Source organism: Oreochromis niloticus, linkage group LG1, assembly GCF_001858045.2.
Source record: "Oreochromis niloticus isolate F11D_XX linkage group LG1, O_niloticus_UMD_NMBU, whole genome shotgun sequence".
NCBI lineage: Eukaryota > Metazoa > Chordata > Actinopteri > Cichliformes > Cichlidae > Oreochromis > Oreochromis niloticus.
The window spans coordinates 30,157-102,245 of record NC_031965.2 but is presented as its reverse complement, the minus strand read 5'-3'; the positions used below and the strand labels follow the sequence as shown (position 1 = coordinate 102,245).

The 72,089-nt window shown below is 40.8% G+C and overlaps 2 protein-coding genes across 2 annotated transcripts; one reads left to right on the top strand and one right to left on the bottom strand.

Moving 5' to 3' along the window:
- The first annotated feature begins 30,748 nt into the window (after window positions 1-30,748).
- Window positions 30,749-42,588, top strand: cdhr5a (cadherin-related family member 5a). The gene is made up of 14 exons (XM_005457370.4): window positions 30,749-30,914; window positions 33,319-33,491; window positions 33,731-33,790; window positions 34,138-34,227; window positions 34,314-34,400; window positions 35,118-35,222; window positions 35,301-35,486; window positions 37,182-37,272; window positions 38,381-38,478; window positions 38,563-38,769; window positions 39,638-39,751; window positions 39,841-39,907; window positions 40,354-40,514; window positions 41,406-42,588. Exons 1-14 carry the CDS (start codon window positions 30,824-30,826, stop codon window positions 41,988-41,990), a joined length of 2,115 nt encoding a protein of 704 aa, XP_005457427.1. The 5' UTR covers window positions 30,749-30,823; the 3' UTR covers window positions 41,991-42,588.
- An 8,815-nt stretch (window positions 42,589-51,403) lies between these two features.
- Window positions 51,404-59,098, bottom strand: ctsd (cathepsin D). The gene is made up of 9 exons (XM_003452585.5): window positions 58,918-59,098; window positions 56,473-56,629; window positions 55,167-55,290; window positions 54,041-54,159; window positions 53,768-53,967; window positions 53,268-53,390; window positions 52,421-52,565; window positions 52,208-52,306; window positions 51,404-51,942 (listed from the first exon to the last, which is right to left on the bottom strand). Exons 1-9 carry the CDS (start codon window positions 58,977-58,979, stop codon window positions 51,781-51,783), a joined length of 1,191 nt encoding a protein of 396 aa, XP_003452633.1. The 5' UTR covers window positions 58,980-59,098; the 3' UTR covers window positions 51,404-51,780.
- Window positions 59,099-72,089: the final 12,991 nt, after the last annotated feature.

Below are 72,089 nucleotides of genomic sequence, written 5' to 3'. Positions count from 1 at the left end.
GATCAGGGTTCAGTGCAGGTCAGTCAATTTCCTTCACGCCACACACGCTCATCCATGTCCTTGTGGACCCTGCTTTGTGCATTGATTTGGTGGTGTGAGCCAGTATTTTGGATAAAGTGTATATAGAGGCAGAAGTGTGGGGCTTGATGTTCTATTCATTTCAATTCAGTTTATTTGTATGGTGCCAACAAAATGAATGCCAGGGCACTTCACATTGTAGGTTTAAGACCCTACAAAATATAACTAAGTAAACTCATCACTTGAGCACATGTTGGCTTTTATGATATGAATATGACATAATATTGTTATTGTTTGTACAACCATCTGAGGAAATACAGGGGTAAAAACAAATGCTTCCTCAATCAAAATATGTTTTCAGTTCTTTTCAGTTTTTGGAAATGTGTATTTCATCAGGGAAAAATCAGAACAGAAATAAAAAGTGGTGTAAATCTCTCTCTCTCTCTCTCTCTCTCTCTCTCTCTCTCTCTCTCTCTCTCTCTCTCTCTCGTGTGTGTGTGTGTGTGTGTGTGTGTGTGTGTGTGTGTGTGTGTGTGTTGTGTGTGTGTGTGTGTGTGTGTGTGTGTGTGTGTGTGTGTGTGTGTGTGTGTGTGTATATATATATATATATATATAAAAATATATAAATAAATAAATGCTACATTTTTTTATACAGTACAATTTTTTTTGAACCCTCCAGTCTCTTACAGTATGTTACTGTTTCCTGAAATTACGGTAAATTACGACGTGTCAAACAGTAAATGACCGCCTGTAGGAACACGGTATCCTCTAGCAGAGATGAATATTTTTGGTACTGATGATGCGTGATGACGGTAAGTTACTGGTAAATATATCGCAGTTTATTACCTTGCAGCGGGCTTACAGTGACATACTGTGAATAAACGGTAGTATACCAATTTCTTAATCACAGTATGATGTTACTTTGTTGACGTAATTTACGACATAACGGTATCTCACTGGCGTCACTGTCGCCAGTGAGATACCGGAAAAAAAAGCTACGGTGCGTTACCATAATTTGTCCAAGAGTATATACTCTTGGACAAATTATGGTAACACAGCAGTGCTACTAATCCAAAATACTCAAAGCTTCATAGAACTGAAACAAACAAGCCAAAGTCTGTTTGGCTCGACACCACCGAACAGAGGCAGCAATATAACATAGCTAACATTAACAGTGCAGTGAATCCTGCTTGTGCCGTCATATTCAGGACTGCAAACCGAGCAGCATCACTGACTTTCAGCTTGTTGTGTTTGTGGATATATGACTGACTTTAATTATCCATAAAATCATCACATTCTCTGTAAGATTAAGGTCATATGTGTATATATATATATATTTTTTTTTAGAAGTAGAGGCTTTAAAACGAAGTTACCGCTGAAAGTACAAACATCACTAATGTCACATAACTTTGCCGACATGTGGCCAACAGTAATGTTTTAATGTTCTTAAACATTCGCACATAAATAAGTGACCTAACCCTTACTTTTGACAGTTCACCCTTCGGCCGCTCCCTTCTGCCGTATTTTGTGGCAAAATTATCCACACCCACCGCCGCGCTATGAATTGTGGGATATATGGGACCACGAAGCGTGCACCGGACCACGCTTGATATTTGGGGAAATCGATGGCGCATTTGGAGTATGCATTTGAAGCAGGGGTGATTCTAGGATCAGAGCTTTGGGGGTGCTGAGCACCCAGAGAGCTGCCCATCCAGGCAAGATAAACTTTACTCGTCAGGATGAGACTTCTTCCCCGTCTCTGTCAGTCCCTGCATCCTTAAATGTCTCCAGTTGTCCCGAGTTCCCTCTGACTGTCTCCTTGGTGCATTTAAACCCCTGTTCCTCCCTATCCTCATAGTCTGTTGTTTTCATCTCCCTTATCAGTCATCATAATTTTACCATCTCTGTGCAAGTCTGCAAATTTCTTTATTAAATCATAAGATTCTTAAATTCATCAAGTCTCTCTGTGCCTGGGTCCTCGTCACAAAACATGACATCATTGTTTTGTACATTTTAACACAATTGAATCCCCACATTTGTGAAAGAAAAGCAAAACACTTTTTTGAGAAGTCTGTAACAAAACCATCAAATCTGATAAGTAGGGCTGCACGACTTTGCATAAAATGAGAATCACAATTTTTTTGCTTAGAATTGAGATCACGATTCTCTCACGATTTTCTTTTCCAATATAAATATTTAGTGCACTTAATAACTGCACATCAACTTCGTAACAGTTGAGACTGAACATAAAAACAATAAATGTCTCACATTTTGTCGTTGCCGCAAAATGTTGTACTGCTTGTAATTCCGTCTCCACCGTTGCTCGACACTGCGTGTATAGAGCAGGCAGTGCAACAATAGAAAAATAGTTGCGGGACGGCACTGTGTAGCGTTTGTCTAGGGTGTTGATTATTTTCCTAAATCCCTCGTTTCACAGTGTTGATGGGAGCCATATCTTTAGCCAGTGATAAGTGATCGTCTCCTAATTTCTTTGTGCCTGCGGGAGTTCGACGGCTATGGGGAAGCGCTGTATAAGGTTCCCGTTATTGATGTTTGGGTGGTTGACCGGGACGGATTTTCTCCTGTCACTTTCTTGGCCTTTACAGCTTCATCATCTCTCACGTGCTCTCCGTTGTTTTTTCCCTGCCAGCTGGCTTCTGTTTCACGTGGTATAAGGCTCCGCCCTTGTCATTTGTTGAGCAGGAAGAGTGAGCGCTTGTTTTCATGCAGATTATGTCCCGGATCAAAATGCGGTACAATCGTCATCTTTTTTTTCTCTCTTTTTAAAAAAAATCGTTGTCATTTGGAAATGAGATCGCACATAAGTATGAATTGAGATCGCGATTTTCTAACGATTAATTGTGCAGCCCTACTGATAAAGGTTATTTAAATGATGCTCATAGTGAGTAAGAAGTAAACTGAGTGCATGTTTTGGACAGAGATTCACTTTTAATGTGTATGTATAATATAATACAGATACATAAAAAACACTCCCAAAACAGAATAAATTATTACAAAATATTAATAAAAACTATAAAAATGAAGGCAACTTTGCCTGTGGTAGAATGTATACAATGTATGAAAAAATCTTTACTGCAGATACTAATTTAACTAATTTAATAATACTAATTTTGTGTTGTAAGATTTATGAGTTTCATGCTTTCATAGTGGTACTTGGGAGAGCTTGACATTTTCTCAGGTGGTACACACTGTAAAAAGTTTGAGAAACACTGATAAGTGTTTCTCTGCCGCATAAGTCTGTATGCGGCAGTCATACAGACAACTGGACGGTCCAAAAGTTGGCCTACCTATTACTGCCTGAGGTTTTAGTAGAGTTGTGGCTGAACCACATAAAAATATATCATTAATTTTAATCTCCCCAATCAATGATAATGTTATGTTGGAATGTTGTTAAAGAGGGTCAAAAATGTTTCAGCCCAGTTTGTTTTGCAGATTCTGTATAGCAGCTTTAATACAGGGAGACACAACTTCCAGACTGTGTGAGTAAAATCAGGTTTTTTCTCTTTGTCAGTTCAACAGTTTCTGTTGTGCCTGTCACTGTTCCCTGTCTGTTTCCTTACCTGCTTCTTCCTGACCTTGTACTTTCTCCACACATTCCCCTCTTCCCTCTCTCCCTCTTTGGACTGACAATCATACACAAATAGATTGGATTCAATTAGATGAAAAATTACATTAATATGAAAAAAATACTATTAAGATCACTAACGAAAAGTCCTCCCTCAGTGTACTTTCAACCAAAAGGCTAATAATAAAAGATAATAAATAAATAATAAAAGATATAAATATTGAAACACTGATCCAACATTATCCTTTATTGATGGATCATTTGTTCTTACACTTTTACCTGAATGTGGCTCCTGTTTTTGAAAAAACTTCCTTATATCCATTATGAACCTGGCTGTCTCTCTGTACACACACACACACACACACACACACACACACACACACACACACACACCAGGAGTTATAAGGTTAATGGGCATTCAGTCAGTTAGCTAGTTAGTATCCATTTCAAACAGGACAGTGGTAACAACAGCAGGCTACGGACAATTTTAAGTTTAAGATTTTAAATAGGCTGTATACATTTCAGTGGGAACAACAGGACGGTCAAATGTCGCTGATTTTACTACAGAGCAGGACGGATTGTAGGGTAGCAAACATCATTGGAAAACACGTTTTCAACACTGCAGGTTACCTGGTGTAAGGTTTTTCAGCTAAAAAGAAACATGACTCCTATCTAACTACATAAAGAGTAACTGAAGGTTAAATGCTGCTAATATGTCCTGTTTTAATCCGGGCACTCCACCTCCGCTCCGCTGCCTCTCAGCTACCATCGCTCTGGCAGCATCGACCCTAGAGCCAGAGTGGGGGCAAGCTGGAGCAAACCATTTTGGGAGGGGGGAGGGGTTATCTATACTTTTGTTGTTAAAATGTTCCGTCTCAACCAAGTACTGTATGCTTTTTATAGTTTTAGTAGTGTGTCACACAAACAGCAAATATTGTCAAAATAAAAAGTAAGAAATCTTTGGGGGTGCTTTGATTCATTTTGGGGGTGCTGAAGCACCCCCCAAAATGGGCTAAAATCGCCCCTGATTTGAAGTGCACTTTGAATTGGGACAGCCATCGTCATGTGGCGGTGACGTACTCGCACTTGAAATGCGTACTTCAAGCGTGCAGACCCTGAATTGGGACACAGCCTCTGGCTCCAAATTTGCAAGATGGCAGCCTCCACAAGCGGGGTATTTTGGCTTCATTTTTGCACAATGGTAGGAGGCGGGGTCGCGTCGTCCATCTTTTCTACAGTCAATGATGTGGACACTGCAAATGACCAGGTCAGTAACAGCATTTCACCTAAAGTTTCCTGGACATTTCTATGGATACTTTGATAGGTGGTGTTATCTTGCTGGGGTAACATTATATCCACGAATGATGAACCAGGCCCTGTAAATTATTCAGTGTACTCGCTAGTACTGCAGTGATGAACAGTCCCAGCCAGCAGCGGCAGGCCTTTGCTACATGTGGCTGCTTAAGAGAGAGTTTCCAAATCTCTCTGGTGCGGCATAAAGGTGTGCCGTGGAAGATTATCTACTTCCACCTGGTTAATACTCTAAGCGACCTGCGTAAGTAACGGGCAGAACAATTACGTTCTTTTCCACTAGAGGGCAGTACAACTACCTGCTGTAATTCAATGGGTCGCCAACTGCCAGGAAAACAGAAGAAGATGAAGAAGAAATTACATATGCTGTGTCCCAATTCAGGGGCCGCATCCTTCGGAGGCCACATTTGTAGGCAGATTACGTCACAGCGGCGCGACGAAGGCTGTCCTAATTTGGCGGCTGCTCCAAATGTGGCCAAGAAATGTGCCCTTCATTTCCCCAAATAAAGGACACAGGGTCGGTTGTATCCTTTGTGGCCCTTCCTATCCCAGAATTCATAGCGCGGCCCAGCCTATTCCAGTTTCCAACAATGGCATAATGTGGAAAGTTAGCCAATTAGATATCTACTATGAGCTACAAGTACATGTAAGCATATACAGGCTACACTGTAGCTGTGTCCAAGTGGAGACTTTCAGAAAACAAATACATCGTGACAGCTCCTTACACAACAGAAACAGCTTTACCTCCAGTCCCATTTGTACACTGTTAACCTTAACCTTCTTATCACTACATGTTTTAGATACAGGGTTTCTACGAACAGAAGCATGAATGTGCCATGAACTACCTACTGTCACCCACTGTAGGCAAGGGTCCTCATCTAATTAGCGAACATACACAGGAAATAAGGTCAGACACCAACCAGGCAGAAACAGAATGGAACAACACTGTTGTCCCTTATGTAGCAGGTTTATCAGAGTCGGGAGAATTTTCCCCAAACATGACAGTGCACTTCTAACCCAGACAGATCCTCAGACAAAAACTGGTTCATTCCAAGGACAAAACTACAAAACACAAGCTTAACAGTAGGGCTGCACGATTTTGCATAAAATGAGAATCACGATTTTTTTGCTTAGAATTGAGATCACGATTCTCTCACGATTTTCTTTTCCAATATAAATATTTATTGCACTTATTAACTGCACATCAACTTCATAACAGTTGAGACTGAACATAAAAACAATAAATAAACATAAAAACAACAAATGTCTCACATTTTGTCGTTGCTGCAAAATGTTGTACTGCTTGTAATTCCGTCTCCACCGTTGCTCGACACTGCGTGTATAGAGCAGGTAGTGCAACAATAGAAAAATAGTTGCAGGATGGCACTGTGTAGCGTTTGTCTAGGATGTTGATCATTTTCCTAAATCCCTCGTTTTGCACAGTGTTGATGGGAGCCATATCTTTAGCCAGGTGATAAGCGATAGCCTCCGTAATTTCTTTGTGCCTGCGGGAGTTCGACGTGTATAGGGAAGCGCTGTATAAGGTTCCCGTTATTGATGTTTGGGTGGTTGACCAGGACGGATTTTCTCCTGTCACTTTCTCGTCATCCCTGACGTGCTCTCCGTTGTTTTTCCCTGCCAATTTGAACATCACAGGCACAGCTTCTGTATCACGTGGTATAAGGCTCCGCCCTTGTCATTGGTTGAGCAGGAAGAGTGAGCGCTTGTTTTCATGCAGATTACGTCCCGGATCGAAATGCGGTACAATCGTCGTCGTCTTTTTTTTCTTTTTTCTCTTTTTTAAAAAAAATCGTTGTCATTTGGAAATGAGATCGCACATAAGTATGAATTGAGATTGCGATTTTTTAACGATTAATCGTGCAGCCCTACTTAACAGCGTAGTTGTTGCTGGCAGTGGAGTGAGGAGTGCTCAGACCTCTACACCAAACATTTGGCCAGTGGACAGAAAGACTTTGAAACCACAGAGGACCTGAAAATTTAGCCAAATTGAATGTTTTAAGATTCTTCATTATTTTAACATTTGTATTTCTGGATATTTGAATGAGTTGAAACCCAGTACGTACTTTAAAAAGACGTGGTGAATGTTGTGGCCTTAGAAGGATGCAGGCCCTGAATTTGGTCATAACCTGGCGATGGTTACTTTGTGATGTTAGCAGAGAAAATCACAGATGTTAACATTAGTGAATAGTGAATTTCATTTATACCAACCTAAACTAACGCCAAGGCACCAGCAAACATGGTGACTTCCTTTAAAAAAAATTCAGCCTGGATCTGTCACACAGAAGTCAGTCTACAGGCTGCAAGCAGTAACAGAGTTGGAGATGGCACAGTTTTAGACATGGCACCGATGCTCCGATTACCACGGGGACCACCGTTACCTTCACCCTCCACATCCTCTCCAGCTCTTCTCTGAGCCCTTGGTATTTCTCCAGCTTCTCGTGTTCCTTCTTCCTGATGTTGCTGTCATTCGGAACCGCTACATCGATCACTGCGGCCATCTTCTCCTGTTTGTCTACCACCACTATGTCCGGTTGGTTAGCCACCACCATTTTGTCCGTCTGTATCTGGAAGTCCCACAGGATCTTAGCTCGGTCATTCTCCACCACCCTTGGGGGCATCTCCCATGGGACTTGCAGGCCATACTCAGCACAGATGTTCCTGTACACTATGCCGGCCACTTGGTTATGGCGTTCCATGTATGCCTTGCCTGCTAGCATCTTGCACCCTGCTGTTATGTGCTGGATTGTCTCAGGGGCATCTTTACACAGCCTGCACCTGGGGTCTTGCCTGGTGTAATAGACCCCAGCCTCTATGGATCTTGTGCTCAGAGCTTGTTCCTGTGCTGCCATGATTAGTGCCTCTGTGCTGTCTTTCAGTCCAGCTTTGTCCAGCCACTGGTAGGATTTCTGGATATCAGCCACTTCCCAGCTTTGTGCAGGGGCCTGTCCTTCCATGATGGTTCCTCCTCTTTCTTCGGTTTCTGCTGCCTGATGTATTCACTGAGCATGAGGTCGGTCGGGGCCATCTTCCTGAGGTATTCATGGATGTTTGTTGTCACATCCTGGATTGAAACTAACCAGTCCTGCACCTCCTACAATACAGTAAATATCAGAAAACGATGCTGCAATCTCCTTCTTTGGCCAGCTGATTATCCAGCGGAGTATCTGAGGAGTGGCAGGGAGCAGGTGTTGATTACCTGGATCTTGTCCTTCACATTTTGCTGGCTCCTCAGGACTTGTCTTACTCTCTGTGAGTATTTGGTGGATGCAGCTTCCCTCGTGACCTCTTCATGGTTCCCATTTGCCTGTGGGATTCCAAGATACTTGTAGCTGTTCTTGATGTCTGGTAGTGTAGCTCCCTCAGGTCTGACTTCCCTCTCTTTTTTACCTTCCAGCTGCATGTCTCCAGTCCCAATGTCGTTGCTTTAGATCCTAGTGGTGTGGATCAGTCAGTGTCTCACTCCTGGCATTCAACTTGATTTCATCCATGCAGAGGCGGTGCTCCTTTCCATAGTCAGTCTTGTAAATCATCTGGCTGTGGGGGTCAGGCCTATGCAGGACAGCAGTGGTGACAGTGCATCTCCTTAGTAAATCCTGCACTTGATGGTGACTTGAGGCTTGTAGCCTCTGGTGTTGTCTGCTACATCCCGGTTGTATTCCTGATGGTTGCTCTTAGGGTTTGTTGTTGTGTTTCTGCCAGTTTTCTTCTGGGACATGCTCATGTATTGAGCCATTTAGCTGTTCACCTTAACTGCTATGATGCCTAACAGGAACTTCCACGCGGTGCTGATGCAGGTTAGGCCAGTGGTTAAATGGGTCCCTTCTGGGGATTTGGGGGGGGATCAGGACTGTTTGACCTTAGTTTAGCTGTTTTGTCCAGTAGGTGGGAATCATGTCAGGGCCTGGTGCTGTCCAACTCTTCATACTTGCGGCTTTTTCTTGGTTGTGTCCCACTGTGATGCTATCGTCTGCTCTTGGCAGTTACCAGTCACTAATGAAAAATATGTATTCCTCAAGCCGTTGGCGAGTGGCTGCACCAAAGATCTTTTTGTCATTGCTTTGGTTGCAAACAGAGTTTATGGAAAGCACCGACTTGTCTGCAAACTTTCACTAACTACTTTCTAGTAGTGAAACTGTAAAAAGTGCAATACAAACTGCCAGTTTTTCACAAGCTGGCTGCCAGGCAGTCAGCAGCCAGTCAATATGAATGGGTCGCTCTGAGGAGCTCAGGGAATTCCAACGTGATACTGTGATTGATGCAATCGATGCGATGTGATCGGTGTAACAACTCAAACTGTGAAATTTCCTTGCCACTAAATATTCCACAGAGAGGAAATGATTGGGAACAACAGCAACTCGGGCTTATAAAATCAGGGTGCTGAGGCACATTGTGTAGAGTTCACTAACTTCCTGTAGAGACCATCGCTACAGCGCTCCAAACTTCACGTAGCCTTCAGATTACAGCAGTCGTGTGGTGGAGTGAATGAGGACCCAAGTAGCAGGCAGTGGTGGAGGTGCGAGTGAGTTTTATTTACAGTGAACAATAACCAAGGTGAGGGCAGAACTGAACATAAACTGGGAAAAACTAATAAACAAACCTGAAAACATAAGGACAACGGGAGATACACAGAGATGACACGAAGAAGGCTGGACAGAGAGACGCGGAGAAACACAGACGAACCGACAAGGAGCACAGACTGACGCCCACTACACACACACACACGGGGAGCACAGCTGATCCTAATTCACAAGACAACAGGAAGACACAAGCTGACACAGTGATAACAGACACAGACCTTCAAAGTAAAACAGGAAATTCACAAAGACAAACTCAGGGACACGAACAGAGCACAGGAGGGAGAACACTAAAGCACTAAACACAAGAACCAAACCCTAAGCACTAATACAAAATAAGAATTAACCCAAAGCATAAGATGACACATGAAACACAAAACGCTGGACCAACGACCCAGGACCATGACAAGCTTATGAATTATCAGTAGAGAGCTTCCTGGAATGGGTTTCTATGGCCGGCTGCTTTAAAGCCTCACATCACCAATCGCATTGCAAAGCATAGAATGCAGTGGTGTACGGCACGCCGCCGCTGGACTCTAGAGCAATGGAGACTTGTTCTCTGGAGTGATGAATCAGGCCCCTTCATTCCAGTGACAGGAACACTTCATGCTTCAGCACGCTAAGACATTTTGGATATTTTCATGCTCCCAATTTTGTGAGGAGAGTTTAGGGATGTCCCTTCCTGTTCCAACATGACTGTGCTTCAGTACTCAAAGTAAGGTCCAGACAGACATGGATGAGTGAGTCTGATGTGGAAGAACATGACTGGACTGCTGAGCTCAAAGTGACAGAACACCTCTGGGATGTAATAGAGGAGAGACTCTGAGCCAGACCAATATTCTGGTTCACAATCAGTCTCTGGTGTAACAACTGGACTTCTAGAAGAAGGATCAAAAGTTCCCATAAACACTCCTAAACCTTGTGGAAAACCTTCCCAGAATACTAGAAGCTGTTATGGCTGCAAAGGGTAGGCATGTCTCACTATTACATAGTTACACCATGTACAGCTATCACTGCTGTGCATTGTGTAACAATACAAATTGTTTGATACGTATGACATACTGCGAAGGCGTAATGATATATAAATAAGGAATTAAGCACTTGCTAATACCTTAATGATGCTTAATATTGTGACATCATTATGTTACCAATCATAGTGAACAAACATGAGATGTTGGATTTAAATTGATTGATTGATTCTCAGTGTTTGATTTCAGCAGGTGTTGAATTTGTTTTTCAGTCTTGAAAATTTCATGTGGTTTGTTGTCAAGATGCTTTATATTGACCAGTAAAAGTTTCACAATAATACAAGACGATCAGACGATTCCCTACAAGAAAGTGACAGCATGAAGGAAAAAGTCCTTCATAACAGTGTGGTGGTGCAATTGAGGAATAACCGGGGACGGTAACTAAGATGTTGACAACGCCACCTGGGGGAGGGAGTTACACCCCAGGAAAGATTTCTCTAGCCAATGTAGATGTTGCACTGGCTACCAAAGCCCACAGATTGGTTATTGACAGCAGAGGTGGGACAGATGAAGTTTACAAATCAAAGTTTTATTAAGAAGAACTACTAAAAACATGGAATTATAAAATCAAAAAGGCACCTAAGGTAGCAGGGTTGAGACGGCAAAATAGATAATTAAAACACTTCCTTAACAAAACGACCAGACTCCCTACCACGATGCTACTCTAAAAGCAATCACAACATGTTAAAAGGGCAACTAAACAAAATGGTGGAGACCGGCCACTTGAGGAGGCAATCTACAGGGAGGAGTGCCCAAGGGTGCCACCAATTACTCACCCGTGTGATTTCACTGCAGATCTCACTCACACTAAACTCTAAATGGTGCAATCTACCTATGCCCGGTGTGTACACTCGCATGCATCGGGGTGGGGATTCCACCTCACGTGCCTAGCCCCTCAACAAGCAGCCACACCTCCACTAAAGCAATAAAAGAAAGCATAAAACGTTAAACAGATTAGTAAAAGATCTACATAAAACAAATACACCCCAAATTACTGTTCGTTATAAAAGCATCGCATAACAAACAAAACAGCATAATGCAAGACAGCAGCAGTATAGTGCAAACCTGCAACAAAAGAGGGAAACAGTTGTCAAAGTCCACCCTACTATATGCCACGTTATGATGAACACAAGAGTCCCACTTACCACTCTCTAAAGGGCAATACTAAACTGAGTAGCTTTCCTTGAGAGATCTGCAGCACTTAACTGCCCAATGCTCGCAGCCACCTTGGAAGGACAAGACTGCCAAATGCCTCCTTCTGGTAGTGAAGCGCAGCTGTTTCTTATAAGCCTGCTAATTGTCAACTGGGAAGGTGTGGATGTTAGTGGTGCGTTTGTGGACATCATGTAAAATCCTACCCCAGAATCTACTTCACTACAACAGGAAGGAACATCCAGCAGAACCAGGCTCAGGGAGGGGCGGCCGTCTGTCATGATTGGTTGGGAGTGAGGGGAGGGAGACAGGATAAAATGGCACACTGTGGAAGAGAGCTAAAGATGAAGTTCTATCCAGTTTAGTTTTGAAATTGAAAAGGGAAAACCCCACCGAAACAATTTATTCTAAACTTTTTTTCAATGAAAAATGTTCAGGAACAACTCTGAAACAGCTGTACTATCCATCACGAGGCTTAAAGACACAGCTCCTGCTTAATAGAACAAGAATTCCATTAAGTAGGTCTCTAATGAGATTACTTCCTCTGTTAACCCCTCCCCAACGCTGAGTAACAGTTACATCACCAAACACAGCTCAAATTATTACCTATAACGCAGGTCAGGATTAATGTTATATAAGATACAACTTGACATACTTTCATACATTTTTATTATACATATTCATTTTCAATGTTGAGTATCCAGTTAGTGTAACATGTTAGTTAAGTCACCCACCTCTGCGTGACAGAGGGGGTCAAACAAACCTGTTGGTTTATTTTCCTTCCTGCTGTGCATACTGTCTACATGGACAGATGAAAGGACCCGGACCTATGGGCACAGATATTATAGAGGTCCTTCAGAGCTTTGCACCCTCACTGAACATGCTTTTTGTGGTCATTTGGGATTCTTTGAAGTAAATCTTCATGTATCTGAAGTTATTGGGGATCTCTTTGAAGTTGTTCTGTGTCTGTTTGAAATGCTTTTATGTCTTTGTGAAGTTGTTTTTGTATGTTTGTTTGTTTGTTTGTTTGTTTGTTTGTTTGTCACATCTTTTTGATGTGGTAATTGGAAACTATCCTCACACAGGTTTTCCTAATTCTCCCATAACATCGAGTGTGTAGGTTTGTCTGCTTGTAGGTTTGTCTGCTGTACATCTCTTTGTCATCATTGTGCATCTTTTCTTTGATGTTTTATATCATTTGTAGTCATTTTATCTACGCTGTTTTGCATTTCATTGTAGCTTTGCTTTGTTTTGTCAGTGTCTTCCTAGACATATGTGTTTTGTGTCTCTTTAAAATTGTGTTTGAAATCACTGAAATCACTTGTTCCTCTTTCGTCTTAGTCTATTTGAAGTCATTTGAAAAGACTTTTCTGTGAAAATGTTGAATCTGCTTTTCTTTCATCTGTCGAGGTGTGATGATTACTGTCTAGCGTAACCTGTCAGTGTCAGTTAATAATTTAACTGATCACTGTCATTGTGCCAATATAAGTTAATATGGCAGGGTTTGTATATATGAATGTGTCAGCAGAAAAACAGGAAAAGCTGTGAAAGCTTGCTATAACTCATTAATAACTACTTTATGCTACAATTCTAATGTCCATGGAATTTCTGTAACTTGTGTATAAACACTATATAACACAGTTGTATACACCTGACCTGCAGTCAATCTACAGCAGGGGGTGCTGGACCAAGGCCAGGAGGATCGTGAAGGACCTCAGCCATCCCAACAACAGACTGTTCTCTCTGTTGAGGTCAGGAAAGTGATTCCGCTCCCTGAAGACCAACACAGAGAGACTGAGGAGGAGCTTCTTCCCGCAGGCGATACGGTCTCTCAATCACACCACCACATAGTACTGACCCACACATATGGTTCTTACACACACACTGGACATTCTGGACATTTGTTTACACTAGTGGCCACTGCACAACTACACTGCATGGTCATCTAATCAAATCACTTTATCACAAGTCACTTAAATAAATCACTTTTAAGCATATTTGCACTGCATAAGACACTTAAATATGTGGATTGCACAACCCTGGACATTACATTTCTTTCATTACCATTTATTACTCGTACAGCTGCTCTTATTGTTCTATATTTCATTATATATTCTTATATATTTTCTATATTGTGTATTTTGTTGTACAGTTATTTTATTTTTAACTTTAATTTTTATATTTTATTTTATTCCTTCCTAGTTAAATTTAAATGGTAAATGGCCTGTATTTATATAGCGTTTTTATGGTCCCTAAGGACCCCAAAGCGCTTTACATATCCAGTAATTCACCCATTCACACACACATTCATACACTGGTGATGGCAAGCTACGTTGTAGCCACAGCCACCCTGGGGCGCACTGACAGAGGCGAGGCTGCCGGACACTGGCGCCACCGGGCCCTCTGACCACCACCAGTAGGCAACGGGTGAAGTGTCTTGCCCAAGGACACAACGACCGAGACTGTCCGAGCCAGGGCTCGAACCGGTAACCTTCCGATTACAAGGCGAACTCCCAACTCTTGAGCCACGATCGCCCCACAAATTTACCTTTTTTAATTTTCATATTTATTTCCTATCCTATTCATAGTCTTTTATTTTAGGTCACGAGCAGTTGTCTAAGCATTTCACTGCATATCGTACTGAGTATGACTGTGTATGTGACAAATAAAATTTGAATTTGAATTACAGTACAGTTTGTCTCTATTATACTCTGCTATCACTGTATGTGTAGCAATTGTTTCTCACTCTGTCTTAGTGATGAAGGCCGTGAGATTCTTCTAAAATCTCTGGAGCACATCAGCTGAGAGTGTAGATGCAATGGAAAGTCCCCAAAATATTTTAGATTCAGTCTAAACTCTCCAGCACTAAACATCAGACAGTCTGAGGATCTCAGGCTCCTCCTGGTGGACAAAAGAGGAATTACATCATTCAATTAGAGCTTATCATTAACTTCAGTGATAGCTGTATATTACGGAAGCGTAGAGCTGCCACCCAAGCAAAAGAAAAATAGAAGTATATCACGTTATAACGTGAAAAGTTTATTGTTCTAACAAGATACTTTTCATGTTTGAACAACATAATATCACGTTATTACAATATAAATATTATATTGTAATAACGTGAAAAGTATCTTGTTAGAACAATAAACTTTTCACGTTATAACGTGATATACTTCTATTTTTCTTTTGCTTGGGTGGCAGCTCTACGCTTCCGTAGTATATATATATATCTTCATGAGAACCAAGGAAAAGAGAATCCTCCTTCATATCTACACACACACACATATCTATATATATATAATGTTTACAGACTACCGATCTGTCTGTGTTGGTGAGAAGCATTTCTGCTGCATGGAGGCACAATGTATGAGCTTTGTGTGACATCATGACACTCTGAGCTTGTTGTTCCCACACAGATGCGGGGAGGGTATTTGTGCGATGTACTACAGCCTAGTGTGTGCACAGTGCTGCTTTGTCCACATGTGAGGCCATTATGTGTCCCACTTTGTGCCAGTGTAACTTTCTGTCATTATCATCATGTGAGGGATGAGACAGGAAGCAGAGGACACAGAAACATTTCTGAAGCTTCAAGTTTTTTGTTTTCATTTTCAGAACTTTTGTATAAATGTTGTGTTATTTCTTACTTGACTCTTACATTCAAGACTTTTTTGTAGGAACTAGGACTGTAGATCATTTTTCAGGCTAAGTGCTGTGGCATACTGTTACGGGTCCGAAATTGAGGATGAGAGTAAAACAATGATGGTCCAGAAGAGGTCAATCAAACAATTGATTTTAATGAATGCACGCAGCGTGGAGAGGTGCAAACTGCAAAACAGTTGTACATCTCTACCCAAAATACACTCTAGATTGCTTTTATAACATCAGGGTATTGTAACGCCCCTTCTTGCGTTTACAAGCACATAATTTGCATGTACAGAACATTCATGTATTTTAAGAATTAACTGCAACATAGAGGTTCCTCCTTGTGGCATACTCTTAAGAATATGGTGATGATCTAAGGCCTTTGAGGTCACCATGGGCTGGACATCCTTCCGTCACCTGTAACTAAGCAAACTCAAATACCACAAGAAGCTGAATACATTCAGGCCTTTGCTCAGCTACTATTTTACTGTACCCATATACTCAGCATATGAGTTATGATATATATATATTTAACTCAATCATTTTAAAGTAGTTATAACTGCACCTGTAATAAACATGTTAATATTTGATTATAATAACCCCTATGATATCAATTATAACATAATGCCAGCAACTTCAATAAATGCTTGGATGAAATGATAATTAATGCAATGACAAAGATGATGGTTATATAAAATAATCCCTGTAATTCCACAATTCCCCCTTTTGACGTCTTCCAAAGACGTCACTACACCATTCCCAGGTCCACTACCTTCGCTCTGACCCTCTCTAGCCGCCCCCTGACTCAGCAAATCCGACAACAACCTCATGTCCTCTAGGTGGTCCAGCAATAAAACACCAGCCCCCACTTGAAAACACTTCATGCTTAGGTAATCTCCGCTCCTTTTCTGGGTCCTTCTCTAGTGGAAATCTTCTCCTGTAAGGGATAGAAAACAAACAACCTTTCTCTGCTACACCTTACTAACTTACTGTGTTCATCTCAGGTTCCTGTCATTATTCAAAGTTGGTTCACAATATCATATCAGGCAAAATCACAAACCCTACTGCCACGTCTGCTTTGTTAAGCTCTTCAGTTAGACTCTGTACCGGTTTGCCAATCTGTGTGTACATGCCTCTACACTTTTAATGTCTAAATGCACATCTGGATGTATGTGCACTTGTGTGTCTATCTGCATCTATGAATCAATGATTTGTCAGATATAAGGCGTTAATGTGAGAAATGTTTCCTGACTATTAACTCCTGATACTCGAGGAACTTTCCTGTTTGCCGAACTTCCTAGGTTTGGCCTTTTACACTTTTACTAAAGAAATTTTAACAGAGCCCAAAAAGATTTTTATTTTGCTCCTGTGCTTGACAGGTTAAGCGAAGTTATTTTTTGTTTTGTTTTGAAATTTTTCCCTTCTGTGTGTGTGTGTGTACATAAGTAAGAATATGATAATCAACATAAGATCCCTGGTTTGCAAATGATTTTCTGCCCCCGCTGCAGGGCAACATCATGTGGTGGTGAGTCTATGTTGGCTAGTTTAATGCAAATATGTAACAGTTGCTTCATTACATTGCCCACTCAGAGTTGCGCAGTTTCAAAGTATGTGGAGAATTCAATACACATTTCTTGGCTAATTATTTTCCCAATAAAAGTGAAATCAAACATTACATTTGATTTTACTTATGTATTATCCTGTTCTGGGCTCTATCCATTATATTAACTTTATTTAATCTCAATACTCTTTATGTGTGTGAGCAACGCTTTTAGTCTTAGTAAACACAACTCAAGTAAAATGCACACCATCCCCCTGTCAGCCTAAATCTCCGCTAAAAAGCACACTTCAAAGTTTTCTATCTGGATTTACGCCTCTTTTGGCCTCAAGCATATACATAACATGCCAAGGTTACTGTTAATGCCCGTTAGACAAGTTTCCATTATCTACAACATTTTGTTTCACCCGGCTCACCCTCACACATTTCCTGTTCACTTATTGCATATTTATCTTTAACACCTTTTACCTCCGGAGTTGCTAAGCAGAAACAAAGCAACCTGTGGTCCACCTTTACCCTGTAAAATAAACCCCTGTTATGATTGTGTCTGTAAGCATGTTTTGCATTCATTCATTACACTCCCCGCCATTCCTGCAAGTTAGGAGCTGTAAAGTTGAAAGCTGCATCAAGTCCAGGCCTTTAGCCTGGCCTATATTTAAATCATGTGTGTTTGTAAGCGTGCATGCAATTCACCTGCTATGTTCTCATCTTCCCTCAACATGTATCACCTGGACACTCTCACCAGTGAAGCTTAAAACCCTCTTGGATAGAACATCAACTCTAAACAAGCACAGTTATGCATTGTGTATAAAATTAACTCAACCTCATGCTAACCTACATAAGTACCTGTCTTAAGAGAGACCTCTGCACAGCTCAGACGCCAGTTGCAAGAGCTCTCTAACATTAGAATCATCAGCTGTGACTTATATAGTGTTATTTCGGTACTTTATACTTCACACATTTTTGAACGTTGTTTATATGGGGAGTTCCTCTTTTTATGTCTATATTTATTAATATGCCTTGTGCACTAAAGCTTCCTGTTTTTCAGTCTGGCTGAGCACTCGTTTGTGAGTATAAACTGGCCTCTACAAGCCTTCATTAGCAGATACACATTACAAATACTTCATATATACAGAGAAAAACCCAATAATCCACATTTCACTATTTTGTTCTTTGGTTCAGATTTGGATTCTGTATTGTTCTTTATTTCTTATTCTTTATATTTACATTGTTTTTTGCTAGTCTTGGTTTATTATTGTCTGTTTGGGAGCTGACATAGTCTCTATAAATAAGCTTCTTTTGGTGGGGTAGCATCAGGAGAGAAGCTCCAGAGAGGCATCTTCCATGTTAAACACTAAAATATAACAAAAGAGATCTCCTCAACGTGTTGTATATTTTTAATATTTCCTTATTATTTTGTCATAAAATAAATCAACCAAATAACTTAAGCTGTGTGACAGCACCTTGCGTTTACGCCAGGCTGTGAACTGCCCTGAAGCTACACCCCCCTTTCACCCCATTTACTTTCTCAATCTTAGTTTAAACTATTCCTGACCTTCTCCTTCTCTCGTCTGATCGTCTCAAGCACGTCCTGTACCAAATTTACTTCCTCTTTTCAAGTCCCACATTTAATTACAAGCTCAAACAGATTTGCCCTATATTGCTGTCTCGACGTGTTTCCTGTCAACTTAACAGAGTTATTCTCAGAACTCAGAGCTGAGGTTCCCCTTTTCTAAGTCTGTCTGTTCTACAAGAGAGCAAGTCGGTAAACAAGTTTATCATCACAAAGGTTATTAGGCAAAGGTCACGTAGACATTTGCCTAGTAACCCTAAAAGAACACATTTCATGTAGCTAATCGCATATATTAACACCCCCTTTTGTGACACATCTCATGTGTTACAAACTCAAAATCCTTCACTCGAGCTTAGGAAATTAAAAGAAAAAAGTTAGTCCTATCATATTAGGCATACATGCTCCGGCCCTTCAAACCTGTATTTAAGGAATGAAATCAAATTAATCATCATGTCAAATCCTTTCTTGGCTCCATCCACAGCCTGCATCCTTGAAACGTCCTAGAAACAAAAACCTGTGTGTTAACCAGAACATCACCTTTTATACTCAGTTTATCCACTTATGATCCAACCTGTGTTATAACAGAAAAGTTAAAACAGAACAATTATCAGTCGTGTCCAACCTTAGTCCAGTCTTTTGTCAGTGTCCAGTCGGTCCAACCTATGGTCTGCCTCGTCCGTCCATTCACCTGTCCATTCCCACACATTCACTCACACGCATTACCATCAGGTATTGCTGACAGTGGAGACTATCTCGCAAATATTCAGTCTTCACTCTCAGCAACATCAACTCATTTATTTGTTTTACTTTGTTTTTAAGAAAATAGTTCTTTCTGCTTTTAGACTGGATTGGCTCGCGGCAATCCTTTTACTTTGTCAGCGCTGTTATCCACTCTTTTGCAGGCCTGCTTAGAACAAAAATGAGAAAAAAGAGAGCTGAGTATTAGCTCATCAAAGTACAAAACAAAATCACCTGACAGGTTTTTCTTTATAAGTGCACTGTTACAAAACCCCTTAAACATGTCCATGTTTATTAACACTCCCTCTTTAAAAATAAAACAACAACCTCAAAAATCTTCAACAATCTTAAATTTCACCCATAGAACACACCCAAAACGTAAAAAAGCTACACCGTTTTGTACATGAGATCCCCCTTTAAGCACTTTACCAAACTCACATTCAACCTTAACATATAAGCACGTTCTCACAATATGTCAACACTAATTTATAAACCTCTTAATCAAATTTGCACCTCTGAACAATCTACCCCTCCTTTAAGGCCTCAATCACACACACACAGCAACCTCCTCTGTCCACATTCACACGAGCTCTCAAACTTTTCCATACTCAGCCATATCTCAACAATTTAACTTGGCAAAATAAATACATGTTTAAACTTTATCACATTATTCGATTATTTTCATTTTCTTTCTATACTAATCACTTACTTTGATCAATCAGTGCAAGAGCACTCCTGAGTCACTCTTATAGACACTTTTCTTTTGTTTTTCCATCTATTTTATGAACCATTCACACCATTCTCTCACTCATACAAGCAGCAAGCAGATCTTCATTGCATATGCTTATGTTCTTAGCCAGGTTTTTAATCAATATCTGTTCATTAAGCTTCAGGAGCTTGTCTTTATAAGGTTAATGCATTTTCTGTTTGTGTGTGTATGGGTATATGTTATTTTGCATCTATGACTTCACAGTCTCCCAGACTTCTTCCCAACTCTCCAGTTAAGCAGTCAGTTTTCTTTTTCCCCGAGTTACTAACCCACATTTTGATTTCCCACCTTAAATTACCGCCCTCCTGGTCTTCAGCCAGGAGCTGGGGCTTGCTTTTCAGGTTCCTGGACACATCATGCTGTGAACAATTCAACCAGAAACTTGCCTTAACTTATCCATAGATGTTAACCTCTAACTTTCTTCCGACTGCTGGATGTGGAGAGCCGGTCCAAGTCTGCTTTACTCCTGAAAATAACAAAACTAAGACATTTTCATTATTATCACCAGTGGTTAAATAACCCATTTCTCTGTCTCTGGTCAGAAACACCAATTATGCCAGGCATGTAAGCGTGTTCTTCCCTGCATTTTATGTTAATTGGGTGTAAACTGCTTCTTCATTAAATTAATTCATTGAGTTTCTCATTGCATTTCTATGTATTCATGTTAATGTACACTACGTGTAAGCTGTTTCTTCATTGCATCCTATATATTCATATTTAATTTATGCATTTCACCACTGAGCTTTAGATTCAAACTATCTCACTTCTGATTCATTTCAAAAATAATCTCACATGTAACAATTTGTATGTGTGTTTTCTATTCATTAAGGTAATAACAATTATTTCTTTCATTATTCTTACCTTTTCTAATGTTTACCTCTTTGTTATGCTATGGTGGACATCCCTAAACGATTCATGAGTTCAGGTTTCAATTTTCAATCCAATCATCTCCTATCTTCTCGCAGTCAAACTCGTCCAGCTTCATCTCTCACTGGTCCTCTCTGCACAATGTCCTGTTCGGGCTTCAAAGCTCCCGCAAACACAGTCTCAACTCAGCTGTTGTCTTCTTCTCTGTTTCTTTACAGTCTTTCTTTCAGATTAAATCCCAGCATGGCAAAATATCACTCAATGTCCAGTGCTCTTCCACAATTCTTTATCCCACTGTTCAACTGCCCAGCCTGTATTTTCACAGTACATGTTACATTACTCTTACATGCTGCTGCTGGTCGTCAGTCGTCATCAGTGTTACTGGATCAGTGGCACTGTCGTTTGCCTGCTGTATTCAAATCCACGATGTTCTATCGGTCTTCATCAGGCGATTGACTGTCCTTTGAACTTCTTCTCCGCTTCAGGGACAAAGTGAGAGATCCAGCCGCACAATTTCGAGCCAAAGACTGGCTTATTTTCCCAATTCTTTTAATCTACTTTTCTGCTGCTGAACTCAAGGTTGCAAAGTTGAAAGACGCCCACCTGTATTGACACACTAAACCATATAATTAGTATTATATTCATTTTTTCTTAAAGGCTTCATTTGCTTCATGTGCCTAGAGTTAACTCTCTCTCTCTACTCTGGGTGCACACTTGTCACCGTGAGCTTCCCTTTTTATGGGCATGCATTTCCTGTCCCACACACACACGGTTTCCTGTTTCTACAGCTTCTGCAGAGACTTCCTTTTAATTTCACAATCTACAAATAATCAGTAATTCTACTAAAAACCATATACCTTCATTTCACTCACACACATTTTAATAGCGCTCTTTCACACATCAGGACAACTAAGACTTCTCCACACACATCACCATTCTTTAGGTCAGTTTTGTAGCATCAATCACACAATCATTTCTTGAGTGGGTGTACTAAGTGCATATACTTATATGTTTTTAAATAGAAAAATAAACTCAACCTCTCATCTTCATAGACCCAAAAGTAAGCATATTATTTCCCTAGTCAAAAGTCAAACCGTTACTCGCAGTAATTTTTAATCTAACAGCCTTTGTGTTTTGAAACTAAAAAGAGGAAGGGACAGCGCCCAATTTAAACTGCGCATGTTGTCACTCAACAACACACACACGGAAAATGTAACTGTATATATTATCTCAAACTGAAACAAAACCCATCTAAAAATCCTAAAACATCTTACTTCGACACCCCAAAACACACATCGCTTACAGACATCTTTATTAATTAAATTATCTCAAATTCAATTTCAGTTCTCAGAACCCAGGTAACGGTCTTAAGTATCAACAGTTTATGTATCCTATCTCAAAACCCCGCAAAAAGTCATACAGTCATGGCAAGAAATAAAACTTTACTTACATATTGTAATAAACAAAACCAGCGTACATGCATCAGCAATGTCTAGCAGTCTCTATAAACTTCCTCATACTCTATTGACCTCTCAGCTGCCTTATTTGCATTCTCACACACACACACACACAGTCTAAAAATAATACCAGCCTGACTCACAGACTCAGACATGTCTCTTAATATATTTACACAGACGTCCTATGATTACAACTGCACAGATTTTAGGCTTCTCATTTCAAAACCTACACAATTTAGACAATTTTTAAATTAACGGTCCGACCGATAAACTCCCTGAGTTTTTTGTCATCAATTGTAACCAGTCTCGGCCCCGGGCCGTGGCCAAATATCTAAGACCCTACACAATTTAAAAGCATCAATCAACTCAACCCGAAAAGCCCTGTTATGTGGACACCCCACATCCCAGGCTTCCCCGAAGTTTTAAGTTAAAAGGTAGACGCCCGAAACCCGGTTTCTACTGACCAAAAAAGTGCAAACCACCGTCCCGGACGGCAAAGTGGTCCAACCACTAGTTATTCTGGAGTGCCCCAAGCTCCACAGTGACCAACTGACTATCCCTCAACTGAGGACAAGGTCTAAGCGTCCTTGACCTTGGCAACCGTTACGTCTGAGCAATGCACTTGTTAGACTCCCAGAGTCCCGTTCTATACAATTTAATTATTTTGAAGACACCCCGAAAATCATAAACCCACCATATCGGTGTCCAAGCCCGGCTTTATATTCAATTGAGACTTTAATGTCACAAACTTCACCAATTACCTATTATTCTAAATTCTCTTTATCCTAAATCCTCTTTATTCTTATTCCTTTGGGACTTTAACCCGGTACCTTTAGTGAGACTCTAACTCACTTTTACTCTTTTTCTTATCATTACTTCAACTTCAACTTCTCATGAGATTTTCACCAAAACCAAAACAGACCTTTACCAGTAATTTTCAGTGAGTAGACTTTCAATTTTGTCAGACCCAATTCAGCACTGTTTGGAAATAATTCAACAGGTAGTGCCTTACCTTTGAATAAGCCGGCTTATGTCCACTCACTTCGACCACTGACTCGTGTCTGCCTGTTTGAGCACCTTGGACCCTCTCAGTCTCAACCTCCACCTTTTCTCCCTCAACCCTCGGCCAATGCACCAAATGTTACGGGTCCGAAATTGAGGATGAGAGTAAAACAATGATGGTCCAGAAGAGGTCAATCAAACAATTGATTTTAATGAATGCACGCAGCGTGGAGAGGTGCAAACTGCAAAACAGTTGTACATCTCTACCCAAAATACACTCTAGATTGCTTTTATAACATCAGGGTATTGTAACGCCCCTTCTTGCGTTTACAAGCACATAATTTGCATGTACAGAACATTCATGTATTTTAAGAATTAACTGCAACATAGAGGTTCCTCCTTGTGGCATACTCTTAAGAATATGGTGATGATCTAAGGCCTTTGAGGTCACCATGGGCTGGACATCCTTCCGTCACCTGTAACTAAGCAAACTCAAATACCACAAGAAGCTGAATACATTCAGGCCTTTGCTCAGCTACTATTTTACTGTACCCATATACTCAGCATATGAGTTATGATATATATATATTTAACTCAATCATTTTAAAGTAGTTATAACTGCACCTGTAATAAACATGTTAATATTTGATTATAATAACCCCTATGATATCAATTATAACATAATGCCAGCAACTTCAATAAATGCTTGGATGAAATGATAATTAATGCAATGACAAAGATGATGGTTATATAAAATAATCCCTGTAATTCCACAATACACAGTACATGGACATTATTCAGAACCAAAGCTGACTGAGTACTTAGTGTAGCCTGAAGCCTGAGTTTTTTGCTCACAGGGTTTACGTGGCCTCATTATATGACTTACTGCTCATTTTAAGTGTAGACACCCACCACTGGGAGAGTATATGCATGGCACAAAATAAGGAAAAGCATAATAGTTCCACCTTATAAATGTTAAAATCCAGTTATTCAATACTGACAGTGGTGATAAATGAAAACTAGTCTGCTGGACACACTGAAAAAGAAGCCTCACCTTTGGGTTTGACTGAACAATGACTGCAACAGGAGTCAAACAATTCCTGTAGTAGTAAAAACGATTCCTTCCTGTTTTCCTGCCTCCCTGTCCATTATAAGCTCAGAGAGGATCCCTGATATAATCCCACTCCCATCTTGAACCCATCTGTTACTCCTGCCGTTTCTGTTTTCATAGATGTCCTGCACCAGTCTCACATACATACTGCCAGCAGTACAACAGTTGTTTTCTTGGTACTCTGTAAAATGCTTTCTCTAGATCCGCAAAGACACTGCAACTCCTCCAACACTCAAAGCAAACATCACATCTGAAGTGCTCTTTCTTGGAACCGTTACTCACTAATCATCACCTCTCAGCCAACATAAACAATCCTTTCCCATAGCGTCATCGTATGGCTCATCAACTTTATCCTCCGTAGGTACTCCAGCTCTGGACAGCAGCCGCGTTCTTCATGTGGCAAATGGACTGATTCTTATATAGCACTTTTTTTATACAACATGCCTCATTCACACTGTCATGTGAGCACATTTTTCTTCACCTAAGTGCTTCACTCAGGTGAACTTGGGTTTAAGTATCTGGCCTAAGGATGCTTAGCCATCCCAAAAACTAATGTCAGGCTAATGAATTAAAATCGATACCAGTAAACTTCTTCATTGCTCTGGCGTCTTCCTAATCTCCAAGATTGCATTAAACAATCTGGTACAAGGTCCACGGCCATGGGCATCTGGACCAACCACATTTCTATTTTACAAGGTATGGCTACCACCTAAAGAGTCTGAACACTCAGGCAGGTTCTTGAGAAACCGTTTTAAGCAGCAGATGGCTTGGCTTCTCAGAGCCTTGAGCTCGGACTCATCATTGAGTCTGCAGAGAAGGTCTGAAAGTTCATCAAGATGCAACTTCTCCTGTAACTACTCTGACAACCTCCTTACTCCCCACGTAATCCCTAAAAGACGTGCATAATACTGTATGTTTGTGTATATGTAGAATACAGGTAACCGTATACCCTTATTGTTGTGAAGGCGATTAATTTTGTGCAAACTATTGCCTTTTAAGTGCACATCTTTATATATGAATTTTGATGTACCTCATTTAAATTTATTTAATTTTTAAATTTTTTATTATTATTATTTTCTTTTTATTTCTCTCTGGATTGGTGTCCAATATGTTCTTGGGGTGGGGTACATATATTAAAAGGAGCATTGTGACTTCGTTACATGTATATCTTTGTATTACATTCTTTTTTTTTTTATTGATTGATTGATTTTATTGATTAGCATTTAAATATCTCAGTGAATACAGAATACAAAATAAAGATTACCACAAAGCAAAAAATCATGAGACAAGGCTAATCAAAAGGTATTGGCTGAAGCATTTGCTTATTATGCCAACCCTTTTAACAAAAAATCTTTTGCATGCAGCTCCTGTACACAGGGCTCGAAGCAAAGAATAAAACAAAGCAAAAACAAACAAACAAACAAACAAACAAACAAACACAAAAAAAACTTTCCACCTTAGATAACTACATCAAAGCAAAACAATCAAGAGTTTCAGAATTATTATTTTGCTCTTTTCATTCTTGATTAATATATTTTTCTAATACTCTATTTTTAAACATGTTTTTAAACAAGGAAAATGAACTACACCTTTTTAAATCACTGTCATAACTATTCCACAGGTTAACTCCTCTAACAGAAACACATCTCTGCTTTATGTTTGTCCTTATCTTGTTTTTTTAAAGACATCTGTTCCCCTTAAGTCATATTGACTCTCTCTGACTTTAAACAGCTTCTGAGTTCTGCGGCAAAGCAAGTTATTTTGTGCTTTATACATTATCTGTGCCATTTTATATTCGACTAAATCATAAAATTTTAGGGTATTCAGATTAATAAACAAAATGTTAGTTGGTTCTATATAGTTTGATTGATTTATAATTCTTATAGCTCTTTTTTGTAACTTGAAAATAGGAAGAGTATTTGTTTTATATGCATTACCCCATATCTCCAGACAATAAGTCATATATGGAAGCAACAGAGAACAATAAAGTGTGTATAATGATTTTTTGTTCAGGACATGCTTTGTTTTGTAGAGAATAGCAATGGTTTTTGACATTTTTGTTGTCACATGATTTATATGAGGCTTCCAGCTCAGCTTATCATCAATTATCACTCCAAGAAATTTATTTTCATACACTCTTTCAATTTCAATTCCATTAACCCTGATTTTAGATACATTTTTCATTTGTCTAGTGCCAAAAATAATCAATTTTGTTTTCTTTATATTTAACGATAACTTATTTACATCAAACCAGTTTTTTAATATATTTAACTCCTTTTCCGCTGTAGTCAGAAGCTGTTCTAGGTCTTTACCTGAGCAATACAGAGTGGTATCATCAGCGAACAATACACATTTTAACAGTTTGGAAACACTACATATGTCATTTATATATAATATGAATAATTTAGGGCCCAGCACAGAGCCCTGAGGAACACCACAAGTTACCTTCAACTGATTAGATTTTACATTATTGATTTCAACATATTGATATCTGTCATCCAGGTAACTTTTCATCCACTTATATGCTATCCCTCTTATGCCATATCTCTCTAGTTTATTCATTAATATAGAATGGTCAATTGTATCAAACGCCTTTTGTAAGTCTATAAAAACACCAACAGTATATTCCTTATTATCTATTGCATTAGATATCCCTTCTACAAGTTCCATCACTGCCATCGAAGTGGACCTTTTCACTCTAAAGCCATATTGATAATCACTTAGGAGATTATGCTTCTCTATATATTTATCAAGTCTATTAACAAATAACTTTTCTAAAATTTTTGAGAACTGTGGGAGTAGTGATATTGGCCTGTAATTGGTAAACTGACATCTCTCTCCGTTTTTATGGATTGGAATAACTTTTGCTATTTTCATTTGTGAGGGAAACACACCAGTTCGAAAGGACAGATTACAAATGTATGCGAAAGGTTGCACTATATATTCTATAATACTCTTAACTAATTTCATGTCAATACCAAAACAGTCGGTGGACTTTTTATTTTTAAATGTCTTCACAATGTTAATTATTTCTCTATGAGTTACAGCACCAATAAACATGGAGGACACATTCTGAGTAATATGTTTATTTAGGTCATTATTATTTCTTGACTCTGGAATTTCTTTTGCTAAATTAAAGCCAACATTTACAAAGAAATCATTAAATTCATTTACAATGTCTTTAGTTTTATCAAGCACAATATCTTTATCTTTTTTAAAATAGTCTGGATAATTCTTATTTTTTGAGCCCTTTTTGATTATGCTATTTAATATCCTCCATGTTTCTTGTGTGTTACTTCTATTTTGCTCCAGTAATGTGTGGTAATATTCTTTCTTACTTGTTCTTATAATATTTACTAATCTATTTTTATATAGCTTGTACTTTATTTCAGCATCTTTTGTCCTCAGTTTTATGAATCTCTTATATAGATTATTTTTCATTTTACATGCATCTTCTATCCCCTTTGTGATCCATGGCTTATTTGATCTGTGATGCTTTCTAGTGATTTTCATTAAAGGACAATGTTTTTCATATAGTAAAATTACAGTTGATAGGAATGCATCATATGCACTACTTGAATCTTCATTTGCAAAAACCTCATTCCAATTGTGTTCCTTTAAGTCCACCTGGAGGGCAGCAATGGCTCTTGTTGTTCTATGTCGTATCATATCAAATGTTTGATTCTTTTTTTTAGTTTTAATCCCAAAATAATTTTGAAAAATTGCAAAAACAGGAAGATGATCGCTTATATCAGTTATAAGAAGTCCACCTACTATTTCATGGTCAATTTTATTTGTGAATATATTATCTATCAATGTAGCTGTATCAATTGTTATTCTACTTGGTTTTATAATTACAGGGAAAAGGCAGTTACTATACATTGTATTGATGAAATCTGTTGTTTTCTGATGTCCGTTTGGGTTTAGCAAATCTATATTAAAATCACCACAAATTATTTGCACTTTTTTATCATTTAGGTTGCTAAACATAGCAGCAAGTTTTTCATTGAATGTCTCAAGGCATGATCCTGGTGTCCTATAGATGCAACTTATAATTATATTGCTAGCTTTTTCAACATGGATTTCAATAGTAACACATTCCATTACGTCATCTATGATGCTTGACATACATTCAATCAGACTACATTTCAAAACTTTATCTACATATAAAGCAACACCGCCTCCTTTTTTATTCACCCTGTTCATTGTAAATAATTCGTATCCTTCCAGTCCCATTTCACTAACTTTCTCATTATCGAGCCATGTTTCTGATATTGCAATTATATTAAACTTTTTTAACTTACTTAAACATTCCGTAATTTTAGAAAAATTTTTATACAGGCTTCTACTATTGAAATGTATGACCGACAATGCATTTGCCATTTTAATATTCATATTAAATTGGTCATCTGTATAGTACTCACAAGTACTATTATTGTTATTGTAGAAGTGATTATCTGGGTCAATGTTAGTTTCAGGGTCATGCATGTTGTGCTCTGCATAGTTAAACGTTTTGAAGTTCATCTTCTCAGCGTGTGTGGCAAAATAACCTCCTTGACAGTCCTTCTCATAATCAAAGTCTTCCTCTTCAATATCTCTGAATGGAAACCTATAATCTGTGTCCAAACTTGTCATTTATGTGTTTTTGTTGTTGTTTTTTCCCATTGTTTTTTGAGCCATAAGGCCAGAAACACTTTCCATACCCATTGTTCATTATCCAATCGTCACTTTTCCAATAGATTCCATAGCAGATTCCTGATTATTTATATTGCTCTAAGTCTTTGAGTTCTCTTATCATCACAACTTTCGCTTCTTCTGGATTGCCATTTAGTCTTATCATTACTTTGCAGTTCCTCGTCCATGTCGCTTGTATCTTATTTTGTTTTCTCAGGCTGCGTGCCTGTCTTGCAATTTCAGCAGTCTTTTTCGTTAAATGTTCATTTAAATACACACCGGTCCCTTTTAGTTTCTTTCCCTGTTTCAGTAACTCAATCTTTGTTTTGCGACTCACAAACCGAAGAATAATTGCTGGCTTTGTTTTACTGTCTTTTCTGGGGAGCGTGTGGCATGCTGCGATATGATGGCTCTGAATACTTACATTCTTCGTTTGAAGGAATTTTATCACTTGCTGTTCAAGCGTTTGCAGCTCCTCTACCGGGGCATCTTCACCGTCTTTACCTCCGCCAGCTGTTACTCTGGCGTAGGTTCGGTGTTGCGTCTCCAGTCCACTTATGACTAAGTCATCCATTCTTGTGTACTGTTCAAGGTCCTCGAGTCGCCGTTCCAAGTCGTCTATTTTCTTGTCCTTCTCCTTTATCAAGTTTTTTAGTTGTTTTATTTCATCCATTAGGTCATGTAGCATACCTTGTTGTTTAGCCACTTTGCTCAGTTCATCAGACATGAAATTAAGCGATTTCCTAATCTCCTCCAACTCCTCTTCAACTCCTGGGTTTGCTTTTTTAGGCGGCATTTTGAAAATGGTGAGATTGGTATTACCTTGTGATGGCCCGTTGAAGTCACTGTCGATTTACTTGTTGGTGCCTTGCTAGAGGAGCCTGGGCCCAGCGGTTGCTGGAGGATCCCGGGCCTGGTGGAGCAGGAGGATCCTGGGCCTAGCAGCTGCTGGAGGATCCTGGGCCTAGCGGCTGCTGGAGGATCCTGGGCCTAGTGGCTGCTGGTGGATCCTGGGCCTGGTGGAGCAGGAGGGCCCTGGGCCTAGCAGCTGCTGGAGGATCCTGGGCCTGGCGGCTGCTGGTGGATCCTGGGCCTGGTGGCTGTTGGTGGATCCCGGGCCTGGTGGCTGCTGGTGGATCCCGGGCCTGGTGGAGCAGGAGGGTCCTGGGCCTAGTGGCTGCTGGCGGATCCCAGGCCTGGTGGCTGCTGGTGGATCCTGGGCCTGGTGGCTAGTATCAGTCTCCCAGCTATCACCACTGAGGCACTGTGGTCAAAATCTGACAAGTCTGTACCTCATCTGTACCTTGACGCTCAATAAAAAATATTTTTAAAAAAAAGAATACTATGTAACTATATGCATGTATATTTAGTATGTCATCATTAGTGAGTCATACAAAGAAGCAAACTGAAAGGGCTGTCTACCTAAAATATATTGATGTATGAGAAAAGTTTCCAGCTTCGTCTGCTGGATTCCTCCCAGAATGCACCAGGGCCACCAGTACAGAATGACCAGTCCAGCTAAAAGAGATGCAAGTATTTTAGTGGGAGGCTGCGAGTCCTCTGCTGGCAGGCGCTTAATGCAATATGTGCCCGTAAGATGAAGTCACAAACATTGCGACTGTAGTCTACTCCCACTCTCGGAGCAGCACAAACGGGGCATTATGCTGACGAGTACCAGCTGGTACCACGGGGCTCCTCATCCTCCTCGGGACTTCATTTGTTGCTGCTGCTGAAATCAGGACATGGAACTGAAATCGAAGCGCAAACCTGTAGACGTTGTCCTTGGATGCTTCATCGCAGTCTGCCTTTATAACCTTTGTCTGGCTCAAAGACGTGAGTGGAGCTTTGTTTTCTGTGAAGGGCGGTGATGTGGGGCTGGATGAGGACCTGTGGACAGAATGTGTGTGGGGGCAGTTTTTCATCCTTGAAGAAGAGATCGTGACCCGTTTTGTGTCCTCTCAAACTCACACCTAAAAAAAGAAGTGCATATTTTCTTGTTGGGTTGATTTATTGAGAGGTCTGAAGGGGTCCGGCTAACTGTGTTTTTGTGCCTCATGTTGGTTTTGTAGTGAATGTTGAAAAAATCTCAAAACTAAAGAGAAGGAAGAGTCCAGGAATAATGTTTGATCAAACTGCCAGCCACACAAATCCTTAGGCCAGGTGATACGGTCACATCATAGGAGAACCTTAAGGTGGAAACCAACCAATGCCATGCTCTAGGCTGATTTCATTTGTTATATATATTTTGTACATGCTGTACAGTTCCTAATGTAACTAACCACTATTTTTGGTAATAACATTGTTTTGTTCACAGATCGTATTATCATAGTATGATGGAAACCATCACAGGACGTATTAATGTACCTGTGAAAATTTAGATCCCTTGGGTTAGTGTAAAACATTTTTTCTCAGTTTTTACATTGATTTAAGATTTTTAAACCAAAAAGCTTGGATGCTGTGTGAGTTATAGATAAATAAAAACAGAATGTAATTATTTACAAATCTCAGAGACCAATCCATTATTCACAGTAGAACAGAGAAAAGCAAATGTTTAAGATGAGAAACTGTACCGTTACAAAAAAAAGGTAAATTTGAATTTGATGACAGCAACACATAAAAAAACTGTGGGACAGGGCCATGTTTGCCTCCGTGCAGCATCTCCTACGCTGTTCCTTAAACATGTGAGAAAACGAGGAGCTGCTGAACTTTTGGGATGGAGGTTTTTAATTGGTGAAAGGTCTGAACTGCAGGCGGGCCACTTCAGACTCTTCTACTGCAATGCCATGCTATTATAACAGCTACAGTACGAGGTTTAGCGTTGTGTTGCTGAAACATGCGAGGCTTTGTCCCGTCATGATGAGAGCAGACAGCAGACAATGATCTCTGGAACTGTTACCGAGTAAACGAGCTAACATTTGGCACAGGACGTTTTCACAGTGCTCCAGCTTTTTCAGAAGTGGGGTTTTAATATTTCCGTATTTACTGTATTTAGAACTATGTTTGCATCTTAATACTTCTTAATGTTCAGAATCGTCATTACTAGAAGTATTTCCTGTAATTTAACCTCTTAACATCCACAAGCTCACCAGTGGCATCTATAGGTTTAGGATTAGGCTCATGTCTGCCCCTTTTTTGGGGGGAATTTTAACAAATATGGAACACCCAGATATAAAAGGTTTTCTCAGGAAAACTATCAGGTCTAAATGAATAACACAAGTAAGAAAACATGTTCTATATTTTCTGAAAATGTGCATATTTTAGCATGTGGCTTAAACAAAACACAATCCTAAGCCCCGGTGTGCAAGCCAGTCATTTTTTCTTTGTGTGTGTGTGTGTCTGTATTCTGCACACATGCATGCGTTTGAATAAGAGGGAAGGTGGAAAAGTGAAGCTGTGAGGACGAGTGGCAGCAAAGGTGCATGAGTTTAAATACTTGGGGTGAGCTATCCAGAGCAATGGGCAGTGCTCGAGGTGAAAAAGAGAGTGCAGCCCGGGTGGAGTGGGTGAAGAGGAGTGTCGGTATCATTTGTGACAGAAGGATAGTGAAAGGGAAGATTTAACAGACCTGTGATGCAAAGTTGGACACAGTGGCACTGACATAAAGACAGGAGGCGGAGCTGAGTTGAAGATGCTAAGATTTGCATTTGAAGTGACCGGGCTGGACAAGAGGAACAGCTCAGGTCCAGAAATCTGGAGACAAAGTTTAAGAAGCAAAGATGGTTTTCACATGTGCAGAGGAGGGATAGTGGATCTGACAAATGATGGTGAAGGCAAAGAGAAGAAGACCACAGGGAAGGTTTAAAGATGCAGTGAAGGAGGACAGAAGAGGATTTAAGACATGATGGAGGCAGATGAGCCGCTGTGGTGACAAAAGGAGCGACTGAACAAAGAGGAAGTGCTTGTATTCTACGAGTTGATGATCAATCTTTGACAATAAAATGCAAATAAACCGAAGTTCACCATCTCAGAAAACAATGGACGCTGGCAAAAGCTTAATTTACTTTAGAGTAAAGTCCATCAGGTGACTGTATCATATACACGTCTGTGTCTGTAATCTGCAGACTTTTCCATCTCTCGCTCCAATAAGCCCTTCCAATCACTCCACCACTCCCAAACTCTGTGTGACACATTAGCAGGGAGTGATGAAGCCACAGCGTAGCCTCCTGAGCTCTCTCTGTGTGTTGCTGCTCTAAAACCTCAATCACTGCACATGTTTCTGTATCCTCTGCTCTCCCAGTTTGCACGGTGCCCCCTGGCCCCATACCAGTGTCAGAAAACAACACGGCTGACGTCCAGGTGGCCAAAATCAGCTCCAACAGTGATGTGACTCTGACAGTGACGGTGAACCCTGAAGATTTATTCTACCTGAAAGGAAATGCCCTCATGGTAAAGAAAGGCCTGGACTATGAGGTGATGTATGGAACACAAATAATGTATATAAGAGATATGTAGTCAGTTTTTAGAATTGGATACTAGAATGTGGTATGCAGAAAGTTTATAAAGTGTTTTCAGGACTACCTAGGTCATATGAGCATGTACTGTAATGATATCATTATGAACATTTATTTGTATTCTTTTACAGCTAATAATATTTCAGAATATTCCTGCAGTAGGCGTGTCCCATGTATCTGCTTTTGTTTCTTTATTAGTCATTGCCCAGCGCGACTCTGATGGTGTGGATAAAGTGCAGCAGAGCTGGCTCTAGATCTGTGAGTAAGAGTCATCACATTAAAAACAGACAGAAGTCAGCAAATGAACTGAATGAATCTGAAAGTCAGGACACTGTGAATCTCCATCAGGTCACCTGTACACACCTAATGACAACATTATGTTGTTATGTGAGGTCCATGTCGGGGGTCTTCAGCCTGCAGCTCTTTCTGCCCCATCACCAGTGACCCCGTGTGACTTTGGCAAAAAACTAGATGATTATAAAAATGGAAATGAACAGGTTGAGGCTTGAGTGCTGTTGTGTCGTTGTGTTGTTAGGAGTAGTGCCTTAATGCGTTGTTGTGTTCTCGCTGTTTGACTGAAGCTGAGCTGCTTCTCTCTCCTCAAGGTGAACGAGTCCGTCGAGGTTTTGGTTGAAAACGTGAACGATAACCCCCCCAACTTTGCTCAGAACCACTACGTGCTGGATGTGAATGAGGTGGGCTGCACTGCTCTTTCATGCTTGCAGAACAACACGCGTTTGTGTTTCCTCTTTGACTCTTTGAACCATTTTATGTCCTGCAGCTCATTCCTGTCAACTCCAGTATTGGTCTGATAGAAGCCACAGATGTTGATTCACAGCCGCTGTATTATCGCTTGGAGACGGCAACAGTAAGACAAGACAAACTATGTCCAAATGACTATGATGAAGTTCTGACGCATTTAGACAAATGAACAGAATACATGGACCTGCTATTTGTTTACATCACACTTGGTCATTTATCCTCTCCTCCAGGCCCCAGATGAATCAACTTCTCTTGGACAAAATTATGCCTATGACTAGAGCTTTATTACTAACAACGGGAAGAAAAGTGTAAAGGTTCCCCCAATTACTAACCTCTGATGGACCTTTGAGCATGGCCTTGGTTCAGGCGTCAGGCCACAAAATCAAACTCAGATAAGATGATCTCTGTGTCAGTGGTTCAGTTTATAGCAATTTACAGAGCCAATAGGCTTGCAGGACATGGCAGTTAAACAGTTAAATTTCACCCACCTCCACCTCAGCTCCTCCTTTCATGCTCCATCTGACCTCATCAGCCTGTTCTTACTCGTGCCCAGTTTGTTCTGCACTGAGCTCTTGCTGCAGCTCTTCCTCTCTCACACTTTCCACATTTACACAGAAGAGGCAAGAAGGTGCAGAGCAGAGTCGAGCAGCCAAAAACAAGTTACTGCAGATAAAAATAAGTCTTCTTGGACTAAACTCTCTTTTTAGTTTTGAAATGTTTTCATCCCAATTTTAGTTTCTTTTTATCCCATATTGAGCAACAAGTAACGTTGTATCAAAAGGTTGTGGCACTTTATCTTTTGTGTCTCTGTCGGTTTCCTCAGGACAAGTATTTCCGCTTGGAAAACGTCAATACTCCAAAGATACTTGTGAAATCCATCCTGGACTACGATGTCGTACAAAAGATCTCGCTGGTCTTACACGTGCAGGTAAGTAATGACTTATGAAAACATCCAGCAAGGTTTTGCTTTTTCTGTAAGAAACAGTCTGAAGTCTGCTTTTTACAGGATACGTTCAACGGTTCAGCTTCCAACAAGCCCTTCTTCACCTCTGTGGCCACCATCACAGTGCGTGTGAAGGATGTGGACAACCGGCCTCCGTGGTTTCAGCCATGCACGAGGACAAACTTAGGAGCTGCTAAACTGTGTGTGAGCAGCGGCTACAGAGGCAAAGTCAACCTCACAGAGAAACAGGTGGGGTCTGATTCTGATGTTTACATCAGCAAAAAAAGAAATGTGCTTCATATGAGCAGGAAGTCGCTCACATGGCTGACATCCCTGGGCCTTATTTTAATTGTGCATGAGCCATCGTGCTATTCTAGCTCACATAGAAAAAAGCTTAAAACCTTATTATACAGGGGAAGTTGATATTTGATATGATGTCATTAAAACAATTATCATCTAAAAAACAGGTTTTCTGTATACAACATATTCTTTATTTAACCAAGTACAGTTTCACAAATATATGTGATAGGTTTGTAGCTTGAACCTATTCGCTGGAACGTTAAAGGCAATGTGATTACACAGCAAGCAAGACACGAAGTAGGCAAAGTCCTTTGGGTTACTCATGCATGAGGGAGGCCTGCCTGGAGCCAAGTGTCGTTCCACCTACTTGACCTCCATCAGACTCTCAGCCAGGTTCCCCATAGCACTCCTTTTATTGTGGTTACTTGAATATGCATAGGGTCATTAACATATGATGTATACATACACACAAAGAGTACCTTGCCTGTGGTTTTGTAAGTGCGTGTGTGTGTGTGTGTGTGTGTGTGTGTGTGTGTGTGTGTAAACTGCTGACCAAAAGGGTCATAAAGCAGGAACAACATCCTAGGTCATAAAGAGGGTAACCTCCCCACACCCAATCTATGGTTCACCCTAGATAACACAGTGAAGCCATACAAAGGGCAGGAAGTTTTACCACATCAAAAGAAGCAGATCTTCCAGATAGGATGTATCTGCAATAAAACACTATAGCCCCTCACCCAGAACCTCGAGAATCTGGGGAGGGGAGAACAAAAGAATTCCTTTCAACACACAGTTAAAGTACAAATGGTAAGAATAAAAATGACAAACATTTAACAATTCACTCTAACAATATGAAATGTATACCAGTCTGTGCTACTTTGGACAAAGAGTGTGTGCATCCAGGCAAACACTGTTACTTTAGCTGCTACACACATTAAAACCAAATAAACAGGAAAACGTGTCTTAAGTCTGTACACTGCACAGACATTTGAGGGTCACAATAACCTTCATGCTGATTTAAATACATTTGCTATCTGGGGAGTGAATAATGTAAACGATTAAACATGTTCAGAAATGTTTCCATCGAAGCTCTGAGGGTTCGTTCTGATGTTCATGACTGCAGCGGCAGCAGTCTGCACCACAGTCAGATGTTCCCAGTGACTGTTGTCAGAGCTGTGACACAGTTTCTATGAAATAAGAACTATCAGCTTCGAGCTGCTTTGTTTTACAGACCATGGCAGGTGTGCACTTCTGTGCTGGGCACCAAAACACCACAAAGGTGGGGAAACAGAATTTCGGGGTAATAAAATGATCATCAGAGCAGTGCTTGCGTGTGTTGGTGATCATAGTGATCCTAAGATACCAGCATCATGACATTTCAGCCTTTCAGGGAAACCTCAGCACTGGTTTATCTGTGAGGGAGGACACTTGCTCAGGTTCCACTGTAGGGCCAAACATTGCAGGCTAAAACCTTGAAATGAGATCCAATGACATGGGGACGATGCAGATTTTGGTGATTTTTGCATGTTGTGTTTGTCAGTATTTAGACAGTGATAGTAATATTAAAGGTAATGTTGTGAAAGCAGTCAGTGTGGAGGACACACGATAACAGCTAAATGAATACAGACTGATTTTCACCCACAGGAAGGCCCGTTGGTGCTGGAACCTGGCCCTGTGTTTGCCAAGGATGGAGACAAGAACAGGAGCGAGCAGATCAGCTACAGAATATTACGAGGTTGGATACAAAACCTTTGGAGGACCTGAGTTTTACACTCAACAGTTTCAGTTTGGTGTTCTTATTAAACGGATTATCACATATAGACAGACTGATACAGTCTTACACGCATCTCTGCAGCTTCTCTCCTCCTGCTACCCCCCCAAAAACCCATCTCCATTGAGACTGTGTCAGCTCCCAAACAGACAAAAAACAAACCAAAAACCAGCAATAAACAACTTAAACATAAAAAATCACAAAGAAAGAACAATACAGTATCCACATCTGAACCAAAGAGTAAAACAGTGAAATGTGGATTATTAAATATTAGGTCTCTCTCCTCCAAGTCTCTGTTAGTACATGACTTAATAATTGATCAACAAATCGATTTACTCTGCCTTACAGAAACCTGGTTGCAGCAGGATGAGTATGTTAGTTTAAATGAATCAACACCCCCGAGTCATTCTAACTACCAGAAACCTCGAAGCACAGGCCGAGGGGGCGGTGTGGCAGCAATTTTTCACACCAGCCTATTAATCAACCAAAGACCCAGACAGACTTTTAACTCATTTGAAAGCCTGATGCTTAACCTTGCCCACCCCAGCTGTACAACTCAGAAACCAGTCTTACTTGTTATCATCTGTTTGTATTATTGTAGGGTCTACCTTACAATATAAAGCGCCTTGAGGCAGCTGTTGTTGTGATTTGGCGCTGTATGAATAAAATTGAATTGAATTGAACTGATAGAAGTTTGAAGGCTCTGCTACTAAAAGTAGTTATCAAAATGCTTTTTATCCTTTCCATTTACTTTAAATTGTTCATTTTAATTATGTGATATAAGAAGCTCAGTTATTCACATGAAATAAAAATAGAAGGAAAAAATAAGTAAATTGTCTTTCCATTTAGAGGCTAGCAACAACCGAGTGATTGCACAGACTTTGCAATCACTGCTGCTTAGTTTGTTTTTGTACATGCTCTCATGGCACCATTCTGTTAATGAGGTCAAATTTCAGTAAGTCAGATTCAGGTCGTGGTTAAATAATAAAGTAAGCTTATTCTGCTGGTTTGTAAGGCAGCATAAAGAAAATGCTGTTATTTTTGTTTATGTGTTTTTTTCCTTTATCTGTAGGAAATGAAGGAAATATATTTCAGATTGATGAAGAAACGGGGAACATCACAATGACCAAAGCTGCTGATATTGTTGGTCCAATAACCCTCACTATCCTGGTAAAACAAATATTATATACATTTGTCAAATAATATAAAGAAAATACAGATTTTCAACAATTAAATATTTGGTTTTACTATCAGGCATCACAGGTGACCAACAGAGATCAGTTTGCGGTGACACAGGTTACCATTGATGTGATGAAGAAGAGCAGGAGTCCTCCTCGTTTTGAAAGGGAGAGATATGAAGGATTTATCTACAGCAACTCTGTGCCTGAGACTATGATCCTCCGAGACAGAAACACCAACCGACCCTTCAGGGTCCGAGCACGGGACGAAGACTTCGCCAGTGTGAGCGCTCTTTGAAATCAAAGCTAATTACTATGGTATACGTTATAAGCCTAACCCTGACGTTTGGCTGGTTCGACAGCTTCTAGCTACAATAAGCAAAACCACTAGTAACACCCTACTAAGTTAACTGAAAAGGTCAGCTATGGATGCTGCTGATTTACACATGGAAGGGTTGTAGAGACCGACCGACTGTCAGGTACACGTGCTACCAGGAAATCATTTGTTTTTTGCATTTTGCTGGTCCGGGCCATTCAGGTGGATGTTAACCCAAAGTGCCAGTAAATTCATCTCAAGCATAAATCTTGGGATGAGCTAATCTGGGCCCAGATTAGCTCATGCAACAGGACAACAAATCTACAACAGAATGGCTGAATGTAAAAGAATCGAGGTGTAGCAGTGCCACATTCCAGGCCGGACTTTTAGCTGATCGGAATTCAGCTGTGTGAAATTAAAGCCTCAGTGACCTGAAACAACAAGTAGAGAAAAGTGGGGCAAAATTCCTCCACAACAATGTCAGAGCCTGATAAAGTCATACAGAGAAGAATAACTTAAAGTTCTTGCTCTTATTTAACCCTGGCTGAAAGAATCGCTTACAGGAAGAACATACTAAATCTTTTTCTTGCATAGTAGATTATAAAGATTTAAATGTACAGGAGTACTAGAGTACCGTTAAAAATGTGCAGGTGTTTACTTTGCATGCCGGGGCTAATGATGATTAATCCCTGTACAGTTAAAAAGGTACGCAATCACACTTATGATTATTGTGTAAGTTGTTGTAGGTCGTCTGCTGGTTAGAAATCACTTAATGCAGCTTTAAATGCACAACCAATGATAAACTAACAAGATAAAATCTTTGTTTGTTTGTCAGGGTGTGAATCCAGATGTCAAATACGAGGTTCAGTACAGCAGCTACGTCAACGTGACCTCTGATGGTTTCGTGATACTGAAAAGAGTTGTGAAGACAGAGTCCTTCGCTCTTCAGGTGACTTTTTAAGACGTCATGGCACAATGAGAGCAAAGACTTCCTGGTTCTTGACACTTTGTAAGCTGTTAAACTTTCACTGTCTGCAGCTCCGAGCAGTGGATGTGACAACAGGGGAGTTTGGAACTGCAGCCCTCTCAGTTCAGGTCATACCTGGTGAGACTTCAAACTGGAAAAACTTTCACCTTATTTCTCCTGTTTCTAATTTCATGTCATATCAGTAAAAACAAAATCACTAAAAACATTACTAAATGGTTATAAAAAACAGGTTTTTATACTAATGATTTCAAATGAACCTAAAATATGATATATTATTACCTCTCAAGGAGGGAACTCAAAACTGCGTTTTTCAGTTTATTCTTCAAAATTAAAGGGTTTGCTGTTATTCTTTATTTGTAATACTGTAAAACAAAGTCAAATGTAAGCCAGAAATATTACGGCATACTGAGGCTGGGAGCCCATTTGATTCCTCCTGAACATTTCAGTGAAATTTAAAATGGGCACTGTGGTATTTGTTCATTTTCACTTAAAGGTAAGGAAATCGTAGCTTTAATAATAATCATTCCTTTAACCTTAAGTCTTTTGCTTTTCTTCCTGTGCAGATTTAGCCAGCCCATCTCCCTCAAACATCGGCTATCGTCCAGGTGACATGGCGCTTCTGGGCTTGATCATGGCAGCTCTGCTGATCCTTTGCCTGATTGTTATTGGCTTCTTAGTTTCCCACTTGTGGAAGGGAAATACGGGTGTGGACAAACTATGTGAGGTCAGTCGGTTTGGCAATGGAAATATTTTAAACCGGTGAAAAGATGATAAGTTTACACATCTTTAATCCTTCATCACTGCTTTCCATCTTGGACATCATGTAAACGAGTGTAACAGACAATATCAGGCTTTCAGTCATTCCGTTGTTTTTTTACACTTCTTTCTGATCTCACAGCACACATCATACAAATGATTTATTGTTTTCTAAAGTAAACAAAGTGTCAAAGTTAACATTTACAGTATACATATACTGTAAAAAATGTCCCTTAGCAAGAATCAACCTTGACAAAAAGCTTTGGCTATAATTTTCATCAGATATTTAGCTGTCAGGTGGAATCGTTGCTATAGTAGCTGATTTTTTTTTAAAAAAGTCCAAATATCTTTCAAAGGCTTGTGATACCAACAATGGGAATGCCATTCCAAATGCTGAATATTAGCTTTGTCCACTATCTCTGACACCAGTGACTGTTTTCCACAGTGATTGGTTGAAACGCACTACTGTGTAAGTTTGAACAGATGGTTTGAGGCTATGCTGAATAATGTGTGCTAGTCCACCTCAAATACACCAGTTCTACTGACGGCAAACTGGCCTCAATTTTAAAACTAAGCTTTAACTATTAACGTAAATAGTGGTTATTTTTGTACATGTGTAATATAATAACATGGAATTAATTATTGGAGACTAAATAAACTGCATTCCTGCTTGGCTCACTTATTCATAGATAAAGTGAAAGCCTTTGAAGCCTTTATTGCCTATATGATAAAGAATAAAAACACACCTCCATTGTTTAGGCTTCAGAGACAGACTGAAGGTGGTGCAATGGCAGCACCTCAGGCATTCCCATACTTCATTAACAGCTTTATTAATGAGGAACTTCTCTCCCGACTGTAGTGCTTGAGCCCATGTTTGCAGTCCGGCCAGCCCCGAAGTGGCCACAGAGACTCCCTGCAGTACACCAATGATGGCTTCCAGAATGAGTGGGAGCTGAGCCGTCGGGGAGCCAGACGCTGGAACAACGTTCTCCCCAGAAGGAGCACCTTCCCCCAGGCCCGGGGCCGCGTCATACCCCTAGAGAGGCGGAGCCACCACTGTTCCTCATGTGGCGTCTATACTAACCACATCCCTAAGGGGAGTCCCTCAGTGAGACCCTCCAGGAGGGGCAGAGAAGATGAGGATGAATATGGTACAAGGTCAATCCTGACCAAGCAGCGGAGGAAGGAGGGCCAGAAGACTGTGTGGTTCAAGGAGAGTGAAGATTCGTCAGACATTGAGGTGGAGATCATCCCAGACACTGTGGGTCGGGTGGAGGAGGAGACTGAGGAGGAGCTGGAGGGGGAGGTAGAGATGGAAGGTGTTGTCAGAGACCCGGCAGCCCCTTTAAGAGAGGCTGATGATGGGCAGGAGACCAGTGAGGAACAGCACCCAGAGAACGCTAGTTCAGAAAAACAGGAGGGAAGCCAGGAGCGGGAGCACTGACAGCAGAGGTCAGAGGTCAAACTGGAGTCTGAAAGGACTGAGCTGAGTGCTGTTTGCTTTCCTGCCACTTTTTGGATGCTAAAGCCTACAGTCAAGGCCTCAGCAGTGGACAATGGCACGTCTAACATCTGTGGACTACTGCCCAACCTCAAAGAACTGACTCAAGCATCCAAAAGTATTTCTCTTCTACTGTGAGTATACTACACTACAGTTCCAGTGGAAATAACTGGATACCAAACATACACTTGGAACCAGTGTGGGCCAAGTATTAAAGATGAGATAAGATCTTCCAATAACACTAACACATTTTTGGTTTATAATTGTGCCCATTAGACTATTACAGTCCCCATTACAGGAATTGTAGAGATCACAGTGCCAGCACTACCTCAAGTCCAGCGGGGCAAAAAACAGGAGCAGTCAACCTAGTCGAGGTTGAGATCCGATGCTTTACAGTCTGTGTGTAACAGTTTGCATGTAAATGTAGCAACACAATACCGAACAGGTGATCAAAGAGCAACGTTTTCCCCTTCTAAACATTGGAAAGGTTTTTAAGGAGACCTTTCCAACGTTTACCTGAGAAATTAATTTCTTTTTTAAAGACATCATCGTTAAAAAAACATCAGACCCTCTTTGGACTCATAGAAACCTCCTATATGGACCCGCCATCTAAATAATCTGTTCTGACTCTTTGAGTTTCTTGCCCCACTGAACTTTTCTGAAGGAACACCACCACGGGCCAAAAACCTCAGTTTTCAAACTGTTAACTAAGCTTATCACAGAAAAAGAGACATTTTTGTTTTCGAATTTATTTGTTGTAAAGTAAATCTTATACCTTTGGAAAGCCTGTTGATTTCCTAACAATGGTGCCATATTTGTTAGCAAACTGCTTCTGTGAGTCGTGCAGCAGATTTGAGTTTATTGGGTGCACTCAAGAAAAACTTGCCAAATCCTCTCTCCCAATGCCAAACAGCCTTTTCTATTATTGACTCTTGTTTTGAGCTTCTGCTATCCCAGGTGCTCAGTTGGTGGTGATCTGCAGCACCATGGACCCGGCTCCCAGGGTCAGTTAGTGTCTGATAAGCCACATTTGACAAGTCTGAATAAGACCCATGCCATAGGGCAGTGGTTCCCAGAGATTTTTTGCCAGGCCCCCCTTTGTTTTACAAGAAAAATGTTCACGCCCCCAAACACATCCTCCAAACACACACACCCATATTTTGCTCCATTGCGGTTTATTTCACACCTCAAACATTTAGTAAACAATTAAGCAAATACAAGTAAACGGCAATAAATTACAGGTAGTAATAAAATACACTACTAACTCTTTTACGCTGCGTCCACACCTACACGGGTATTTTGGAAAACACAGCTGTTTCTATGCGTTTGGGCCTTTCGTCAACACGTAAACGGCGTTGCGATTCACCGAAAACGGAGATTATTTAAAACTCCTTTTTTGCGTTTATGTGTGGACGAGGATTACAGAGTTCGTCACACAACGACAAAGCTATGTGCCTCTTTTCACGTCACGCTGTGCGCCACGTTATTGTTTACATGAGATGAATTGCAGAATGGCAGATAGAGACAAACTACTGTTACTGTTAATCTGACTATCTGCAGGTTTTACACGCTTACATATACACACGCAGTTACTGTCCCTCCATTTAGAAAGGCAGAGGCGTCACGGTGTAATTATTTTACGTGTAGTTGTTTTTTCCCTGTGTAATAATTTTCAACATTGCTGTCAATACATTTTTCAAAAAATGTCTCTCTGTGCAAAATGGGTTCAAAAACATAAACAGCTGTGGGATACTGTTTGTCCGTGATTTGAACCGGGGGAACAAATTACGGAAGGATCAGCCTGATATTATTTGTATCCCGCTGTAACTTTACTGCATAAAGAGCTAACATGTCCAAAATGTCAGGAGTAGTTATTACAAGAAGTGTTTGTGAACTAAAAATCAACATTGGATCCTGTTTGTCCGTGATTTGGAGAGCCCAGCGCTGCTCCCGACGCAGGGAAACTAATTTTGCAGGGGAGACCTACCTTGGCACTTGTGCAGGTGAAGCCAAAGGGAAGATATGCCGTGTCAACAGGCTCATTATGATGGGAATCCTTCTGTGTGTTGGAGAAACTGTGGACACCAACGAGCACATCACACCCATATTATGTGGGACTGTTCTTTGCTACGGACCTACTGGAAAGACATTCATGGTACATTACAAGGCATTTTTGACTGTACATTCCCTCTGGACATGAAGACGATCTTTTTTGGTTGTATACCGCAGAACTGGTCTAAAAATGATACATGTCTGTTAAGAGCGTTACTTGTTGCCAGTAAGAAAGGTATAACTAAGAAATGGTCCTTGCAAGATATACTGACTCTGTCACTATGGTGGGAAATTACGCTAGAGATTTATAGGATGGAGGAGCTAACAGCTTATGTCAATGACAGGGTGTGTTGGTTCCGCTCGTGTTGGGATAAGTGGGTCCTATATGCCAATACCCATAAGCCGAATCTTCTTTTCAAAGCTGGAAATTACCAACCTAGCTAACTAGTCACTCCCGACAGTTTTTTGTTTTTGTTGTTTTTTTCTTTCTTTTTTCGTTTTGTTTTGTTTTTCCCTTGTAAATGGTGTTGATTAATGCCTGTAATCACCTACGTGAAGTAATAGTTTAGAAATAAAGAATTATAAAAAAAAGGAAGATATGCTTCACCATATTTTCTAGTCTTTGGCTTGGAAGGAAGTTGGTTTGGAAACATATTTGGCGATGCTTCATCTCCTGCTTTGCGTTTGTGTGGGAGCCCCGTCAAAAACCTGTCCATTATGCCAGCAGTGTCCAAGCTTTCTTTTTTTTTTCTTTTCATACCGCGCCCCCCCTGCAATGGCTCTGCGCCCCCCCCCCTCCAAATTGAAGGCCAAGTTCCATATAACAGGGGATGTCAAAGACAAGCCGCAATGTGTGCATTCCAAAAAGACGACACCACAAGAAAACTGTTTCCTCACAAAGTCAGCACTTAGGAACTGGTCTTCTACAGAAACACAGAAATGCATCTCCTGTTGCATAAGTCTTTAATACCTGCTCTTCACCATCAGACCTATTTGAGCTGATGTTGGCAACAGTGAGTCCAGATTATTCCTACAACACTTAGGTCAAAGTGTGCATGGAGAATGCTATGCTGACTGCTTTTGGTGGAGGAGTTGTTATTTTGTGGGGCGGTATCATCCTCACTGGAAAGATGTCATCATTGGATACAGAGAGATATCCTGAAACAGCTGGCAATCCCATACCTCCACAGCCAAGTAGCTAACTCTATCCTCCAAGATCACAGAGAGACCGCCTCCAGAATTTGAGTGGATTTGTTGAGGATGTCCTGCCTGCAGTCCTGACTTCAACCCCACCGAACACTTGTGAGATCAACTTGTTTTTCATGGTGAAAAACAAGTTGATCTCTGTCTTGTCTTTTCACACTTCAGTCACCCAATTCAATAAACAACATCAAACATCAGTCAACAGCAGAATAATTTGTTTGGCATTGGAAGAGAAGATTTAGCAAGTTTTTCATGGGCACAACCCACATACTGAACTCTGCTGCTCAACCCACAAATGCACTTTCTGTACAAATGTGGCAACATTTAAGGGGAAATGAACAGGCGTTCAGGTGGTATAAGATTCACTTCAGGTTATAATGTCATTAGCTTTATGGTACAAACAACAAAAGCAAATCACAAAGTATTACTAATAAACCAGTTTCATTATTGTAAAGTGACTGGCTTCACTTTCTAATAGGCACCATTTATAAAGAGGTATAACTGGTAGTCAACAAATCCTTTTATGTCATTGGTAATTCATTCTGTCTTCATTGACAGAATTCATACTGAATCCATCACCAATTATAAGTTTGAATGTATAATCATTATCATAAAACAGACCATTCATTTTGCAGCTATAGAAGCTTGTTGGTATTTGAATTACAAAACTAAAATGCATTCATTCTAGTTTTGGGCTACATCCAGTAATGCTTGACTGCGGCTCTTTGACATGTTACCTTGCAATATAAACGTGACGCAGCATGGGAGACACCAGCCAAAAACTCTCCGACTGAGACAACAACAGTCAAGCAATGACACAATCAAGAACAACTGAACATTCCAACATTCACTGTCTGCAAATATCTCTCAAAGCTACATCTGTAAAATGTAATTTATCAAGTAGTTTCTGATGCATAAACTGCAAGAACTTATCTTCCATCATTGTCCCAGCAAACCTCTTGGATGTGCGCGTGTGTGTGTGTGTGGGGGGGGGGTGTCAACAACACTGTCATTTATGTCTGGTCTGATCTGGACAGGTAGACAGCCAGAAACACCTGCCTCCCTTGGTGATGCTGACAGGTTTTCTGTCTTTGGGCTGTAACGGGGTGTGGATTGTGTTCGATTCACAGCTTCTTGTAGCGTAGAAATGAATACTATTTGCATCATTACTAAACCAAAAGAATTCAATGAACAGATGCAGTTTGAAGTTTTCATAGAAAATAAAGACGGATGAAATCTGTTGCATGTTAATCTAGTTTTACAATTTCTGGAAATATAAGAAAACACAAAATGGAAATTTTGGATTTCATCCTGGTTTCTGCATGGTGCATCATAAATATTACAACATCATATACAACCCAAGTTCTAAGAAACTTGGACACTATTTAAAATGTAAATGAACCCGTATTTTATTCACAATAGAACGCAGGAAACATAGCAGCTATTTAAGCTAAGAAACATAAATATTAAGCTAGGCCAGGGCCGTGCAGAGACGTTTATAGGGGCGGGTGCTCAAAGCTAAAAAGGGGCACATTGAACCAGGCTGAATAACAACAACACACATTCATCAGGAATCTAATATGGGATCGCATCATACTATATCACTGTTGTGAGGCAAAGCAAACGTAGCCTATGTTTTACCTGATGGGTACAATGTTGCTGTTGAGGGGTTGCTGCTGCTCCTGCTGCTGATAGTACTGGAGGGCAGGGCTGTGTTGATCTGAGACTGTAGACATTAAAAAGTCCATAGGAGAGATGGTAGCTGATTAAACAAGTGTCATGAGATAATAACAAAATGCAAAGATTGGTGACAGCACTTGGAACCATAAGGCAACAAAAAACTGAGAAATAAACTAGACCCTGCCTGTGAATCACTCTTTGCCTCTCTTCCTCCTTCCATCCCCTCATCTCATCTATCACTCTCCACTTGCTGTCCATCTGAGAACAAGGCACAACTTGCTATTGCAATAAACTATTATTTAATTATCCACACTTAACAACTCCTGCACTTAATCTATAATAAAATGATGACAGAAAAATGTTATAGAAGCAAAACATTTCAGTTGTGCTTATTATTATTTTTATACTGGAATACCTCTCCAACAACTGGTACATGTGTTAATGTTACCTGTGCTCTTTGTAATCCAGCTGCTGAGGGATCCACTGCCTTTAGTAGCCTCACACAGCTCCTACTGTTTCCTCCTCATGTCCTTACCAGCCATGTCTGGACAATGTTATGAGTAATAATTCAAAAATCCATATACATAAAACACACACATGCATGCACACACAGGGACATTTTAGACCTTCTTCAGAATACTGTATATACTGTGGGCACAAGTTTCCATCATGGTGCTGATCCAGAATCCTTCCCTTATTATTTATTACTAGAGCTACAATAATAAAGCAATGAGGGGAAAAAAGTAATAAATTTATAATAATGTATTTATGATGATTCCATTTGTTTCACTATCCACTCTGTGCAGGCAGAAAGCTTATTACATTTTTAAACTGTAGAGATACAATAATTTTGCTGCTGTAAAATCAGCATTTTGTCTTATTTAAAATATAAATCTAATATAATCTGTTTCTTAATGTATGTTCTTTAAAATACAGCGTGTTTTTTTAAATATTATAATTATAATAATCCATTATTATGTGGACATGCATATTAGATCGTTTTTAGTGAAATATAAGCCCCCCAGAAAGGCAGGAAAAGCCCTGTAACTTACTTTAAAACTAAATATGTTCCCTAAAACGGTGACAGAGCTACAGACCCATGACAGCCTTACCCAGTGAGCCAGCAGCTATGACCAGGATTACTTGTGCAGTTAATAAAAGGACAGGTAAAGTTTGTCGCGCTGTTGCACACACAGCACGCTCATTTGTTTCAGTTCGTCAGTTGCCACAAGACAGCTTACCAACGTGTACGTGATAAGCTAATACTGCTGTGTGCTTTAGACTACAGTGTGCGCTGTACACCTACTTACTGGGTTTGTCGCATCAGTCTGTGTCTCTGAGGTCATTTGTGTTTCTCCTACAGCTCCGGACCGCAAAAAATGCGCGTGCTCTTTGTGAGCTCGTTTCCTGTTGTGCCAAAAAGTGATTGCCTGCCAAAAACTGATTTCCAATGTTTCCGTGTATTTTTTATGTGTAATATCTTTACGTGTGTTGGTAAATAGACTTCGGTGAACAGCTTTTACAAAGGGGTTATATATAGAATTAAAAAATTATCTGCTTTTTCAAGTATCCTTACAAGTCTGTGTTATTGTACTTACATTATAACCAATCCGGTCCTTTATCCCCACTTAAAATATTTTTACAAAACTATTGTAATATTTGCTGCCATTTCTTCTGTCCTCTTGGCCAACTTACTCTTACAAAAGACATTTTTAATGTTAATGACATTTTTATATAACCTTTATTTATGCAGTTAAAAAAGTCGCTGCCAAAAACTGATTGCGCCTTCTACCTTGTTACACAAACGTTGTTTGTGGCTCAGTATGACTTTGTGTCATCCATGAGGGATGCATTTGACATATGTTTCACATGTTATAGCCCAACAAGTTACTTACAGCAGTTTAAATACGAGCAATCAGTTTTTGGCAAATACCGGAAATCAGTTTTTGGCAGGCAATCACTTTTTGGCACAACACCGGCTCGTAACCAGCGCGTTCTGCCGTCAAGGGCGATCATTGGTTAATGGTGATCATGTGACTGATGCAAGCCAGATCCTTTTATTTAGCAAAAATGTGATTAATAGTTAAATATTATTGTTGAGGGGCACAGACAGGACTCCACACGCACATACACATTTTAAAAAAAAAATTAAAAATTAAAAAAAAAATTGCCTCAACAAAAGGGCACTTTGGGCACCCATCAGGAAAGGGGCGGGTGCTCAAGCCCCCCCCCCGCACGTGCCTGAGCTAGGCTAATGTTTACGTTTTTTATATGTTAATGCTTGAAGTGAGAAATAAACTTCCTGTGTACGTGTTTGTCTTTCACCTACAGTATGTGCTTTGTTTGTCCATGTTAAAAATGTTGTGACGGTTAGCAGAAGATAGGCTCATGACATCGTCTCGCAACAAGAGCACCAAACATTAGCAACGCCACAGGAGCAGATAGGAGTGGTGCTAAGGGCTATGTAGCCTAGCTTTGCTAACTAGCAGTACCTGCTACTTTTTCCTGCCTGATGTTGGTAAAATGTGACTCTACTTAAACAGTGGAGACCTTACAGAGTATCTTTTATACAGTAAAGTGCTTTCACACTATGTGCCTAAAGCAGTCTGCCTTTGTGTGCATCATTTTTCTATAAACCATTAGCAAATGATTTATTGACACTAAATAAACCCACTGATAAGCGGTGCCTTATTAGAAAGTGGTAATGTGAGGTTTTTCTTTTTGGGGGTGGGGGTTGCATTAATGGCTTGGGAGTTAGTTATCAGTATTCACTTGATTATCATGTATTTGTATGGTTTCAACATTGAAATTTCAGGCGCTCAACCCTATATTGCAACACAAATTACCCATGCTAAATACCAGATACCCCAAAGTATTGCCTGGTCCTGCTTTTAGCAGCAGTGAGTAACTTCTTTGTGTAGAGCTGTCATCATTTCCACACACAGTGTGTATGAACTTTACGAAACTAGAGCAGTTTTGTTGTGATTCCAGGTTGAGAAAATGATTTGAAGGTAAAACTTTATCTACTGAGTACTAAACAGCTGTAAAGACTTTATATGTGTATTTATTAGTGCTGTCAGCGTTAGTCTCGTTAAAATGACGTTAAAGCCATAACCGCATTAACGCGGCAAATCTCCGTTAGCGAGTTAGCGCAGATCACCCCATGCATGGGGCTACATGGCGCTAACACGTTAACGAGCTAACCGCGCAATTGCGTTGACGCCGTGCAGCCCCACGTGGCGTTAACGTCATTTTAACGAGATTAACGCTGATTTATTGAGAATGTTGGTTAAAATAACAACATTTATGGGGAAATCTATGGTTTATGTATAGCTGATATTTTGTACATTATAGTGATTGATGTAAAGCACTTGAGGGAATAATAAAGTTTGAGTCTTGTTGGTTGTCGTACATTTTTATACACAAACTATAAAACCATCTTCCTCTACAGGGAAGTGGTTTTAAGAGGTCCTGAATGGAGGTCGGGGGTCCAGAGAGTTGAAGGAGTGGAAATTCTGAGTTTGTCAACCCTGAGCTGAGGGAAAATATATATGTTCTACTTCAGAAAGAGAGTTAAGCTAAACTCTGAGTTATCTATCTGCGTAATAGACTCTGTAAACCTAAGCTACTTACTGGGAACTCTTATTTGACAGGTTCCTGCCCTCCTTCAGGCAACTGACTGACATTTTCATTTTCTTATCCAGTTAATACCAAAGCAAGTTTTATTAATCTGTGGAAATGTCTGTCTTTACAAACATGATAGATGATTTTTATATTTAACATGTTTGCTAACTGTTAACTCGAACTACAGCTGTCAGCCTCATCCACGCGCTGGAATATTTACTATACTTTACTGTAGGACTCAGTTAATAAAACAAGGCTTATGGACAAACACTGATGAACCTTTAATGGGAAAATGCCTCACAGTCCTGACATGTTGTTTGAAAAGATGTGAACATTTGAGAATGAAGATCTGTTTCAGACGGTAAAGAAAGCTGGACTAAATGTAGTTTAATTTGACTCTTTGATTAGTCTGGATGTGTTCTAAGTTAGGATTCAATAAAATGCTCTTAAACAATTTTGAAATGTACAATAGACAGTGTTCACAGTTTGAGCTTTAACAGCTCATCCCCTGCATATCACCAAATTCCTCAGTGGATTAAACTGGAGGCTTTGCTTTGTACTTAGCCATTGTCCAGGTGACTCATGGTGAAGCACCACTGGCATTGGCTTACACTTAGCATCCATAAACAAACTTAACTTCATGTGAGCTGATTTAAACTTACTCTGATCTGATGACGTAACACTTTTTTCAAAAAAGACTTTTAGACAACAGGTGGAAATGTGTACTTTTCTAAAACTTACAGAGACTGTCTTTAAAAGAACCACCCACAATCAATTCACTCAAAGCACAAAACGGATCATATTTTAAAAATTGTTTATTGAAGCTAGTCAGATTAAGACACACCTATCAGTAGTAGATACCATCTTCCTCCCAAAAATACAAATTCAAAAGTTCTTTTTAAAACAAATCCCTGATTAAAAAAGAAAAAGGATCACTTGAATGGGCAGTACCTTTATAATCGACTGATCTTAGACACTTATCACACAACTCATCAAGTATCCTATCTGCTTCTCCTGCTCTTGGAAATCGTACATATTGTTCAGATCAGTGCATTTAGTCTATTCCATAAAATCTATTGCTCTATACCGTTTGATTGCAAAGCAACAGAAAACGTTTGCAGCTTAGATTTGTAGCGTTGCACTTGGACATGCTCCTCAAAAGTGCAGGAGGGGCTCATTTGGATTTAGCAAAGCCCACCCTGTTGTTGTCACGGTCAAAGACTGTGTAGTATTGGCCGATGAAAACGTCTCCCAGAATCCACAGGGGCCCGGCAGGTGGAGGGATGTCCAATCCCATGAAGCCACTTAGACAAATAGTCTTCCCAGCCTGACTCTCCTGATAGGAAGACAAAGATAAAGTCAAGAACAGGTGTACATGAAACGACCGTCTTTTAAATAATTCAGAGAATCTGAAGAGCTCGTGAGCAGGAACGAGGAAAACAAACTGATCCCTCCTCAGACACGAAGCCAGCCCTCTGCCGGTTGTGCCAAATCCAACAAAACTGCATTTGTTTGGACTTTAATGACGCGACACAGTCACAGTGTTGTTTTGTCACATAAGATGGTGACTCTCTGCTGCCCTCTGCTGGAAACAGTCTCACCTGGAGGACATACTGCTCTCCAGTCAGAGTGTAGCTCTGTCCGCCTACGTTGAAGGTGATGACAGGCAGCGATGGGATCTTACTGCAGTTCACCAAGTACTGAAACACAAATTTCAACAACACTTTGTTTTGTATTGTATTTGTGTGAGTGATGTTTGAAGGATTTTATATCTCAGTGTTATTCAGCAGATTAAAGGTGAGGTCTGCTCTCACCTCTCCCTGGATGAGCGGGATGGCTCCGATGGCCTTCTGCAGGGCCTTGACCTCGGCAGCAGGGCCAGTGATTAAAGAGGTCCCAGTGTCTACGATGGCCTCACAGCCGCCCTTGCACAGACTCAGCTGGCTGCCAACTGTCATCCTGGCAAACACATACAAAAACATTCACGTTACACGAAGATACTCAACTAAGTATGCTGAATTTTGAGTCCCTTTGGAAGAAGTACTTCAAACAAATTTGCTGTCCAACATATTTCAGACTTCAGGTACCGATGCAACTGTTTTAATAACCATTAATTCAACAAGGGATGCAGGGGGCTAAACTCTGTCAGGTTAAATGAAAGTTAATTTCAATTTCGGTGGGTTTTTGGTGATCAAGCTGGGTCACCAGATATCTCGTTTTGTCCAAACAAGAACTGAAAATCAAAGATTAAACTTCTAATGATGATGTAAAACAAAGCAAAGCAGTGAATCTTCAGACGCGAGACCGGAAATGCTTGCTTAGCAGTGCCTAAATTAAACAGTATTGTAATGGTTAATCCCCCCACATGTGCTAACTGATGCTAAAATAGAATTATGTTTTAGTGGTCGAATGTTATGCTTGATTCATTTCTGACATCTGGAAGCGGTCCAGTGTGCCGGCTCAAATCTGGATATGAAAACATGAATTCAGTTCAGTTATTTCAGTAGTTTTTAAACATGTTTTTCTTGTTTGTAACAACAGGTGGTCTGATAAGTTTGTTAAACACTCGATAAACATTTTTCAGGCGGATGTTTTATGCATCGCTTCAGAAACTTCCTAAGCAGTTATGAGTACTCTGGAGTGGGATATCTGAGCCGTTACCCATCCATGTGGACCTGCCAGTAGGCCTGCCGGCTGATGTTGGCATAGTGGAAGTCACCGTCGTAGTATTTGGGGTCGGTCCCTCCCAGGAGCAGCTCACCACCAGGTTCTGTGTCAGGGTTCCTGATGAACAGAAAGCTTTGATAAGCCCAAGTGTTTGTCTGAAAACACTCAGTTACTCTTAAAGGGAGAAACAGTCGTGTGATTTTCTTGTTATATAAGAGATTATCCATTCAGACCTTTAGCAGTATACAAAACACTCCGTTAAACACAGCAAATATAAAACAAATAGCACAAGTACCAAAAACCTGGCATTGACATTACCCACAAGGCTCGATGCTTCACTAAAAACACTTGTTTGTCCATCTTGGTCTTTTACAGCTGTGTCCCGTTCACACTAACCAGCGACACGTCAACATAAGGTTAGAAAACATGAACTCTGAGCAGATCACTCTGCAGCTCAATGCTCTGAGCTTGAGCTTAGAAATGGCTGCTCTCACCTGTTCAGGTAGAAGGAGAAGACGTTCTTCTCCACCTTCTTCTGGTTCATCATGTTATCAAACACCGGGACCACCCCATCCACGGAGATGCTCGGGTAGGCCATGCCGAGGATCCCGTCAAACTTTGCTGCGATGAAAGCGACGCCGGGTTGCTTGATGGCCTCTCCAAAGATCTGTTTTTCTACTGATATGTCTCCAATCTGAAAGAGCAGGGCGAATAATTAGAAGGAACTGACTCCGACTATAGTCTAATATAGGAACGCTGAAACTTACACTGCATGTATCCTGACTGAGGTAGCCTGACAAACTGCCAGATCCATACTGTATGGCAAAGGAAGTGCCATTCTTCACATATGTGCTGGATTTTGCAGAATTATATTTGTGGTGAAGCCCTGAGAAACAAAAATACACATTTTAATCCGTCTCTGTAATCTGTGTGCAATCCAGCTTTGTTCAAACAAGTCTTCTTGTATGATCACAGGTAGGGCTGGGCCATATCATACCGTTCACGATAATATCGGTATAACGTTAGGCAATGATAAGAAAATGAAATATCGCGATAGAATATGGGTAAAACGTGCATGCGCAGTGCCTTTGTTTACATACGCACATGGCAGGAAAAGCACGGCGGTGATGGAGAATGAGAAGGGCGAAAGCGGATCGTTGAATGAAACAGATGAACCTGAACTGGTTTGTAAAAATGGTGGAACCTCAGTGGTGTGGAACTGGTTTGGCTTTCGTCCGTCAGATACACAACAAAGCACTATTGTTGGTAGCGCATGCTAGCGGGCCGTCGTTATAAATCAATCCTTTGATTTTTCTGAAAATCGACAGTGTCCCTTATAATCCCGCGTGCCTTATGTATGAATTCTGGTTGTGTTTACTGACCTCTAAACGATTTTATGTACACGGCGCTCGAAAATCTGTCAAATGTTTTAGTACGACTTTGCTAAGCTACGAAGCCGCACCGCTTGCCTCGCGGAGTGATACGTACTGTGCTTCAACATAATATCACCGTACTGTGTGTGTATAACCTCTTTTTAAGTTTTGTGGATATTATATATATATGTCGGCCAGTTTCCACTGGAAATGCCTTTTGGTTAAACTGTCAGTGAGGAAATTGCACTGTTACATTTTTATATAACTTTAATGCACATAAAAAACAGCTGCTTGTTTAAGTGAAAATACATTGATGGGGGTTTTTTGCACTAATAAAGTTGTGGAGTTATAAAGTATTTTGTCTAGTGTCAATTATATCATCAGTTATATCGTTATCGCAAATTTTGAAATGTATATCGTGATAAATATTTTTGGTCATATCGCCCTGCTCTAATCACAGGTATTCTGATTCTGCACAGCGACACCATGAACGCCTTGTGTTTTGTAGCTGATAACTTACAGCATGCTATGTCAAAGAAAGAGCAGTGAACGGAGGGCACCCATAGGTTGGAGGAACCGGTGTCAAACACCACAGTAAACTTCTGAGGAGGGGTTCCCAGGGTAATCTCGCCATAATACTGGGCCTGGATGGAAAAGGAAGAAATCGATCAGTTAGCTGAGCTGAAAGAAGAACTACGCAGCTGATCTTCTATTATAGTAACCTCATGAGGACCAGGTCTACAACAAAGCCTCGCTGTACATGTAAAAGTGAGCCAGCCTGACAGTATCAGCACATGTCATTAGGACACAGGTCAAATAAAAAGTGAGTCATGGCACTAAATCAGCTGCTACACAAAAGAAATGAGTACTCCATAATTTCAGGACATGAAGCAAACTTCCATTTCCTGTGACACAAAATCTCTCACGTCGAAACCTTCATTGCAAAATAGGGTTGACATTTCTGCCCAGTCACTGCGGCCACACAACACTTCCTTTTTCTGAGCAAAATGTAGAAGTCACGTTTCCTTTGATTGCTCCAGTGATTGATTTTGGCTGTTCCCAGTTTGGGTTTGTCTGTGAAGACTCTCACGTTTCAGTCTTGCAGGGACACAAATGTCAAACTATGATGGAAAAGCAGCAGGAATACTAAAACTCATGAGCAGACAGCAAGCAGCAGTTTTCTTATGATAGACAACAAGAAGACAATTAATAATTTCACTTTTGGTTTGATAACATAAAAGAAAAACCATTTAAATCTCCCTGTTTTCTGGGTAGATTAGGCTAAAAACTAATACAGAGCAATGCAGCTGTGATGTTATAGAATCCTCCTGTTATAACGGTTATTATTAGCTTTAGTTTTTGTTCAAAGCTTGATGTTTTTGGTCTACTCAAAATTGTAAGTCTGGTATTTGTGTCTCTTTATAACCTATAAAGGCTGACTGAGTGAGTATTTGAAGACAAAAAAGCTGATTCCACGATGTGTTGAGTAAAACAGAGTGCTAACCAGTCTTCTGTAGGCTCATTAGGATCTTGCAGCTTCCAGATCAATGAGTCAGCTGTCAGATAGTCCCTGTTCCTCTTCTGTCTCCCTCTCAGTCTCTCACTGTGAATCAGCCTTGTTAAAAAATATCATGTGTTTGCTGGGAATGACTGCCTGACAGATGAGTCTATTTTTCCAAACTGCTGGATTTACAGAGGAAGGCTGAGGCAGCCACAGCAGAAGAAGACCTTTGTTGTGGCTCTCCCTGCGAGGGTTTTAAACTTGTGAAAAGTGCATTAAGGAAAGTGAAGACTTTAAGGTTGCCAGTTTGGAGAGTGATGCTTACATCAAGGTAGTTCTTAAGGGTTTCTGGAGTGGGTCCGTTACTCGAGGGGAAGCCAAAGTTGTACTTAAGGGAGTGTTTGTCAGCCACGAGCTCCTCGATTCCTTTCCCCGAGTCGGTCAATTCACGTCTGATGGAACGGAATTTCTTTAACGGAATTCTGAAAAGAGGAAAACAAAATTAGACTGCTCTGTTCATTTGTAGTGACATAACACAAGTCTGAACGCCTACATCTGTGATCTACAGAAATGTAACATTTTGTGTTCATTTGGTTCAGACAGTGTGGAGACACGTTTAGAAGCACACCAAAGCTTTAGCCTCCCTGTGAGCTTAGCCGTGAAGGTAGCAACCTCCTGGGCCTCCTGAAAAACTCCAGTTTCTGCCTTCACAAAAGATTTACATAAGTTCCTTTTTTAATTAAAAGAATAAATCACTCATTATGATTTTGTTAATTACTAACATTAGGGGTGAAGCCACTTTTCCCAGTGCCAGCACTATAAGCTGTAGCCAGTAACTGTGTGCTGTGGCCTCACCTCTGCAAATTCAAGTCCCTGAACTCCACCTGTTGCCCGTATTTGTGCTCTTGGAGTATTTGCTACATTTTCATGGAAACTCTGTGCTTCAGTTTTGGTGAGCGAAATTAGTTCAACTATTAATCCATTACTTAGCATTAATTACCAGAGAGAGTTACATCAGTGCAATACGACTGGCACTTTATAGAGTTAGCATCAGCTGAGAACCTTGCACCCCACCCTCAGGTCGATGTTGTGTTCACTTTTAATAGTGAAGCTGAACCTTCTCTGCTCACACTGCACAACCACAAACAACCTGTCCAGTGACAATTTTAAAAGTATGTCTTCTATCAAGTTTAAATCACGGGGAAAAAAAGAGCAAATATTCAGTCCAGCGAGTTTCCTTTGTGAAATATTAACACATTTAATACTAACGCCTTACAGATAAGGAAAAAGCAAGTAGGCCACATTTTATCTACAAAATGTTCTGCAACAGTGCTGCAAAAATGTGCACCACCCATAAGGCAAGCATGACATGATCAACTTTAAAAAATATTTGTTCTGCCCTCTTAAAATGAAAATGCTAGTAGGGTTAATTGCTTCTGTAAATGTAAAACTAGGCGTAAACCCTTCTACTGAAAGTCCCTCTATTTTACTGTAGCTATGCAGTAAACAAACATGTGACCCAAAGGCTTCAGGAAACACTATTCACCATCTTACTGCTACGCTTAAAACCAAGACGTACAACAAAATCCCATACTGAGGTTTTTTTTAATGTTCATCCGACAATTAATTACCAACAACAGAAAATCTGAGAAAGTCAGAAAATAGGCTGTCGATAAACTCCACTCAGAATCTGAGCCCTCTCTGTGGTACATGCTTTATAATGCTTAATTTAAAATGGATAAAAGTCATTCTTCTCAATATTCCTCTATACTACGTATTAAATACATGTGACTTCACCTATCATATATAATTCTTTCATGTTAGCCCTAATTTAGGTCTAAATTCACACTCAGTAATAATGTCTTATTATTATTATTCCTACATTTATTCCTATTAATGACAATGATACTAATATTAGTAGTAGTAGTAGTAATAGAGGTGGTAGTAAGTATAAAGGAGGGACCGAGAAATTAGATTTTCATAAATCCCCAAACATGTTTAAATACTGAACTAGTGGGCTTACTTTGTCCTTCAACTCACTTCTTGGGATCATGACTTTAAATGGCAGTAGGTGTTACTGAACAGGATTGTAAATATATTTCTTTCAGCATTCCTTCATACCTGCGCCTCCCTCCCTATATATTTATCTATAGATCTGTTTGCGTTATAAATATAGTTGTCGTGTCTGCGCATGTCTGTTCAGCACTTGTACACTTATTATTAGACGGACCCAAAGTAAACACCAAGACATGTAGTGTGACGCTTTTAACGGCAGGAAGAAAAACACCTGTAACAGGCACAGTCCGCACAGTAGGCGTTTTGACATGTTGGTGCAGATCAAGCTCAGGTGTATGAATTACAGCTGTTTTCCATTTGAGAGCCATGTTGTTCTACTGGCCAACCTAGTTTGCTTTACCCGACGAAAGTGAGCCATAATAAATGATTAATTACGTCTGGATTTTCTGGAAGCGTCTTTGCTGATAAACAGCTCCGTGTTTGGGCGACGGGGGTGGGGACTAACAGGTTTAGCCACCCGTCACAAGACCAACAGACAAAGAGAATATCATGTGCACACGGGAGAGGATTCGGGCTTGTTAGCTAAAACTGCCTAAATGTAAGAATAAAGCATGCTATCAAAAACAGCTCCTATGAAGCACAGCCTGACTGTCGCATATTGCAGTGTTATTCATGGTAAGTTGCATTCCAGGGGAGCTAGCAGTGAGTCCAGCCGCAGTAACAGGAGGACAACAAACTGAATATTTTCTCTTACCGCACCAAGGCGTCGTTAGTCAAGGCTAGCGCTGCGATGACAAACAGGAATAAGGTCCTCATTGTACCGGCAGGGAAATCACAGAAACACACTCCACAACAATGACTGAGCACTTCGCCTTGTTGACTACAAACAGCGACTTTTATCAGCTGACCGTAGTCACCTGCCCGGCAATGAAGTAACTTCCGTTTTTTTTCGGCTTGTCAGCGGAAGTAGGAAGTTTTAATTTTCTTGCAGTTTTTCAGCTAGTTTAGCGAAACCTGAATGTCAGAACTGAAAGGATTAAACAAACTGTTCTATAATTACATTCTATTTAAAACTAGCACATATCAAATATTGACTTTTTGGTGTTAATTACTCATTAAGCACAATTTTACAAAAAAATTGAATTTAACCTTACATTGTGCTAGTCCTTTTAAGCATATCAGTTCACATCTTTACAGAAGCCATTAAAACATTAAGATTAATACATAAGAAATAATCTGACCTTTACGTTCAAACACAAGGTTTCACAGATTGTGAATGCTGATGGTCAATCACTGCTTTTAGAGCAATCAGACCATGAACCAGTCCTCTGACTGTTGTAACGTGTCACAATACTCAACATGAAACCACTTCTGCATATGTGTTGGAGAGTCGGCATTGTTTTTCCCTCAAAAATGTGTTACCGTGCTTTTGTATAAAAAGTGATCTGAACAGTACTCTTGGAAGTCACATGCTAATAGTTTTTTGTTTCAATCTACATTCATAAAAAATCTCTTGTGGCAAAACCTTTGAAAACAAATCAAAACTGTTTTGTGCTCAAAATCACTTGGTGGTGTCACTGCCTCCACACAGCTAGTAAAAATAACACTACTGAGCATTCATTTACACACTACATATTACAATATACTATTTAAAACGCAGTGTTCAGCACATGCAGTGCAGGATTTCCAACTTCACATGGCTGTCTTCGAATTGTACAAAACATTTCCAAAGTTATTTGCAGAAATTCGGAAAAGATTCAACAAGTTTGTAACAAAGATCCTGCTAAAACTAAGTTCTTCATTTTTTCCAAATTAATGTTTCTATTCACATTTGGAATCATTTCCATCCATCAGTTGTACAGTTGACCATATGTGTTTTTCTTATCCTGTCTTTCATCAATAAAGATTTAAATGAGTGAATATTTCCCAAGGGTGTGAGTGTGTTATCAGTTCTGTATATTTGTCTGTTTGTTAGCAATCCAGTGTCCAGTTTTCAAGATATCATTTTCAAATCTTGCGTGATAGCAGATAACAACAATAATAGCAATGACAGCTCAAGTTGATTTAATTCTGTTGAGGTCAAGGTCACATTAAATATGAAAATTAGTAAAAACTTTATGATACCCACAGTTTCTTATTAATTGTCTTCAGGGGGCATGAGTACCCAGGCTGGCTAAGCATCACTGTTAGTGCCCAAGGTCAAAAAATCAAGAAACCATATTGAATAATATGTCATATGAAAGAACATGGAGAGGACTGTGCAGCACAATTTTTATTTCTTCTGTACAGCGCCCTACGATGTCACAGTTCCACAATAACAGGCTGACATCATCATACTGTAATAAAAGCATGATAATACATCAAAGTTTTGTATCACTCTTACATCATTTCATAGTCATATTAATCATAGTATATTTATTTTGTTTTCAGACAGACAACAAGCAAATTCCACTGGTTATCAGATTTTTACATTCTGCACAACCCAAAATAATCCTTCAAGAGTAAAATATATTTGGAGAAATGAATTTTTCTCCATTTTATCTCCAAATTCTTCACTCTCTTTAATTTCTTAGTTTAATTATAGCTGGACAACAAAGTGAAATATTTCTTTCATAGTCTATTACAGGACTGACATTTCTGAAGGCATTTGTTATAATTTATTAATTCTTTTGTAACTTAATAGAAATCTACTGGACACTGGCACAAACACTTATACATTTTTCTGCCTTGCAAATCATTTTATCCTCGGTCTTAAACTGTAGCTTGAGACGTGACACATTAAATCCTTTACTGAAGGTCATTGTTGTGTCAGCTGCAGAATAGGAGCTTAGTGGGATTCCTGTAATGCCGACGTTTGGCAGCTAGTGGCTCCCTCTCCCCACAAATCACAGACCATCCAGCGTCTGCTCTCCCTCTATATGAAATCAAACCTTGCTGATGAGCTATTTTAAGAACACACAGACACAGACAGGCTCTTTCTTCTTGTCTAACATAGTTGCTGCACATAATAACAAAGAAAATCCAACATGCAGAAAATAGATTTTAAAAAGGGAAATGCAATAAAACCATATGTTACAACACATAGTGAGTCTTATTTATCATAACCAACACTGTGTCCTTCTCATGTAATAAAGCTGCCAGGAATATCTCGAGATATTATCATACTGCATCAAATATAAGAAGTATTTGCAATACAAGATGTAATCTACATAAAATGTTGCAGTTTATGCAATAGTTTTTTTTTTTGCAAATGTTTCATAACTCCAGTAAACAATGTTAGCTAATATTAAAGGTCAAATAGAAATAATGAAAAATTCTGTGAACTATAAATTTTAACTGATAACACAACTCACTTCTCAAATGGGAGGATTTCCTTTGCATGTCACCCCACAGTAAGATAAAGATACTTCATTTCTTAGAGCAGCTGCACAGGGCCTGAGAGAAACTGTAACTGCATTACTCCCAACATTTTTTACCCCAAATCCTTCATTAAGAAATACATTTAAAACTTCATTTTGAAATGACTTTTTATCCGAGTTTAAAAAAAAAAAAATGGATCCAGACACTTAAAGTCTGAGTTGTTCTGCGCATGTGTCTTGCATTTTGCATGCGACAGTCTGCAGAGCGTTACGCTGGTATTTTACTGTAAACATTTAATAACAGCTCAGCTGTTGTGCAGTCAGACCAGCACAACAGCTGAGCTGTACGACTGCTTTGGTCTCTATTTGGAATGTTACCACTTTGCCATGAACACTGTTGTTACAAAGTAAGGAAGTGCTGCTGCTGTGTTGTTGTTGTATGACAGCTGGATCCTTCAGTGTTTCAGCTCTTATGGTTTTGTGCTTTCAATCTATATCAATCATTTAGATTGGGCTGAAGTCATTTACAATACAATAGACCACTGGAGCATAACTCTTTATCTCCTCTCCTGCCGTTCCTGCAGTTTCCTTTTCTCTCATTCTATCGCGGTCTGTGCTTGATTGCAGGATTGCAGGTGTGCCCTACAGCCTGAACAGCAGCAGTGGCAGCTACTTCTACAATCAATTCTCTTTGAATTGTTCTGCCCCGCTGCCTCCTCTTTGCCAGAACGTAGTCTCTGCTGTAGCAGTCAGTTATGGGTCTAGCCTTTTGTCAATTATGCTGATACTATTTTGCAATGCTTGCAGTATCCATGCCTAACAGGCCCTGATTCCACACTTCTTGGAAACCCTGCTTGGCACACCTCTCCTTTTCCCCCTTTAGCCTTTAGTTAAACTTTGAGGCTAGAGGCTCAAAGGCTAGAGCAACCAACGTTGCTCTAGCCTTTCTCTCCCCACATAATGAAACATATCATTTCTATAGCAATTTTACAATATCTATTTGTTCTGCCTTTTTATAAAGTTAGCATCTATATTGCAGTGGAACATGGGTTAAAAAAGTAACATATTGTAAATGACAGGTGTCCTGATGCTGGATGATGCGTATTATTGGCTAGTGTTGTTGCTGCTAATGTTGGGTGAGGGGGGTTGAAAGAGGAGCTTGGCACTTGATGACAGAAGTCAGATGGGGTTTACATACGAACTCCTCCAGCTCTGACTCCACATTACCGAAATCACAGCTAAGAACACAATTTTCGTTAGTCTAACGGAGGTTTAGTGGATTGCATGCTAACTTCTCCACTTCATGTTGCAAAAGGTTCTGATCCTTCTGATCCTTTGCTTCTTTATAGCATGTCTAAAAACAGGCGTTTTTCTCCCAGAGCAATGGACATTTTCCTGAATTAAACCAATCTGCTATCGGAGACTCTGGTCTTTATACGTCATGGCAGCAAGTGTCTGCCAGATGTCATAAAGACACCCTCAGCAGGGGTCCTCAATCCAATAATTTACACCAGACTATCAAGTGCCATCTTCCTGCTGATGTTTAGCATACTGCTCAATTGTAAATATTATGCTGTTTATGTATTTCTGAGCCAAGGCCAAGTTTTTGTGTTGTCTTTGTGGTTAAACAGCATTCAAACTGGCACTTTTTTAAATTCTTGGAACTTCAAACACAGTGGCACTTCCAAGAATGTGGAAGAAACTTTTCTACTACGCTGACTGTGATTGGAGATGACAGCACCAGCACGAGATGTCAGCATCTATTTCCAAGATATTGTGGAGTTACTTCAGGGGAGCTGCATGCCTATAATATTCGTGATGACTGAACATTTCCAAAACATAGATATTTATGCAGTGCACCAAACCTGCTGCTGTTTCTTACATCATACCTTCACTCTTTTTCCAAGAAATTATTACTGAGTTAGAATTAATATTTAACTAATGTATTCCAACTCCTACCTGTAAAAAGTCATTTGTACTTTCATTTTCTCTAGGTGGGATTATTCATTTTTTGGTGATTTTTAAAGCTTTCATACATTTATGTATTATCCATCAGGCTTGTCCAGGGCTGCATAATACAAAGCCCATCTGAGTCCGTCTGCAGCCTTAGGTGGGGGTGAGGTGAGGCGGGGTCCTTCTGGTCTTTCTAGTGTTGATACTTAAATCTAAAGATGACTCATTTTTGCCATCAGGCCATCTTAACATTAGAGCAAACTCACTGACAGAGATAATGTTCTCAGAATCACAGATTTTCTTCAAATCGCTTTTTAAAACAGATTTTCATAGACTGGCTTTTACTGCTTATTTTTATGTATTTATTAGGATTATGTTACCAATTATGTTTTTTTCTGTCCCTACTTTTCTTGTTGTTATTATTGTTAGAGATCCTAAAGAACCATCAAAGTAAGGCTGGTTTTAATGGTCCATTGCAGGGTTTCCCAAAGCGTCGGACTAGGGCCCCCTGGTGGTTTGTAAAGGTACTTCAGGCGTACCACAGTAATAACTTCAGTTTGAAATGGCTCACAAGTACATACAGTTACACGTTTCTGTTAATGTATTAATTTATAAATGAATGAAGACTGGTAACAGGAAATAGTTTGAGATAATTTCTCATTACTGAATACTGCTCTTGTAGTGAGGTTTGTGTCCCAGCGGCGGCTCGCTGACACATTGGCCTTAACACTTTGATAGGTCGCATTTACACCCAACAGGCTGTGTTATTTGTGTTTTTTCAGTAAAATGCGTGAGGAAATACCGCACTTTAACTTGAAGATTTAAGACTGGGTGGGCCCATTGGATGTTCTGTTCTTTAAGTGGGCTGCAGCACTCTTGACTTTGGGAATGGTTGGTTCATCATATAAATATGAAGTAGACAAAGTCAGACAGAGACCAAAGAGAAACCTTTAAATGGAACGAGTCATCACTGAAAACTTGCAACAAATACAGTTTAATATTGTCAGCATTTTTGAATGTTCCACGCAGTATGGGCCATGCGGACAAATCATGTGATTCCAAACTGCAAAAATGACTTCCTGTTCTCAGGGTTGAGGGAAAGGTCTGGAAAATCACGAGAAAACGTGATAAAACAAAGCAACAAAGAGGAACGTGGGTCTTAAGTTGAAACTAACCAACATGCATGTGACTCTGTGAACAAATATGATTGCAACAGCATGCTTGTGCTTAACTGCTGATTGACCAGTCTGAGTCACTCTGCTTGTGGCTAATACGTAAAAGTAAGTACGCACACAAACTGATTCACACATCAACAAACTTTTTTAACAAGGCAAAAATGGGCAAAGCCTTCAGTGCCTTTGCTCCAGTTTAAAGAAGTGTTAATGCTGCAGCATGTAGTTACAGTTCACAGAGATGTGATAACAGCTTCTAGAAGGCTCTGTTCTATAAGTGGGTCTCACAGTGGCAAGCTCTCAGTTCTTTATTCTAGTCATCACATAAAAACATAAATCTGCCAGCAGATGAGCAGAAAACGAAGTGAACTGGCCAGAGACGGAGTGACTGAGTAATGAAGCACAACTGAGTGGAACAGAGGAATTTTGGCTGTGGAGTCAAACATTCAGTGGCTGGGATCTGGGACAACAACCTATAAATACACACAGAATGTTATAGGCACTAAAAGAAAAGTGAGAATGTGTTCATAAATAATGCAAGGATTATCTTTTACTGAGAAGTAAACAGAAAAAGTTGTGGAATCAATATTTGAATCGAGATCTTTTGCCTTTAAACTTGTCACTTCAACTTGTTCCAGCACCTAGGAAGACACATCTGTTGTGGATTTAGGCCGTCCCACTGTCTCCTGTAATCCAAGAATCACTCCATAATGCAGACATAAGGTCAAAACTTTAGACTTTTTGAGATTGTTTGTGAACCTTTTTAAGTGAGTTTAACTTAAAGTTTAGGCTCTGATTAGTATGTTTTGAAATGTGGTGGGTCTGTTTAGGACCATTTTTGGAAAACTTCTTACCGTCATCCGTGTTTTGTGTTGCTTAGCCCTGTCTCAAGGAAAGACTCATCCATTTCTTCATTTTCATAGATATTTTTTCTGTTACAGTCAACAGAGGTTTACATCATCATACGTGGTAACTACAAACCCATCCTAACTCTGGATTTAGGGTAAAGTCGAAACTGACTATTTCTGAGTCTTTTTAATGTGCCAAGACTTAATAAACACAAAACTGAAAAATATAGTTTGAAGGCTGGGGTCGCCACAGATGGCGACTTAGGCCTCAGAAGGTTAACCATTTATGGGAGGACATTACAGGACTTTTGTGTTTCAAATCAAGCATATTTAAATATATAAATAAATAAAAAGATGACTACATATAAACTTACAGGAACATCTATTTGGAAACATTTCTAATTCAAGGTACAGAGATTGACACTTTGATACAAATACAATTATAAATCTGCGACACTTATCAACGTCCAGTCCAGTCAGACTTATTCTGTGGTGCTGCTGTAACGTGGCGTAACTGAAGATTCAGCAAATAATAATCTCCAAGAAGATAATGTGACTGAACACATATGCTTAGCTTCAAAGATGTAAGCTCAGTAACAGTTAAGATCTACTGAAAACAAAAGATATAAATTCTGGCATAAAAACAGGAAATACATAAAAAGTGGTAAAAAAAAAAAAAGGTATTATAACCACTGGTTACAGCTGTAAATCACAAATATTGGATTAGTAATCCCGTTTTAGCAGTTTACATTAAAAATAAACATATCATGTAAGTATAATAAAAACTGTTATAAATTTATAAAACTGGCCAAAATCACATTTATTTTTATTATTTATAGCTTGAAAATCTCTTTAAATGGGTGAATTCATGACTTAATGATGTTACACAACCCTGTGGAAATATTCACTGCACTACACAATTCTATTGTCTTACATTATAATATGCTATTTGTAAGAAAAACAGAACTACCCATTACTAGATACATCAAGCTCATCTAAAAATATAAAAAAAACCTCACCATCACTTTTAGGTGAACAGTATATATGATCAAATATGATGCCACACATTTCTTATGGACAGCGGTGTCATGGTCCCTGTGCCTGCTCAGCTGACTCAGTATGGCTACAAGTGTTTTTGTTTATTTTTGCTCCTCTCGCTCCCCTCCCGCACCCTGCGCTCTACCGGGGCGGAGTCATGGTGACTCCTGCCTCTGGCTCCTGCACCTGCGAACGATCATCTAATCAACGCTCTCACTACTTAAGGTGGCCGCTGGGAATGCCTCGTCGCTGGATTATTGTGTAAACACTCGTCAGTGTCATCACTAAGTCTCATGCGTCTTTCTGAGCTTCCTTCGTGCCGTGACTTAACCTGCTCTCTTCTGCCTGTGTCAGACTCTACCTGCCAGCTTGAGGATCGCCACTACTGTGAGAGTAAGGCCTGTGTGAAAGAGCTAAACCAGAGCGTTTGGAGGAGGATTGCTGTAAATAGCCTGCTTGTGTTTCCCTCACTGTGCCTGTGTTCCCCAGAGACCCCTACTAAGCTACCTTCACTTGTATATAGTTGCACTTGGTGTTTCGTGTATTAATAAACTGTGAACTTTCGATCTCAGTCTGCCTTCGAGCCCCTCCTGAGCCTTGACAAGTGGAGCAGGAAGAGAGACAGAATATGTACAGCAAAGGGCTGAGGGCTGGACAGATGCACTTGGGTTGCCGACTCAGGCACTGAGCTACAGGGGCACCCAGAATAAGGTTATCATCTTTAGTTTCCATATTATGACCGTAAGTCATGGAACAGGTAAGTGCTCAAAACCCAGTTTCCCAAACTGCTGAAATCTGATTCGTCAGATGTAATGATGTTCCTACCTGTGACACAGCCTGATCTGTGCTGATTGGCTGGAAGAAGTCTTTGTGGTCAACACTAATCCATTTCAGCTGCAATTTAAAAAATGGATGAATCCAGGTAAGTAGATTCATCCTTAATCAAGTAATCCAAATGATTTAACTGACTAAACCTAACTGAGTCAACCAAGAAGTAGTTGGTGTCTAAATCGGAGCCTGTTTTGATTCCTAAATGTAGAATGACCACTCAGTAGCTTTCTTATGATGGTGCTTTATTGAACATATATCCAACATGGGTTATTACAGCACAACAACGGGTGCGGCAGCTAGGAGTAGAACTGTACATAGACAGCCCTGCCGCAAAGCATGTCAGGGTGGCGTAAAGCCGCAATGCCCACCCCCTCAACACAGGCAACCCAGTATATGACATCTTCCCCCCCTCCTCCTTTTCATGTTATTTCCAATAACAAACCCCAAATAGAACAGCAACGACACAATGATAACATGTGACACTATAATAGCCTCTGGGCGGTTCTCTTAAGGACCCAGGCACAATTGGCTTACTGTCGGCCTGAAGGGTAGTGTCCACAAAACAGGACTTATTAAACATGTTAAACCTTTAGGGGTAATTAACTCAACCAGGTAACAGCAGCATTGGTTGCAGCTCAAAACATAAGTGTAAAACAGCAACAATACAGCATTTCCACTCCCCAGTCCTTCCTTCCCTCCCATTACCCCAGTGTCTACAGATCCAGCCTCTTGACTGGCCTGCGTACCTGGCCGCACCTTGTGCGTACCTGATCCGGGACGTCTGCGTGAGTGGGTGCAAGCGTTGGGGCCGGACTAGGGGCCAAGGGTGGGGTCTCTGGAGTGGAGACACCAGTGCACTGGGATGGCAGCCCCTCAGTGTCCACAGTGGGTGGTGGAAGGCGTTGTGCCATAGCCCGTGGAGATGGTTCGAGGAGGAGATGGCGGCGGTTCCGTCGCAGCACCGCACCCTGGGGTGTGGCAACGAGATAGGACCTCGGAGTGATGCTCTCCTTGGAGACAATGGCAGGTGTAGCCCAAGCCTTCTCCTGGTCCAGCTTAGTAAGGACAGCATCCCCTAGATGGAGTGGAGGTAGGGGCTTAGTACCATGACAGTGGTCGTAGTAGAACGCCTGCTTGGCCTTCTGACTAGCGTCCCTTCGTTTAACCTTTCTTTTGGTGGGCCATTTTGGTTGAAGTTTCTTCTCCAAGGTGGGCAGGGTTGTCCTGATCTTCCTCCCCATAATAAGTTCCGCTGGGCTGAAGCCTGTAGTGGCACAGGGAGTAGACCTATAGCACATTAGTGCTATTAGTGGGTCATCATGCCAGAAGATTTTCTTTGCAGTCTGTACTGCCCTCTCCGCATGACCATTTCCCTGTGGGTGGTGGGGACTAGACATTATGTGGGCAAAATCCATCTCCCTCGCGAAGGCCTGGAACTCAGAGCTGGAGAACTGAGGGCCATTGTCACTCACCACCTCGTCAGGGATCCCAAACCTAGCAAAGGTCGACTTCAGTTTCTGAACAACCTGACCACTGGTTGTGGATGGTAGGTGCAGTATTTCCAGAAAACGTGAGTAGTAGTCCGACACAACAAGGTAATTATTCCGGTTGTGTTCACAGAGATCCAGGGCTATCCTTTGCCATGGACAATCCGGCAAGGGCGTGGAGATGAGTGGCTCCCTTGTCTGTGTTGGCCTCTGTGCCAGACAGGTGTGGCACTGCAGCACTGCATTCTTTAGCTCAGTGGAGAGCCTCGGCCACCACACAGATGAATTATCCCTGCACTTGGTGAGGCCTTGGTGCCCTTCATGTAGTTTGTGTAGAATGGCTGTTCTCTGTGACTTCCTGCAGCCTCGTATGACCAGGCCGTCAGCCTCTGATAGCTCGTTCTTCACTTTCATGTACGCTTTGATGTTCAGTGGCACACTAGCTCCATATGCAGGCCAACCCCTGTGTATGTACGTGATGACAATCTGTAGTTCAACATCAGTTGCAGTGGCTGCTTTAATGCTTTCCATTCGGCTTGGGGATGCTGGAATGCCCTGTAACACGGTGGCTATGTAGCAGTCCACTTCACTGTGAGTGCTAGTGTCATCCTCAACCCGAGTCTGTGGACTCCGTGACAACGTATCGGCGATGACAAGCATTTTGCCAGGGACATAGACGGCCTCCGGCTTGTACCTCATGAGCCGCATCAGGAGGCGTTGACACCTCTACGGAACATTGTCAAGGTCCCGGCTGTTGACCAGGGGCACCAAAGGTCTATGGTCAGTCTCAAGCCTGAAGCGATCTAAGCCACATAAATACTTCTCGCAGGCCCACACACTCGCCAAACACTCCTTTTCGATTTGTGCGTAGCGTGTTTCAGCCTCCGTGAGACGTCTAGAGCAGTAGGCAACAGGTTTCCACTCTGCGCCATGAAGCTGAAGCAGCACAGCCCCAAGCCCGTAGCTACTGGCGTCGACAGATATGGCTGTGAGTCTGTTGACGTCATAGAAGGCAAGAACAGGTGCTGATGTAAGCGCTCTCTTAATGTTCTCGAAGGCTGCCTGCTGTGGGTGGCCCCAGGTCCAACTGTTTTTGCTTTTAAGCAACTCGTACACTGGCTGGCATACTGTGGCAAGAGCAGGAATATATCTGCCCAGGTAATTAACCATTCCTAGGATACGTTTAAGCTCTTGCACGTTTTCTGGTGACGGCAGCTGAAGAATGGTGTTCACTTTCTCAGGGTCTGGCCTGACCCCAGAATAGTCGATCAGGTGCCCTAGGAAGCGAAGCTGGCTCTGTGTGAAGGAGCACTTCTCTCTGTTGAGCTTCAGTCCGGCTAACTCAATGCGCTGCAGCACCTTCTCAAGTCGGGTGTCGTGTTGTTCCATGGTGGCCCCATAGACCAGGATGTCAACCATAAAGACCTCCACACCCTCGAGCCCCTCTAAGGTCTCCAACATCTTTCGCTGAAAGATCTCGGGTGCACTTGTTATTCCAAAGGGCAGCCTCTTAAAGCAATGCCTGCCAAATGGCGTGATGAATGTCGTTAGTTTGCAACTCTCGTGGTGCAACAGGATCTGCCAAAATCCACTGGCTGCATCCAGCGAGGAGAAGACCGTTGCCCCACTCAACCTGGACATTGTTTCCTCAGGGGTAGGCAAGATATAGCGCTCTCTTTTGACAGACTTATTCAGTTTTGTCAGATCAACGCAGATCCTGGCCCTTGCTGTGTTCTTCTTCAAGACAGGCACCATTGGGGCACACCATTCGGTAGTTTGGGTCACCCTCTCAATGACACCATGGTTCTCCATTCTTTGTAGTTCCTCCTTCACTTTCTGCAGCATGGGGAAAGGCACACGGCGTGCTGTATGCACCGCGTATGGCACAGTTCGTCCCTTAACTGAATTTTGACTGGCTCAGTTTTTAGTGTTCTGTGTTCACCATAAAGTGGTTGGTTACTGGTGGCAATGAGCGTTGTTTCATCAATTCTTCCCACCAGGTTCATCTGCACTGACAAGGAGCGGCTGAGAAGGTTGTTGACTCTGCGTCCACGAACCACATACACCTTGGATAGGTAGTCTTTGCCTTTATAGCTTATTGTGGCCTTGAAGTAGCCGAGACATAACAGCTCTCCTCCGGGGCTATCTAGAGGGAGATTAGAAGGCTCCAGTGTTCTCTTATGAGCAAGTGTGTGGAACGTGTCTTCGTTTATGATAGTGACATCTGCTCCTGTGTCAATCTTAAATTCTATTGGGGCAGAGTCTAGCAGTAACTGCACAGTCCATGCGTCACTATTTCCTTTTGCATTACACACTGAGCCTAGAAAGTATGAGGCCTGCTCGCTTTTCTCTGTCTCAGTAACCTCATTCACTGATCTGGTGTTACGACACACCCTGGCCCAGTGTCCCATTTTTCGGCAGCCATGGCAAACAGATTTTGCTGCCTTGCACCTTTTGTCCCTGGCATGCTGTGTCTTCCCACATTTAACCCATTTCTTGTCACGCCCCGCCCATTTTTTTCCACGGGTAGCCTGCCTCGGTGTTGTTGTTGTGATTTCCAGCCCATGCTTTTCCGTTTATCCCGTACCTCCTGTACTGAGCCTCCCGCATCTCCCTGCAAGCTGACCTGCGCTGCGACCTCCTCTGACTGTCTGACGATCTGAGTCGTTTGCGCCAACGTGAGGTCCTTCATCAGCTGTAGCCTGCGGGAGAGGTCCTTGTCACGTATCCCGACCACAATACGGTCGCGGATATTTTCCTCTTTACATGCACCAAACTCACAGTGCTCTGAGAGGTCATACAGGGCTCTCCGCCGTTTCGCTTGGCCGCTGGACACGCTGGTGAAAACATGCTCTCTCATGTATAATGTTCCTCTGCGGGAAAAAATACTTGTCCAACTTCCTCATTACGACAGCGAAGTCGTCACGACTTTCATCGGTGGCGAAGGTGAGTGACTTGTAAATGTTCTCTGCTTCATTGCCCATCGCGTAGATTAGGCAGCTCACCTGTACTTGTCCTTCGTCTTTGTGGAGTTTCGTTGCGATCCTGTAGCGCTCGAAACGCTGTTTCCAGTCGGGCCATTCCGTCGGCTTATCGAAGGGGAAGCTTGTCGGGGGATTAAACTTAGCCATTCTGTTGTTTCCTCCCTTATGGCGTTATTCCGGCGATGGTCCGGGTCACTTCTCACACCATGTAGAATGACCACTCGGTAGCTTTCTTATGATGCTGCTTTATTGAA

Coding starts and splice junctions, on each gene's coding strand:
- cdhr5a (XM_005457370.4), top strand. CDS start 30,824: ATGGAACTGAAATCGAAGCGCAAACCTGTAGACGTTGTCCTTGGATGC. Junction 38,479..38,562: donor CAATAACCCTCACTATCCTG/GTAAAACAAATA, acceptor TTTTACTATCAG/GCATCACAGGTGACCAACAG. Junction 38,770..39,637: donor GGGACGAAGACTTCGCCAGT/GTGAGCGCTCTT, acceptor TTTGTTTGTCAG/GGTGTGAATCCAGATGTCAA.
- ctsd (XM_003452585.5), bottom strand. CDS start 58,979: ATGAGGACCTTATTCCTGTTTGTCATCGCAGCGCTAGCCTTGACTAAC. Junction 55,291..56,472: donor CCCTTAAGAACTACCTTGAT/GTAAGCATCACT, acceptor TTTTCCATCCAG/GCCCAGTATTATGGCGAGAT. Junction 53,391..53,767: donor TTCTCCTTCTACCTGAACAG/GTGAGAGCAGCC, acceptor TCTGTTCATCAG/GAACCCTGACACAGAACCTG.